Source organism: Pieris rapae, chromosome 3, assembly GCF_905147795.1.
Source record: "Pieris rapae chromosome 3, ilPieRapa1.1, whole genome shotgun sequence".
Lineage (NCBI taxonomy): Eukaryota > Metazoa > Arthropoda > Insecta > Lepidoptera > Pieridae > Pieris > Pieris rapae.
The window spans coordinates 8,729,998-8,795,749 of record NC_059511.1 but is presented as its reverse complement, the minus strand read 5'-3'; the positions used below and the strand labels follow the sequence as shown (position 1 = coordinate 8,795,749).

Here is a 65,752-nt window from a genome sequence, read left to right as displayed (position 1 = left end):
TTCGGGTCCCAGTAGATATTAAGGTTAGAACTTCAATACTTTTAAAACACTTTACAAATGTAAACAAATAGTTGTCTAGTAATTCTTGGAGGCGTTGACTTTTATTTAAATAATGTGAAGTCTATAAGTCGTATTAGGCATTGAAGTTTTAAATAAACAATTTCAATATCCAAAACCAACGTTATCATCTATTTCCCAAGCAAATATACTGAAAAAGGATATTATAGTAAAAGGAAAGGTGTGTCTAATGACATAAAATGAAGATAAAGTGGTCACGGTGGGTGAACGCAGGTGGAAGCATTGATACAGCTCACGGTCCCGAAGGAAGTGAAGTATTGAGGTCAAAGATTAATAAATGTTTGCCTTCGCTTTAACGTAAAAACATATTATGTATCCTCTGGGTTAAAGATTACGTCTGAGAGAGAATTCTCGGCTAACCCTGATAGGCAAACTTCAATAAAATATTGCCAGGACTTACTGCTTGTTTGTGTAAAAAACAGTGTAAGCCTGAGTTGGATATTTTTGTCTTAAGTATACATTTATTCATAATAAAAACATATACTATCCTTACAGTACTAAACCTACAACTACAATAATGTCGAAAAAAAATAATTTAATATTAAATATATGAGATACAAAAATGCCCCTATGAAATCACAAGCACACGTGACGTAACGCGAGTAACGTAGCCTTTATGGAAAAGTTATTTTGTTCGCATGAGTTTTTACCAAAAAAAAAAACGGTACTAAGAAGAATATAGAGTTACTGTAACACAGAGAAGATACAAAAATATCTATACTGTGAAGTTATTCTGCGAACATACGGAGATATTATTCAGTATGCACAAACATCTTACGGGCAAACAACCTTGGCCTTTGCCGTAGCACATATTCCCTAGGTACAAAGAATTTATATTATAAGTTTAGTAAAAAATCTTGCAAAATAAGATGATGTTCGCAACTACTGAATTCCAAACATAAAACGTCTAAAATCGTATCTGAATTTTATATCTCTATGACAGATCGCGTAATTCACCTGCTTCGCGGCAAAGTGACAAAATAATTTGGAGCTATTTAATTCTTATCTTTTAGATATGCCGGCGAAACAAAACAAAACCTTATCCGCTTCCGTACTCTGTCTTGTGTCTGGTGTTAATTGGATTCTGATTAAGATCTTATCGTGACGTCCAGGATCTTTTTTCAACCGATAACAAAGTAATTTTTAGATGTTCAACTGGAATATCTTATTAGTGCTGTACTTAGTAGTAACACACATTGGTACTATAATCGGAAAAGTTATTGAGATTACTATCAAATAAATACTGAAATTTTGGGCTTTTTAATTAATACATTTAGAATTTTTAATTTAATGTTTCATGTATTATTTTATTTATAAATTTCGAGAACTTGAAACATATATTTAATGTGTGTAAAAATATATCAGTGGAGTTTACACAAAATCAGGTGATAAACATGACGTCACACGTTTCCCTGTCTTAATGTCAGACATCAGACTTAATGACCTCTTGATAGGATTCTCGACTCGACCTTGCTTTAATCAGCTATGACAACTCCGCAAACTCGGTCGAAATCTGACTGCTTTATTCTTCGTTCAGGTGTACAGTCCTTTTGATGACAGTAATGATTGTTTTATGAGACGGGCGGTTCAAAGACAGCGAATCACTTGGAAGTAGTATCCGTGTAATTAGTGGTAATGGTATTGCATTATTACTGAAAATTCGGGGGATAGCACCTCTTTAGTGTGTTATACAAATAAATAAAATATAACGTTTGTTTGGTTAGAGGAGAACTTTCCAAATAACGGATTTTTATCGACATTTTCCTAGCTTTGACCACGCTTAGAAATTATACATGTGGATGGCATAGCTGCTACAGCTTAAAATATTTTTTTTCCATTAGCTTTTGTTTAACTTCGCTCGTTCAATTTCTTTAAAAAAAATAGTTTTACTTTAGAGGAAATTTTTCGTTCAATGAAGTCTCGATTACTCATAAAATTACCGTTCTAAATCACTCACACATGTATATACACTTTTTTATAAACGGATTCTTAAACCATTATACATTGTACTATTATACATTGTACTATTATACATTGTTATTGTTTGATTGTTTAGAAATCACTAACGCCCAAATCCAATAACCAATCGACGGATTGTCATAGTCATCTTTCGATACAATCTATATATGGTAGGTCGGATCAGTGCGGTACGAACTAATTAAAAAGCTATTTGATATGTTTTAAACATAGACATGTAAAATTCAATATTATTTGTATGGTTTTATTTACTTTACATATATTGATTGCGGTCTGATCTCAGATTGTTTTCAATATTCAAGATTGTGGATTAATTATTGGGTTCGGGCGTAAATGACTTATTATTTCAATAATGAGTTGAAATTGATACGCCTTATCCAAAAATCATATCGCCAAAATCATAAATTAATTTACAGATTAATTGAAGCCCGATATCTCATTTACGTTTGCAACTAAACATAATTAATAGCGTACTTGATAAATTTGATTAGTAAATAAATCAGAATGCGTAATTAATATTTCGGATTAAATAAATACCATTATTCATTTTCATGCTTTATTAAGTAAATTGATATAATTGAAATGACATATTATCAGTACTTTGCAAATTGAAGATACAGTTTACAATAGAGTAGATAGTGGGTTTGATGGTAAGAATTTTTTACTGTTCCACTGAGTCTTGTTTTTATAAGTGTATTGTGCCTGTTCACAAACGAATTATTGCTTCACTACAAATCAAACGTATACGTTTATACGGTAACGGAACGTAAATCTCTCTATTACATATTTTAAAGCTATAATATTGGTGTGTTTCCTAAACAATGGTTAAATTATTCTACAGGGGGCAAATGGGCAGGCAAATAATCTAATGTTATGTGAGCCCATTGATACTCTCAACGACAGAAGGCTCGCGAAACTGCCTTTTAGGAATTAAAGTTTTCATTTCAGGATTGCATTTCTCTTATCATTAAGTTCTTACTATAACTCGAATTGGTTCGGAAATACTTCTTTGGGGAGCTGGTTTAGCATAATGGTGGTGCGCGGCAAAACTGCATAAAAAGTCTCTCAGTTGTTTATTCAAATTTATTGTACCAAATCAAAATATTCCAAAACTAATACATATTTTAAATGTAATTTACATGCTAAAGCGAACTACAACATATCGCGGGAGCAACATAATTCCCGTGAATATTAAAGTTTTACTTTACTAAAAGGGATGTTAAATAATTAATTAGATAATCCATTAGGAAGGTGCTAATCTTTACGGTTTCTTAGTCGACATTAAGTCGGGAGTTACCTGAATCCGATATTATCGCACTTGTAAGGACAATGCTACGACTACGTTAACTTTAATCGCGATTAAGGGCGTGGCTAGTGTTGAAATCGCTGTTCAAAACACCTCTTACAATAAATCGTGTCTATGGTGGGTGTTGTAACTAAAAATGCGTAATTTGAATTATAGAAGTATTGCAATAACACTGTACTGTAACGGATGTATCGTAGTTTTTATGATGCGCGTATGGTAATATTAATAGATTTTTAATTCAAATACTCATATATTTAAACACTATTTATAATATTTCACTTTTCTTTTAGATATCTGAGTGCCCTTTTTACAAAGGCTTTCAACAAAAATACGAACTTATTCCTATATGCTACAGGAAATTGCAAATGTATAATCAACGGTTTCTAATAATCGCTACAGCTCACACGCTCTCATTGTAACCAAGCCCTTAATTTCACTCTTTAGTTACAAAATCACGTATTTCTAGATAGGTATGATGAACACTCTCCTTTGATTAAATTCTACGTGTAAGGATTTATATCCGTTACATTGTACTTTGTATAATTATTTTTGTATCATATAATAAGTGTCATTATTTCATACGAGAGTATTAGTTTAATAAAGAAGGTGTTACACACTAGAGAATACTTTTTAATTATGCAACGTATATATATACGTAGTACTAAAATAAAATTAAAATTAAAATTACGTATGGCTGTGTTCTGTTATTAATTTATACTTTAGCTCTGCGGGAATAACGGAAATAACGCTTGCTCGCACCGTGTAGGTAAACAACGCGAGATAGAGACGAGAATGTCTTTGGATAAAATTCATAGTGAAGATTAAAAAAAACAAAAGATAAAAGGATGTTTAGTTAAAAGGGAAAATGCATTAGCCCGTACTTTCTCCTGTCTGTCTTACTATTGTCTCTTTCGTTTGACATGTTACCAATTTTAGGTCCTCTAAGTAATAAATTCTAAAGAAGAATAATACTACAAGAAGAATACTTTCGTTTTTAGCATAGGCAAAATTGTAATGTACAAAGATTGGAATCGATAGTGCAAATTTTGTTTTTATACAACTTTGATTTATGTATCAAGTGACCATTTATTCTTTGACTCAAAACGAGACATTTAATTTAGGCCAAATAATAAATAATCAATGATTAAAATGTTTTTTAAGTTAGTTGACTTAGAACTTAGTGATCACAAAATATAGGTAATGCTTATTTGCTAATGCTAACTAACTAATCAGTAATAGGTACCTACCCAAAGCGTTTAGTTATATATATATTTATCAGAAGAACAAATTTAATATGGCTGGTGACGATGAGATAAGAATGAAACTTTTGGCGCATGTTTCTCAAAATGGGACAATTTTGCGTCCCACACTTCGGAACTCGTAATTGTAAAAAGGGACAGCCTCGTTCAAAACGGGACGTTTGGTCGCGTATGTATGTATCTTATATCTTTATTATATATATATATATATATATATAATTGGAATCTCGGAATCGGCTCCAACGATTTTCATGAAATTTAGTAAGGTTTCGGGGGCGATAAATCGATTTAGCTAGGAATCATTTCTAGAAAATGTCATTTTATTTGTGTTTTATCAACTTAAACATAGAATTGCTCGTTTAAAGATGTCAGTCAAATAAAAACTTAAATATGAATATAATTTATCTTTATTCGATAAATTTATTCATATTTATTAAATTTATTCGTAATTCGTACTTAAATAAAATTTCCAAAAAACACGATTTATAAAAAAAAATACCGAGCTAAGCTCGGTCATCCAGGTCCTGACTTATTTATGTAAGGTCCAATAAGTTTTTGACATATGAGAGTCATACTTAGCTCTAAGGCCCGACTCTGCTAACCTACGATCGTCTAATTACAATAAAATAAATTATTGCTATAATTCATATATTCTTCAGTTTAATACTAACTTATATTAGAGATAATTGATTGAGACCTTTAAAAAACAAATAGTGTATTGTCCACATATAAATCTGATTAGCCGGAGTGCGGACTAACCCAGGTATGTTTCGAAAAATATAATCGTCATGGCGCCACTGCCTTAAAAGCATAAAAAGTTCATTTTCATAATGCGTGGGGCGGAAGTCATAAAGCTGAATTGTTTCTCTTTCCGACGCACATTCTTTCCGAGAGTTTTAATTTTTCTACGAGTTTAGTATATTTGACGCCCGGAAGTAAATGTTCGCATTGTTTATTCACAGCGACTAATGATTTCCTGTTCTTATTTTGAAAAAATATAGGATTTTAACAACGATTTTATTTCATTTTGCTTATTTGGTGATTACGTCAACAGTAATTATTTACTTTTGTACACATATTACCCATACATTAGAGAATTGACATTCCTACCCGACAAAGAATTATAACTACAAATAAGCTTATAGTAACGCAATTAACATATATATTTAAGTGTCTTAGTTATCATTTATCTAAGTTCTATTTCTTCAGGGTTCAAATTCATGGTGTCACTTATATACATGTAAACTTGCTATGCAATTATTTACCCCATAACATCTATCATATATATCTTGGAACAAGTGTGATCCCCTGATATCTGAGATCTTTATACCGACTATCATTTATTATCAAGAACAAGGGAGTCTCAGAACCAAGGGGCCGATAATGAAACTCCCGCTGAAGTTAAGTGCTAGTCGTCATTTTCTTAATATAGCTTTGATGCAGGGGGACTTGGTATGATCAGAATGTGTATTATCAACGCAATTATGAAAGATGTTTGTAATATTTTCGAGAATAATACAGGCTTATTTTGTTATACGTAATGAATAAAAATCGCAATGTTTGTTTATTTTGTGTTTAAAGAACTAGCAAAGAAATATGTATTTCCCGATACACGAGGTAGATTTTTTTTAAATACCGAATTATCTCATTTGTTATATACATTACAACAAGTATAGGTGGCAAACCTATACTTGTTGTAATTTATTGTAACGAATGAGACAAGAATAGGTCTTATTCTGGGTTTAGACTTTTTCAATTCTTAAAACGTTAAAAAACTTCCTTCCTTTATATTATAACTATTACACGTATCACACGTAGGAATACAGATGATGATGGTACGGCAAGTGGATAGACTACATTTAAGAAATAGCAGGTGGCAGATGACAGATCGGAATTGCGGGATTTGGAGGTGGTCTTTGCCAAAAAAGATCACCCAGATATCTAAAAGAAGATTTAAAGTCAAATCATTTATTATAATTAGACCACCTAAAATGGCACTTTTGACGTAAAATATAATATAAAGATGATTCTAGTTGCCCCTTCCAAAAGGTAGTTTCGTGTGGAGAAGAATGGGCAAGAAACTCTACACTTACGTTATAATATAATTAGAGTAGTTAAATAATAATATGTGAAGACATTGTACTCCTACAACAAAACTACTATACAGGTATTGTATTGTTAGTATAGATACATGTTCCTCAAATATTTACAAATATCGAAATCGTAAAATATTCTAAATTAAATAGAAAAAAAAAACAATATGTGAGATACAAATAAAATAATTAACACACAATAACAAAAATATGTAAACTTAGATTCACAACCAATTGATTTTGTCAAGGCTCTATGATTGTCCTATGGAACAGGACCAGCATGTTTTCAAGCATTCGTATCTGGAATATAATCCTCTGATTTGTAATATGCTTGTTTACAAAGTGTACTTTTAATATATAAAAATTCGTTCATTTAGTTTTAACATATCACTTCGTTGCATTCACATAATAAAAAATAAACATAATTAAATCTAAAAGTAGGCAACTGGCAGCTTTATCACTTTAGAGTGATATCTTCCAGGCAACCGCTGTGAAAAAAATGCTTATGTTTTTAATTTTTAGCACGAAATTTTTAGGCAATGATGGCCTGGTGGGGTGACTGATTTTTTATTTATGTGCGCAAATGTTATTAGTAAATTGAAACTTAGTCAAAAGAAGAGCAAAAATAAGTAATTATATGCAATGAAGTCGCTTATCATTAAGGGAATTTTCTATCTACGACGCTAACAAACAAATTCTCAGAACTTCATTTTCTTGTCTCCTATTTATGTTTCAATTAAAGCTAAAGCTTCATTAGAATTAATGCAAACTGAATTGAAACTGAAATAATTGCAGGTCCAGTATTTCTGGGAATTCATGGCGTGGTTGAGACTTGATTATATATATTTCATTACAAGAAATGGAAATGCTAGCTTTTGTATATAATTAACCGTGACTGTAAGAAATAAAAAAAAATCTATTAAGATCCCGTCACATGATATAGAATTTTATGTATGTTATAAATTTTGCGTACTAGCAGTGCGCTTCACAAGTATTGGAATGAGAAGACAATCTAGTCTGATGTTAAATGTCACGTGTCAAGCTTTAAAGAAAGGATTTGACGGTTCCACAGATTAAAAAATGGGCAACAGTCGTGGTAAATTATCTATTGAAAACCAGATATATCCGTCCGGGTCATCATAAGACAAGAAAGAAGACTTTTTTAATCATTTCGTATTTGCTTAAGTGGCCAGTTAGTGTACGATGGATTTGATTGCCAGTACATCCTTAAGATCCATAAACAACATGGCTACTTCTCTAAGAAAATGATAATTGTTACATATATAGAATTAATTTTTGTATAGATTTGATTTGTAACGAAACTTTGAATTGATAATCTACTTTTACAAGTATTCCGAAAATGTGAAATCTAATTTTTTAAATCTATTCAATTCAATTCAATTTCAAAAATTCTTTATTCAATGTTCAATAAAAATTAAAAGTGCTACATGTCCAGTGTACATTAATTCCTGGAATGTAACAAACTTATAACTAACACGTTTTATTAATATATAAAAGCCGTATTGCTTTTTTAAAAAAACTTATGAGAAGGAACAGATAAAAACTAAAGTTATAATATTTCGAGATTTAGCATTAATAATGAGGTAAACTGGGAACTAAGCAATCTTTTAAATCTATTAACCTACATTAATTAAAGCGCAAAAAAATATATACAGAAATGTTTAATACAACGAAGGGTGCTCGTGCATTTTCTTCTTAAATATAATATATAAACTGACTAAATCTAATGAATCTTCAGCAGTAAGCAAAAAAACCAGAATAGTACTGGAACACAGCTCCGAGTGACATTTAATTGAATTGATATTCTCAATTGAGAACTTGGAAGCAATTAGATTGAAAAGACTTATATTGACTCATAAATCTCTTTAAGCATTCAAGTGTACAAGGTTGACGTCTTGTAATTAATCTTCAGAAATAGGTCAACGTATAGAAATGCTTTTCTTTATAAGCAACTAGTTTATAACTAGAAATTAGCTTCAAGTTTAAGATTTTCATTAAATGGTGGAGTTTTATTTTTCCTCAATAACCTCGAGTTTTCTTTAAATTATACCTCAATATTTTCGTATCCGGGTAGAGATTTAGGCAAATTACATTGCGCGACGTGTGCGCAGTGTTGCGCCTTGCAACTATATAAGTTACTATAATACTGTATTACTCTGTGTAAGTATATGTCGTCAAGAACAAACCTTCTCGCAAAGCTACGCTACCGTAAACAATAAAGGGCCCATCTGTCTTTAGTTATTGTGTAATTAAACAACCTAATAGCACCTTATACTGACTAAATCAATATTATTTTTTAAGTTTTTTAATATAAAGATTGACTTGGCGATCACACTAAACAATTCTCATCCTTATTTTTTCCATAATGTAGTTGTAGAGGTCAAAAACGGCCTAAATTACTTCGAGGAAACGCATGGCTTCGCTGCGGTGCCTCCAGATATAAATGTCAAAATAAAAAAATTTTTTTTTTGAGAAATAAAGCCTTTAAACCTATATTTTATAGTTATGAGTAGTCATTGTAATAGAACAATAGAGATAGATAATAATACCTACGTCTGGACCATGTCTGGATTGAAAATCAACACAGATCTAACTAATAATAAAACTATTTATTATAAATGACGGTCACATATAGGTGACCGCAATCGGCCGTTACGGGTGTAAAACAAATGCATGCGGTTCATTTGCCATATGGAAAATGATTTCAATTTTGATTCGGTTGTTCTGCAACGTCACATTGCATGCGATATATGCTAGTTTGCAAGTTTTGCGGCAATCACTTACGTCTAGCGTTGCATGCTACACGACACTTTGTGACCCTTCATTTGTAGTTCGTATCCGATATTCACAAAACCTAGACCGAGGCCTATCGCACCGCTTTTTTTCAATATACGGCCCGCACGGTTTGTGCATTGTGGCCCAGGGTAAAAACAGGGAAACGGGTAAAAAATTATAATTATCGGATGGACGCACCGCTCTTTGCGATTGAAGAAGTTTTATCCAACCTACTATTTTGTAAGTTCCATAAGTATGCGTACCGTTACACAGTTATAAAGCATCGCCTCTTTGTGGAACCAGCAGTGGAGGTATTACCGAACCTTAGTTACCTTCAAGAAAAGAGCGTGCCATTTTCTGAAAGGTCGGCAACAGATTCGCTAGCCCCCCAACGTTGCAGGTGCCTATGGTCGGTGGTTTGCACTATATTCAACGCCCATCTGTTCGTTTGCCTCCTGACCCGCAAAAAACCAATCATACAGTCCTCATTATTTATTTACGGATTTAATAAATAAACCAAAGCTTATTAATCGTCTGTACCCAAAGGCAACTAATTTTTTCTGCTTAATATTTTTATTTACAAAATTAATTTAACATTTTCTACTCTTTTTTATTGTATATGTCACGGGATCGAATCTATTTAAACCTATCCAAGTGAAAAATCTAGTGTAGAATATTTTTGTTCATTAATTATAGCAAATACTCCTGTTGATATTTTGAACCAAACATTTTTATATAGTATATATTTTTCATAAAATACGAATGTTTTGTTGGTCGCAATCGCAATCCCTGTTGAGTCATCCGTCAATTAGAACTCACTGCTTGATTAAAAATAAGGCTTAATCTAGAGAAAGTATAGGGGAAGGTGCGTCGGTAATGTTACAGTAAATTATTCGATAATGTGAAGGTTAAAGGTTTGGGTAGATAATTAGTAAATGCCTTTATAAATTCAGAGGCTAACGTTTTAATTTAATACTTATCTAAAAAGGTACACGTTTTATGTTACATAACGATTAAAATGTGCACATGTCATATACATTCGTCAATTTTATTACCCTTCATCAAATTCAGAAAAATTGTAAGCTTACCATGCATCATCGAGTTTTTGGTTAGATGCTTTACGATATTTTCCTCCACCGTACGCATACTGGAACCCTAGAGTTGAGAATCGCCAGCCTATCTGTCAGGCTAACGCCACTGTACATAAACTTCAAGTACAAGAGGACTACCAACAGTTAGTAATTTAAACTTTAAAAGTCATCATATTTATCTACTACATATGTGATTGAAATCGAGAACATATTTATATATGTATGGAATAAGTATATCTGTTGTAGACAACAAAATACTTGTATAAGAACAATAATTTATAATTCCCATTAGTTCACACTAGTATAAACTTATTTACACACAAAACATTGGTTGTAAAGAAATTCAAAATTCGAATGAGTCATCCTCGAAAAGCACGCGAGCCGTCTTCCACTTGCTTATCACGATTTGCGATGCCAATGAAATATTGAAGCGGTGCTTTCACCCCAACTGTCACGCTATCTACAACAGAGTAGCGATAATTATCACCTATATAATGCTTAGATAGTCATACACCTGGACTGAGTATTAAGTAAAACTGGGAGTAAACTTTCGCAACGCAACTTCAAACGCTAAATTAAAAAAATAATAATTTTTAATGTTTAGTATATTTTTTAGGCAACTTCAAAGTTTTCCTTATTGTTGAAAATTAACAAAACATGCTAGGCGTTGTATATTCATTAGGATGAACACGAAAAATTCTTTCCGGCTTGTAACAATTGCATGTTTTTCCGAAAAACCGTTTGTACCAAATAAAATCTAAGGCGCATATTTTCCGGGGACCCTTAACCATATAGGAATGTATTAATTAAAAATACATGACATTTTTAATGTGTGAAAAAAGTTTTTGTTTTCCAAGCACCTTTTAGGTTTGGGCTTGATATTTGTGTGTACGTTTCGTTTTGCTATTAGGCATTTAGGTGGAGAGCCTTCTGTGCCTTACACGCCGTGGTCTACTTTTTGGGTCTAAGGCATGCCGATTCCTCATAATAGTTTCCTTCATCGCACAAGCGAGTGTTAAATACGCATATAAGTCCGCTGGGTCAGGCCAAAAATTTTATCTGCATTATTTATTGCCTTACGTTGTACCAAGTACTTGGCCTCAAATAAATTTTTAACCTTGAATATAACCTCTAGCGCTCATACTATATGACACTTGATATTGGTTCAATAACCTGTTACGTTTATATTGGAAAAGGAAAAAATAATAATTTATTGTTTGACGAAATATAATTTTTTATCCAAGAATTACCTCTTTAAATAATAGGACCTGGATGACCGAGCTTAGCTCGGTATTTTTTTTATAAATCGTGTTTTTTGGAAATTTTATTTAAGTACGAATTACATACTAATAAAATTATGAAATATGAATATAATTATCGCATAAAGATAATTATTTTCATATTTAGTTTTTATTTGGCTGACATCATTAAACGAGCAATTCTATGTTTAAGTTGATAAAACACGATCGATTTATCGCCTCCGAAACCCTCTGTATACTAAATTTCATGAAAATCGTTGGAGCCGATTCCGAGATTCCAATCATATATATATATACAAGAATTGCTCGTTTAAAGATATAAGATATAAAGTTCTTACACTGCGATTTGTATGATTAAAAATATGTATTTTATATTTATTTTATTAAAAATCACAACGATTGCACGCAACGAAATCAAACAAACATTGTTTGCAGACGTAATCAGCTTTTCACAATTATTAAACTAATACTAATACACACGGCAAATTACGTGCTCTGAATTGTTTTCTTACTCATTTGTAAGTTGCATTTACCCTCATGCATTATTATAATTTCAAACAATTTATTGTTTCATTTTAATAAGCTGCACGCCATTTTCAAACTGTGACAACGTATAATTTGCCGTGGAAAAATATTAAGTCTAGTAGATTTTGTAGGTTAGATGTTATATATTAAAATAGAATTTTAAAATAATAAAGTTAGTTCATAAACAGCTGTGCTTATGAATATTCTGTTTAAGTACGAAATTATAACTTAGCCCGAAAATCTAAGCATAATTTACGAAAAGTTAGGTTCAGCAAGGGAATCATCATAAAGCATCAGCTGGTCAGCTAAGTAAACACACATATGTTTTCCTAATAATTAAATAATTAATCACTAAAACGATCTAAGACGAATAGAATCATAATTAAACCTATTGTTCTACACAGTCCAACCTATAAGTTTTAACCTCTTGTTTTGTAAAATTTATAGAAATTAAAAACAGACTATACTACTGTATTGTATAGTTTAATTAAAATAATCTATAACGATGTAACTTTTTCACCAACGTCTTCATTTTGAACATCAAAATGTGTTCGCGTCTTCGTCCATTTTGGCTACATGTTTATTATTGACAGAGAGACGTTGATAAATGCCTCTTTTTAAATATAAAAGTATCTTATGTTATGACATAAACAAAAGTTTGTCCAGTCATTAGTATCAAGTGGACATCTAAAGTGTTTGTCATGCAATCGATGGCCACACGTAAGAACTAAAACAACTTATGTACTTAGCAATAACTTAAAATGCATAACAAATATTATTGGACAAGTATTCCTGAATCCAACGAATTGGCAAACTTATAAAATATTTTTAATATGATTCTTTGATGCACAAATATTCTTATTATAAATTTTATCTCTTATCACAGGCTAAGCGTCACTTGAAGACATATCCTTACGTCGAAAGTGGTAGGCGTGGTAAGGACGTGTGTGGAGGGCTGAGGTGTTTCAGTGGGTAACGACCCATTTGTCCCTAGTGCGCTATCCGTTGCGCGGGCGCATTCTCGACCGTTTCAAATAAATCAAAGTACCTAAATATTTTTTTAAGGGAGATCCCAAATAAAAGTATTGCACTCAAGTATAACAGCATATTTTCATTTGTAGTTTATATTAGGCATAATGAATAATAATACAATTTGTACAAAGATATATATAATTTATCTATTCTTAAATGTTGTAAAACATGATTTGTCACATATAAATCACAACAAATGATTACCTTAGGGAAAACAAAAGCAATCGCTCTTTAAACTCCAAATCATAGAATATGGTCCCTATAATAAACATCAACAAAATCTTGGGTGATTTGTCTTTTCATGTGTAAACCTCAGTAAATGCATTCAAGCGTCTCCCTCAAATATTTCTCAAACCATATCGTTAGGCTTAGGCCTAAATTGAACGCGAATGGCCATGGCACGTGTCCTTCCTTCTCTTCCCGCCCATCACTGTAATAACCTTCCACGATTTACAAATCGAGCTTAAACCCAGACCATTAGGAATGCCTGACATTCCACGATACGCTTTTGGGGTTCCCATTAAAATACCCTACGTCTAACTTTTGGGAATCGTAAAGAATTTAGAAGTGTTTTGCTTTTTATAAAATTAGTTAACAATAGCTGGTTTATCAAAATTCTCGGTGTTTTAAGAAAACAGGGAAGCGATTTAAAAAAGGCAAGCAACACACTTGCGATACATATAGTCTTCGTGTGTCACTTAATACCAAATATACCCTGTTCTAAAGTATATTTGAAGGTACTAATATATTATTTAAATTGTTAATAATTTCGAGGCTAATTCATATACTCTGTTGTTTGCATTGAAATTATGTAAAGTAAACTTAGCTAGTTATTATATACTTACTTGTATATATATTTATAATAAGTTTATGAGAAGGTCTCTTACGAATTAAAATAATTGTTATTATGTCAATAAAATGCTTTTATTTGTTATATTGATTTTATTATCAGTAAATATACAGGTCCATTATATATAAAGTGCGAATGTACTTGGCAAGTGTTAACTCAAGTTCCCTGTCAAGTTCCCTGATAGATAAATGAGTTTGTTATTGATTGCCAGTTAGCTAACTAGGGTGCTGCCCTCTGACGTACATGTTTAATCGCTGCCGCTGATATCCATGCAATTCCTGATTTGTACGAATTCGATTTTTAAAACTATTGCACAAAAGAGGATTTATATATCTGTTTACTTTCTATTGTTTTCTATGGCTATTGATGTTTTTGAAAATAGAACAGTTCGGACCTACACAGTATCTGTAATAATTTTATGTCTTTATTTGTAATCGGTTTCCATAGTGTGATCCTATGAATTATTAACGGAAAATACCAAACACTTTACTTTAATTAAACAAAATACAAAGAAGCAAGAATAGTATTACAAATATAATATCTATGTATACATTGTAAAGATTAAGTTAAATGTAACTGTTAAAATAGTTTTAGCCATCGCGTGCACTTTGACTACTAAGACTTTCCTATAATCTGTTTGCGAAAAGGTTTTAAAAGATTCACGATTCAATTTAAATTTTTCGGATCGCTTACAAGCAGTTGAGAATTTGAAATATGTGAAGATAGATATCGATACGTTGGCTCCGTTCGTGTCGAGTCATCGGGCTTATTACCAAATAGATTACATCAGTGATTATCTATTTGTCAAAATAGACAAAAGATACACGATTTTAATAGAGGTCGAGTCGTGACGTCATTGTTTTGTTATTTTATCGGATAAATAAATAAAAAATATTAACTTCTTGATTATGTATTTAGAAAAATGCACGAGTGAAATATAAAAGCGTTGACGTGTCCTAACAAAGTTTACAGTTTTGACGTTAAAACAAAGCAATCATGGAAATAATTTGAATTTGTTTAATACATAAGGTAACCAAAACTGCATCAATATTTATATCACATCAGGTGAGCCTCCTGCCCGTTTGCCCCCTATTCTATAAAAAAAAACCATCAACGAAGAATTCGAATTTTCGCTTAACGACGCGACGAATTTATTTACGTACAGTTTTTGTGTAACACGAAATAATTGTTAAGACCGTTCCAGAAATTTAGCTACCACACAAATAAAATCGTCCATCACAATATAGCCAGCTTTACAAGTTTTTTAAATGATTTAGCACATCTAATTCGAGATGTCTCACAAATCGTTATATCTTCCATATGTTAGAAATATTCACGTTCGTGTTGACGGTTTTATGGGCTCCTCTGTGAAGAACCGAAATAATTGTTCTTTTATGGTTCTACATGATGCCAGCGTTTAGACAACGATGACAGTTTCATGTTTAACGTAATTTACTGTAGGAGTGTTTTATACGAGTTATCAAATGTGAGAATAGAATTTGTGATATAAATCATTAGAACTTTTTATGTTTGCTCGGATCATGTTTCAAAACTTAGTTTAAAGAGTGCTATAGTGCACGAATTTTCGATGGTAGTATGTCTATAATTCCAGTGTATTTTTAATTCGATGCCAATTTTTTATATAACTGTAATTATTGCTAACGTGCGAACTGCGAACGACGCAGCGTGCTTTAATTTAGCTCCAAATACGAACGACAGATGCTTTCGTTTTCCATACATTCATCTCCTATTTTATATTGGCTGAACCAGGCTTATATCCAGAATAGGTTTCCAAGCTAACATGTATACATAATATAGAGTATATATTCTTATGTAATTTTTTGTGTTATGTTGTAAATGTGATAACTTTTATAAGTATGAAATATAATATTTTATTGATAAAAGCTTGCCACAGTGTTGACATACGTTGGTAAAATAATCACAATATGCAATTTGAATGTGACAAGAACTTGTAGGAAAACATAAAATACACGAAGAGTTCATACAAATATCAAACAAACCAATTAAAATTACCTATAATGGCTTAAAAATAATAATAATAAAATGTTATAACTATTAGGGCCTGTTTCACAATGTATGGATAAAGTGCCAAATAGCTATGCAACACATAAATTATTCGAAAGATAAAAGTTCCAAATAAGATACTTCGAATTTCATGACGTATAGCGCTATCTGTCAGTCGTGAAACGCAAAAATACTATTTATCATACCAATAAGTAACAAATAGCTTAATTGGAACTTATCCGGACATTGTGAAACAGGCCCTTAATCTGCTGCAAAATTGGTTAAAATGGTTTTTAGTTATAAGGAATAAATATAATTCTGCAAATTATATTTTCATAAAAAATTAATATTGTTATTTACAAAACAAAATTATTTGGACAATTAGATCGAATTACACAGTTAATTGTTCGTTTGGTCGATGTGGTAACAAATCCAATTTGAAAGTTGTTTAAAAGGTTAAAGTTATTGTAATTACCGGAATATGGCGTCTTTATAATAAGTGAAAAAAGACACAAAATAATAACTATACCAATTAATGTTTTATTTTAAATCCACTATTTTTCATCCTTGAATTTGCAAAAGCAGGTGCAAACATTGTGGTAGTAATTCTAGTCCCTAATAATATTTAGATATTTATCCATACTACAACAAAAAAAGTGTAAGTTGGGATTGTTTAAAGGCGTTTTTATATAAGTAAAGGGCATTTATTTTACGTTTATTGAAAAAATAATAATTTGAGGTATATTTATTATGTATCGATTAAAATAATTACTCTTAAATTTAATCTAAAGCTAGGTTTTCTGCGGGAATCGCATGGAAGAATTCTTGAACTCCATCCACAATACTGGAAACGATGGCCTTGACTACTGGTGGACCCACTTCATCAATGATTTCATTACCATTACCTTCAATGACATCCTGAGCGGCTTTAGCTAAAAAATTAAAATATGTATAGTAAAATATTTTTTTAAAGTAAGTAAAAAAAACGTTAACCTATAAGTATAAGTTTAATATTTAATAAATGAATCACACATGATCGTAAAAACGTAAACAATATTTTTTTCATTTGTTTTGTTTCCATTCATGTATTTTAAAAATAAACAGTTTATTATTTATAGATTAATTGTGCGGTGTGGTTTTATAGGTCTTAATTCGTGATGCTTAATAAATTAGTCTGCCTTGAAAAATTTAAAATCAAATACTAATTTTTCAAATCGAACCTTTAAAGTATCCCATGGTTGCTCATCAACATCGGTAATGTGAGAACTACAGTGAAATTGCTTACAAAAAAGTCATGCGCAGCCTTTTCAAACAAACGCTTTTTAGTTGATAAACTTACCTAGGTCCTTATTTCCGTTGAATAGATTTTCGAAATGGACACTCGACTTTTCTTGTAGTTTGTATGCATGGTCCCAGCTTTTAATGTCCCAGTATGCCTTTCCATCCTTGGTGATTTCGTCATATTTACCTTCTACTTTAAAGATTGCTTTGTCTAAAAAATATATTATTTAGGTATTTAATAATAATACATTTGCTTTGGATGTATCGTCATCTAATAGTGTTAATGATTTGCATATTTGAATAACCTTGAAATGTTTACTATGTCTGAGACGAATGCGTTGACAGTTTATCGGCAAATTGATTTTAAGTATATTATGAAAGGGAATATATTATTTTAGGCAAGATTCCGAAGACACTGGCAGCGTTTCCCTTTTAGATAGCTCTTCCATCTCCTGCTCATTACCCCACGGACCAAGAATCTCGACACCGAATGGGACAAAATCGGAGCCTAGACTCTTTGCATTATTTATCCTTTTCAGCCGCATCACAAGCCATACCTATTGTTAATTCCATGTGGATGGGAAAGGGCCAGTGTGTATGATCAGGTTGCCAACACACCAGCACCCGACCCATCTTCCATGGAATCAAATTCATACAGTCCGGTCTCTTGCCACTGTCTCTTGAATTCCAGTCGGCTCAAATAGACTTGGCACATTGACGGTGGTGAGGGACCGGCGTATGATATCGTTGAGTGTGGAATGTACTTTGTGTCTGCACTTTTTTGGCATGACAGTCCGCGTTGACCTAGCTTGTCGACATAACTGCCACGGGGCAGGGCAGGGCTTTTAAGTTATAACATATACAAAAAGGTAAACTGTATAAAAGTTAAACCGGGGATTTCATGGCAATAAATAGCAGAGGTTAAGAAGACTAAGTGTCAAATACGTCGACGATTTTCTAAAATTACGTGACCCTTATTTAAAAAACATCAGATATTTTTATCTAATCTGTTTTAAACTATTTATTACTATTAAACCATCTTACTAAGTTTGACTTGGAACTTGTCGTTTCCTTCGAGAGGAAGAAATAATAGGCGCCCCTTCATGTCGTAGTTTCCTTCAACATCTACATTACACAGCAGAGTCACTGAGAGGGTTTTTGTCGCAGCATCTCGTCTGAAAATAATATAATTATAATGTATTTTTTTAATTACGTCTCAGGCTAAAATTTAAAATACTGGTCATGAAGTGTTTGTCTTTGTAATATATTTGCGATTGCATTTGTTTATAGTCTAATAACATCGTGTTAACTTTGTTTAAGCTTTCGTTAAGTTAAATGTTGTATTGCTTGCCATTGCGAAAGTAGAATGGCAGTTTCACACATTAGACATCTTCTCTCTAGCGCCAATATTACGATACTGCATGTTAAAGCACTTTCTGATAATATACAACATTTTTTGATGAGGTATGACATGACATGTCTTCGATCAAGATCGAAGCCTGGTTATGCATCTCCTCATTCACCTAAAGATATGAATTTCTTGAACTGACACGATATTGATGAGTTTTGAGTTTTTTCAACAGCTGGCACCACATGCTCTAAGCATTCGTAAAATAAATTGATTCATTCAATGTTATACGATAACTTATACACCATAAAAGAGATAACTAACATCAGTTCAGCCGGTCTTATTAAAGTGGTGTAACTAACATGAATTTGTTTTAAATATTTAGATTTTCGACTTTTGCTTTTTGCGGACGCAGGAGTGTAGGACCTTAGTAGAGTAATGTGCTAGAGCATATCTTCTCTATCCGTGAACAGAACTGAATGATTAAGGTGTCAAACGACTCCTATTCTAAAATTTTACCTTACAGCCTACTTTACTAATTTACTTCTATAACTTAATGCGAAACCAGTCGTTCCGCATTGAGAAACGCATAATATCTAATTTGTGTAAGTTAGTAAAAACACAATTAACAATAAAATGTACCTAAATCGTTCTCACGTTTTTTCTATGATTAATAAGCATTATTATCCATTTATATTGCCTTCTCTAATAAGAATGAATTTAATTAGTCACTTAACCACTTTAAAATGTCAACACGTTTAAATATTTATAAGCAAGAAGCATATTAAGTGTAAGCAAAACATGCATCGTTCGCGCATGTACTTCTTATTACCAAAAGTGTTAATAAAAATAATAAACTACTGTTAACAGATATTCCCGATTCCTGGCATCAAGGAATAGGTCCCGTCCCGCGTATGATAACGCTAAATCAACAAATGTATTAATTCTGCACCAATATGTCATAATATGTATATGTGAGATGTATAGGGACGTTGGAGGAATAGTATAAATAAGTTAATAAGTAAATAAGTGTTAAGTGTAAGATTTTTTTTAAATAGGGCAAACTGGTATAGCTCAGATTGTATTATTCTGAATATATTTCCACCACTAACCAGCTAAGCTGTGTTGGCCTAGTAGCTTCAGGATGCCACTTTCCCTGAGGTCTTAGGTTCGATCCCGTCTGAGCATCAGTTGACTTTCTTATGCGCGCAATAATAATTCGCTCGAACAGTGAAGGATAACATTGTGAGGTAACCGGCTTTCCTTAGACTTAAAAAGTCGATGGCATGTGGACACAGGAAGCTAATCACCTACTTGCCTATTAAATGATCATGAAACAGATACATAAAACTGACGCCCAGACATAAAAATGTTGTAATAAAAAAAACTTACTCTACTTTCTTTGCAGTGCAGTCTTTAAGTCCCGTTACCTTAATATTACTTAGAAATAGTTTAAGGTTAGGGGTGCTCGCATCGACTTTTTCAATTTCCATTGGATCTAAAGATTTGATGTTGAAGATTGGCAGCCCTGAGGCAAATTTTGGGATCATAGCTTGTGTTACTGATTTCAAGCATTTCGAATCCGTTGAAAGGCATTTTGTCACTTCGAATGGAACTAAAAAATAGCATAACAGAAACTCAGATTTACATAATTTAAATAGTCAAATAAATATAATACTATTATGACACACATTTATGTTTAAAAACGTCCTTCTTTATATATTTTATACATACATTATGAAACTATAACTGAAAACGTCAAAAGTAATATTAAAAATAATAATGTATTTACCTGGATTAGCACAAACTATAGACACGAATATAACATTGAGAATTACAAGCGAATGCATTTTTAGTTATAAACAAGTTTTGCGTACAGAGATCAGTATAAGTCTGCCCTGTTTTAACGAAAATCACATTTAAATAGGACCTTAACAGAAACGTTGTAAAGGCATCGACATACGAGCTGTGACGCACAATGGTTTCATTAATATTTTTTTAACATTTTTGCAAATGGATTTTATTAATGGATTCTGTGGTTTAATAATAAATTATCAAATACAGATGCTATTCTCTAGTTTATATATATAGAAACAAATTTAATTCCACCACAATTTTCTTATGCGCAATCTTTCCACTGTGGCGTCCACTAGGTCATGGCTTTTGGTTCTCTAGTCTCGACCTATTCTGTAGTTTGTTCTCCTTGTAAGTAGATTGATATTATATTTATTGTGATTGATCAGCATTAATTTATTACTAATTGTATTATTATTGTCATGTTTTTGATTTGTTATTAATATATTGGTAGAAAGAAAGTGGTTAGAAATTAATAGACAATGGTATTCATAGACGTATGACTTCCTTATCCATTCCATGCCATCAAAATAACAGATACAAGATGTTTTTAACTATCTGTTTGTAAGATTAATTTACGGCAATTGTCACAGTATAATTAGTATGTTTCTCCAAAAATGTTTCAGTTATTTTAAAAATTACTTGACAAGGAAACCACAAATTGCAGATAGCTTATTAAGTTTCTTGCAATTATTATTGGCAATGTGCCAAACAAAAGCATACCTACTTCCTGTTCTGTTTTTAAACGGTACGTCATATGATGTTTCGTAAGCAACATAAAGTGATTAAGCTGATCAATTATTTAATGATGAAAGTCGAGTAAGGAAGTGATATTTCCGTATCCTTTTATATACCAGGAAAAATATTTTTTTAATTAGCCCGTGTGAAGACGTCATTACATTGTTATAACAACTTTTTTATCAGCTATCCTGGTATTTAAATATTTACATTTTCCTTATTAATAAAAAGGTTTGTCTAATGTATTCAATAAAAAATAAACAACTCGTTATAAATTACCAAAAATATTTTATTTGTAATTATCTCACAACTTTTGGCAAACACGCCTTAATAAGCTAATTTAATTATCAATTTTTTTTGCTAGTAATATTAAAGAAATATAATTATGAAGGTAAAAGGAAGTATAGTCTTATAGTTAATCTAAAGAAGTACATTTATACTGTTTTATCGAAATACTAATGGGCTAACAATGCTTTGTATTGAAATTAATTTCTTATTCTACATCAAAGTATTTCATGTGAGGTGGTGTGTTCAAGAAAACTGACTGTTTTAAATAGTTACTGAAATAAAAGAACAAAAAATAACAAGAATGAACTAAGCAGATTCTGCAATTTCTACTGTTTGTTGTAGTACAGTATAACATAAAACAACAGTGGAGCTACAGCCTCTAGGTCTGGGCGTTAGATTTTCTTAAGGCCTGATTGCCGTGATTAGGCATTTATGCCGGCTTTACTTTCTACACGAGCAAGTGTTAAGTCCACCTACAAATAAAATTCAGTTAGTGCACAGCCTTGATTCGATCGCACGTCCTGGGCCTGGGTTGAGAGGTTTACTTAGCGTAAGCGTAGCCACTAGCCAACACTTCTCGTTGTCTTAAGTTTCATTAATTTATTTATTAATCACAGTAATTTTAGACCAGTCTCACGTTAGTAGTGCGTATGAAAGTTTAATATATTTTTCATTACAATTCTTCTGAACTTTCCGTTCGACCCACAACGAAATGATTTTATTTTGTAAGCTGTTTAATTTTTCCATGGGAAATATTTCTTCCCGATAGTACAGTAGTATTCGTTAGTAAGTTGTAATGGAGTTATTAGTAAGTTTTGGAAACTGCAACGAATGAAAAAGAAAGGACGCGATGGACTTGCCAGGTGTAGGCCTTCCTTCAAATAATATTTCATGTAAGTTATGATTTTTGTAGCATGTAAGTAATGTATGCTTTTTATATAAAAATATTAATTAAGTAGTAATTAGAAATGCCAAATATGTTATAAAAATAGGGTCAAGAACATTATACGTTATTTACTTATGGCATCAAGACAGATGCCTGGTCTTGTATTAGCAATGTACATAAGTGTGAGTAAAACGGAATAAAACGTTTTGCCTAATATACTACACGAATACGTAACTATATGGTTTTATATTATAATTTACAGTACAAATTATTCAAGAAGTAGCTTATAATAAGATATGTATATTTTTTTAAGAACCAGTCTCTTCCTCTATACATACATATTTAGGAAGACAGAGATGATCAAGAATCCGTTGCCACATTTTGGATATTGTTTTTAAGTTCTTATGTAAGTAAATTGCCCCCATAGACAAACTGCATTGGCGTTATGTGGAATAGCATAGACAAAATTAATAAATTATGAGCTTGATATTTGTTTACCATGTACTTTAACATAACGTATCGAATAGATAATTGGTATTATATCATAATATGAATCGTCAGGGTCGTAAGACACTCATACAAGTATACCTATTTTTTACATTTTAAGGTAGTGTCAATTGACAACGCAGCGCTATGATGGTGGCAGACATCGTCCTTAATATTTCGTATAAAATTTATACCTACACATTTAAAAATAAAAATATATTCATTCGAAATGGAACCTTTGCCTTTAATACAGACCTTCAATCTGTTTGGCTACGAATCTATGGACTAACGCAGTGTTTCCAAGGGAAATTCCACTACTGTTTACTTTTAAGATATTTTAAAAGACTCAATGTCGCCGCGTCGTTTACGCCGGCCATGTCCTCTAAAACAGACCATAATTTGAAGGCTAAGCGTCACCGCGCACGGGCCACACGCGACAGCAACAAACGTCGCCACGAGAAGCTAGAAGCAGCAAAGACAGCGACAAAGGTAGCTGAAGCGCGCGACAGCCACTTGTGTTGGCCGGTGGTCGACACTGGTGTCGGTGGCTGCTACTTTTTTTAAACCCTGCGTGCTGTATCATAATGGACGCTGACGAAGAAGGTTTACTTATTATTATTCTTATTGCGCTACTTTTGATAAAAAGACGTCGTCGTAGACTTCAGGTTAACTGAGGCAAGGGAGAGAGGAGCGCGGAATCGCGCTAGTGGCGTGTGGCGGCTTTTTGTGTCGGCGTTTAGTGGCCGGTGCGAGCCACAAGAAGCAAGCCGCGACGATTTGTAGCGTGTGGCCGCCACCGGCGCCAACCATGTGCAGCGTGTCCATATAAAATATATGAAAGTTTTTATTTTTTTTTTTCACTACATTTTTCTATCTTAACAGTAATTAATAATACGATAGAATTCCAAAATCCCACAACAACTATTCTAGATAAAAACATTAAAAAATTAAACTTATATTCCTAAATATATCTATCCATAACTAACAATATAGCTAACAATATAGTTAGTATGTATTATTGTAATGTATTATAGTATAGTTAAAGGTAATATGCCAGTGGCGGCGTTTTGTGGTTGTGGTGGCCCGTGTGCGGCGACCCTAAAAGATTGAGGTCTGGGCTAGACAGAAGGCGATTTGATCGATCCACTCTCTTATATTGTAAAGGTTGATTTAGGGCATGTCCTGTATATCGACGATAAGCATCGAACTTCAGATCTCTTTTTATAATACAGAGTCCTAGCGGGAATATTAATTTCTTGCGATAAGATTATTTCCTTCCTAATAGGGTTTCCATGAATTGTGCCTTTCAAAACATTAACAGTTTTTGTAGTTTTAACAGCACACAGCGACCCTGATCTTTTCAGGTTATCGACAGACGAAGTATTGTTCTATCTGTTGATAGTAAGATATATGAACATACGGCTAATACCAAGCTTTTGAAGTGTCTGGAATATAACCGACGGCTCCATACCCACTTTGTGCAAGGCGATCACTGCAATCCTATTTTCTTTAACACCCCATTCCATATTGTAAGTTGATAATGAACACGAAGGCATAATATGAACAAAATGAAATGGAACAAAATCGAAAGAATTTTTTAAAATAGCATACGTGTTCCAAATTCAAAATAAGTAAAAAGTAGTTGTATAAAATGTATTTTTGTTTGTAACAGAACTTATAGCCAGATATGATAAAAATCATAAATACTTTTTGTATAATGCATCAAGGTTGTAATAGAAAAAAGCAAATATTTGATTTTCGTCAGTAGGTACTTAATATTCAATTATTTAAATATAATGTAAGGTAATGTTGTTCTTTTGAGCTTTGCTGTCCTGAGGCATTAATAAATTCCTCAAATTTTGGTTGTTGCATTAGATTGACATGTAAAAACTACTTGTTGTATTTATATCATTTATCATAAAGGTTATTTTAAAATCTTATTATATACTTATATAAACTTGCCTGGAGTTTCTTGCGTTATTCTGGTCTTAGTGTCATATACTCATATTATTTCAATAACAGTGGACACTGCTTATGACTGAAGGTTCATTAAAATTACAGTACCAACTTCTCAGCCGTTTATGAACATAATAATAATCTTAGTATTAATCCAATACTAAGATTCATAACATTTTTAAACAGAAACAGCAGGATTGTATAAAATATAATTTATTAAATAATTATCTTTGTGTATAAGTAGTAATTCATATTGTTATTCAATTATCAATTCACTAATAGGAACTTGGTGGAAGAATGTGTTGATGTTTTTGTTAATTTCCTTTATAATATCAGTAATAATCGGGGTCCCGACTTCTTGGACAATTTCATTGCCGCTCTCTTTAATAACTTCCTTTGCAGCTTGTCCTGAAAAAAATATTTATGATCTACTTTCAAATTGTGAACAGTGGACTGTTCGATTTCATAGTAAACGAAGAGGTCACTGTTTTGTTGAAAACTCATTATTAATGCTAAAAGTATCAAATTTGAACTCTCATTTAATGCTAAAAGGATTAAAAATATTTGATTTTGTATGTTTGCCATTTTACATACTATTATTTCCATACAAAGAAAACTATGCATTTCATGCACCAAATGTGTATAATGTGTATATGTATATATTTTAACTAAAAAATGTTAGCGACATAGATTCCAATGTTTTGTATGCAATTTCTATGTTGTTTTCTTAAAATCCGTAGCACTGCCTTTGGAACCATAAAAATAAAATATTCAAGTCGGGATTGCAAGCGCTATCGTTATTGGATGAATAGAAAGTACTGGTTTGTTTTTTTTTAGAACAGGAGGCAAACGGGCAGAAGGCTCACCTGATGTTAAGTGATACCGTCGCCCATAGACACTCTCAATGCCATAGGGCTAGCAAGTGCGTTGCCGGCCTTTTAAGAATTGGTATGCTCTTTTCTTGAAAGACCCTAACTCAAATTGGTTCGGAAATACTTCAGTGATTGTATTGTAAGCCGGAGAAACTCCTAAGCCTTAACTTAAAACTAAAAAAAGTGTTAACTTTTTAAATAACTAACCAAGCACATCATTTCCATTAAAAAGATTTTCGAACACAACGTCCGCTTTGTCCTTCAATTCAAAACTGTGCTTGTAATCTTTGATGTTCCAGTATTTAGCTCCATCCTTTTCAAATTCTTCAATACTGTATTCCACGCTGAATTCTGCTTTTCCTGAAATGTTCGATTTCGCTATTAGCACATAATTTATATAAAGAAATTTGATTAAGCAAATCGGAGAATGTACTGATCTAACGTTTTTAATCCAATTCATTTAGTTGGAGCCAATGAAGGGAAGCAAATTTGTCAGTCACAGTCTTCTTACCCTACGATAGAATGAGTGGAAAATCTAAAACTACTTATACGAATAATTTCCCCTTATACGTATTTAGTAAATTAGACTACGTTTTGATAATGCAAATATAATGTTAAATAGTTGAGCTCATCTGCGTCATGGTTTTCTCATAAGGCTCTCTCTCGAATAAAACCGGAGAGTATAAAATTACATTGGTATTACATAACAATCATTAAAGATCACGTTAAACAGTTGTAATTAATAGAAAACTTTCGTCAACATTGGTTAGTAGGAACATAATGTAAAATTAAATAGCACTTGATAAAAATGTATCCATACATTAAAAAGAGTAGTATGCATGCCACGACCACGCATCATTAAAATTAAATTCCAAACTATACAAAGAAAGTCGTTTCTTAATTATTTATTGTATAGTGTATTCAAATTTAAGATATGGATTATGAAGTAATATTGATAGCGTACTTGTTACTCCTATGTTAGTCTGTGCCACAGAAGCCATCAAGTTAAGCGATATTCAATATTTGTACTTACTTAGTTGTACGTGAATCGGACCCTTTCCTTCCATACGCAAAATTAGTAATTGTCCATCCATTTCATAGCTTCCATCAACTTTGGGAGAACATTGTATTTTTATTTGTATCTTGGAGTTGGATTTGTCGTATCTGAAATAATTAATTATATAAATATATGATATAAAATATGGAACTGTCCCCTTCGGAATATAAATATGAATAGTCTTTCAGATAGCAGTTTAGTGGACGCCATACAGACAGGCGTGCACAGGTCATTTGTGTCAAATTGCACTTAACTAACTTAACTTATCAAGTGGAATTGTGGTAAAACATCTGTCTCAAAAAAATTAAATCTGAATTATGTAATATTGAGAGTTTGAGATGATTTTGTTTTTTTAATTACTGTGTGTCGTACAAGGCTGAATACAATTGCCATCATTGCAGTTATACAAGATACCATAGACAAGACTAACACAAACGTTAAATTTAATAATATTTAAACTTCAATTGTTTTTATATTATCACGTTCCGCGTCCGGTAATAAACATTTGAATAATTACTGTTACAAAAAATAAACTGCTCTCTAGATAAGTTTCTGTCTATAGGAATTTAAATCAAAGCATTCAACATTTTAATTAGGTAGATCACTAACAATAAAATAAATATTTTACAGATTCATGGTTAATGTTTATTTTAAACAGGCTTATTAAATTATTCTAAGGCCAACTGCAAATAAAACATTGACCAGTTTCCGTGTTTAGTAATAGGAATAATTACTGGAAACTAGCTATAACTGACCTACATTAAACTATTTAGTGAACACCAAATAACACGGATTATCAAACGTAACCACTAACATAACTAACTTAATGATTGTATAGTTCAATATAGATTAGCACTTTAAACTCTTAAATTAAAAGCATTGTTTACAAGGGTACTAAGTAAATGCAAGTTTATATTATATACGATTACAGGCTTTTAAGGGCCTGTCCCTAGAGAAATCTGCAATATTTTAACGATACTAAGAGCTTTTTATATATTTTCTTTAAGCGAAAATACAGTTGATGCCATGATTTATATGATGCCACCATCGAAGGAAATCTGTTTTATTCAATATTTAATATTATATTTTTTGTTGTGACTTAAAAAATTTAAGGTAGGGGTTATCAATATATGGTGGCCGTGTATTTTTTTTGTACGTGAGAAACATAATTGCTGCTGTAGTCTTAATTGTAGTACCTATACATAATATGCCTTACTTTCATTTACATAATTGACTTTCTTTCAATGTGATAAATAAATGCCCGTTTATTCGTATTAGTAGTCTTTCATTTATTTTATTTTATTGCAACACAATAAATTTAACGTGCGTTATAATGATTTGAAGAGTACAGGGAAATATTGATCAAAGTATTTTTTTATAAATTAGAAGATAAATGATTTCCTGACTTAGAAGACTCATAAGTATTTGAATAAATGACACAATAATACAATTTTTGTCTTAAAATCACTGCTAATACTTTGTTTTTATTATTTTATATTATACTAGCTGCCCCCGCGAACATCGTTTCTCCTACCTAGCCTACCTACCTACCTAGCATATCAACATGGAACATTTCGCTATGCTACCCCAGAGACTTTTTAGGTCATTCTGTGAATTTTTCCTTATATAACCCTCAGAGTTCACATCATAAGCTTATAATAAAGAAATAAAAAATAGGGGTTAATCACAGAGGAAATAAAAACAAAAAAAATTGTCTAAAAAATAAAAATAAATGTTAATGGCGTGAACACCCTTTATCACTTAGGGGTTTGAAAGATAGATAGTAGCCAATTCTTAGACCTACTGAATATGCACAATAAATTTCAAAGAATCGGTCGAGCCGTTTCGGAGAAGTATGGGAACGAACATTGTGACACGATAATTTTATATATTAGAGAAATTTTAAGGCTCCGTGCAAGTAATTGGTTCTTCGATCGTATTGTATTGGAATAGCATTCGAAGGAAATCAAGTGGGTTTCAGTTAAAACTATCTTATGCTTGTGGTACTGGGAATCGAACGCAATACCATATAGAAAATAACTTACTTAGTCTTCTTAACAATGCAGTCTTTCAGCCCAGTCACGGTATATTCAGATAAAGTCAGTTTGAGGCTAGGTGAACTGGCGTCTGTGTGTTTGATGACCAAAGGGTCCAATGACTTTATCTTGAACTCAGGGATTCCAGCGGCGAAGGTTTTTATCGCCGCCTGCGCCGATTCTTTGCTGCATTTGGAGTCTCCGACTTTACATTTTGCTACCAATGGAACTGGAAATTAACAAAAGAGACCTTAGTTCGTAATTGTATTGTTCTTATCTAAATATTTACTAATGTTAGAAAGCTAAGAAGTTTTACTGAATGGCAAAATCAAAGCGGAACTTCTCCTATATACGTGGGTGAAAGCTCTAAGACAGCCCAGTACGGTTTTTATATATTTTTATTTTATTTTTTTCATTATGTTAGAAATTATTTCTTTTCTTTTCTTTTCTCTTCAATAAATTGACTAAATATTTCTTTGTTTCTTCCTTAAGATATTCGACAAAGCAGCACAAATAAATATTATATTGGCATTTTATATTCAGCAGGTTTTAATGGTAAATAAAAACAAATGTATTTTAAAAAATAAACGGTAAAAACGTAAAAAGCCACAAAGCCAAAGTATATCAAAAAATGATTTTATTAATTTTGATCAATACTTTGGCGTCGTACTATTAAAAGGAAGGGTACCTTGATTGGTATTAATACTAACATTTGCATATCAAAATAAAATTGAATAAAAAAATATTCACGACCGAGGTCAGGACAGAGGAATAATTCTACTTGCTAACTTGTCTTGGACAAGGTAAACATAGTAGGTTATCCAAGAATTAAAAAATATAAATTATTTTATTAAAACGTTTTTTTTTTTTAAAACGGAAAGGTGTGGAAGTGGGTTATAAAAAGTTTCAACATTAAATATAATTTATTGGACAATTTATCAATCAGATTAAATATTTATTTAACGACCTTATCTTTAACAAATTCTTTCAGGTATTTTATAGTAACCCATATTGAAGTACAAAGTACAGAACTTGGCCCGAGATATTTTAATAATAATAAGGACAATAATAATAACATAAGGACATATTTCTATTAGCTCAGATAAAAACGATAACGAAAATTGGAGGAAAAACAGTATTTAAGCTTGTTTAAAACACGAAGCCAATGTCCAAGGCAACCGTGGTTGATGAGGTTGGGTTGGGTAGGCTTTGTCATATAAACCTGGAAATTGGATGTACTAGAGTAAGGACAAGTTAAATTCACCAATAACCAACGAGCATATATCATGAATCATGAAAGTGGAGGAAGCGATAAACGTATGTCCGGGCAGTAACAGGGGGATCTGTGAATTCTGCCTAATGGTTTGCGAAGGCGTGATGAATAAATAAAATATAAATAAATATTACCTGCATTAGTATACGCAGCGAACGCAAGAATTACCACAAAGTATTTCAAATCGATCATATTTTTAAATTGAATATGTTTTACGCGCACAACTTTACCCGTTAACCAATAATTATAAATGGCACATTGGTTTCGTCCAACTCGCCTTTTTATAAACAGCTAGCTTCTTACACGTTTATTTTTGACATATTAGTTGGCAAAAACATATCAGATATTTTCCATCCATCGACCATTGATTTTTGATTGATAGACTAAGAGCTTGTGAACTATTATCGTCCATATGAAGACATTAAGGTATTAATTTACGTTTCTATATCTATATTAAGTGCGAGATAGTTGAGTATAAAAATATTGTATTAATCAGTAATTTAGTCCATGTTTGATATTGCTTGCTTAACAAATTACGAAGAAACTGACTATCTGATCTTTGAGATGTTTGCACTTATACTTGAAAAAAATCTATAACTGTGTACTTCATATTAAAAAATATTAAATTTGACAATAACATCAGTTGCCACAATTTAAACAAAACAAACATGAAGTTGTTACCATATCATTAAACAGGAAGCTTTACTTCTTCTCTTTACTTCTTAATTTTTTTTTAATTCTCAGAACGTTTTTCTAATATTTAATTAAAATATAATTGCGACTCCTAGACTTAGTTCAATGTTTAACAACAAAGATAAAATCAAGTAGGAACTGCGATCAAAATGTTCGTTGTCCGTTGGTATAGGTTAAATTTAAAGTTATTTTTTGTACGTAGATGTTATTTTTGACACATCATAATTATTATTCGTGTTTTTATATGATCCTAAGAAATGAACAGTCAGTAAGCTTACCATTTATTAATGATTTAGATCTAGATTTGGATTTCAACATGTTATTGGAAACCAAAATTGTACCAAATTATTAAAACAAAATATTATGAACTTATTTAGAATAAAAATGATAGACCTTTCAAATTCATAATTATAAATGAGTCAACATGTTTTGGTATGTAATAGTAAAATATGCGCTAGCCAGCTAGCAATAATAATAATATTATTATATCAATAATAGTTAAACATATTATATAAATAGACCAATAAAAATAAATCAACTTATTTTAAGATAATTGTATAATAATATATGACTACTCAATCAATCAAATCAAAATTCGTTTATTCAGTTCAGATGTCAAAAACCTTTACAAAATTCGCGAAAGAGCAAGACTACGCCATCCTATGTACAATACCATGTTTTTACTAAAAGTAACCTGCAGGGCTATAAAACTATAAAGTAACTAAAAAGTTCATCATTCTGCAACATTATAAGTTTACTATAAGGAACACCATTCAGCAACGGATTTAGTGTAGAAATATTTTTCTTTACTAAACAACTGATTTTTGTATTAAGTTTAATATAGATAGTAATCGTGACGTTTGGCTTAATGAGTGTGTAGATAAACGTGTTTTTTTATGTTCAAATACCATTTAAAAATCACGTCAGTTAAGTAAACTCGTACGTGCGTAAATGCGAGCGGTGTTTGTGCGTTTGACGATTGGATTTTTCCATCTATATAGGCGATTGATTATACGATCTGTGAACCACAAAAAAAAATAACGAGCCATATTTTCAATAATCATTTTGGCTAATACAGAAAGTAATGTATTAAAAAGTAATTCTTAAAAGGCCGGCAACGCACTCGATGGCCCTCTGGCATTGAGAGTGTCCATGGGCGGCGGTATCACTTAACATCAGGTGAGCCTCCTGCCCGTTTGCCCCCTGTTTTAAAAAAAATGTATATTTACGGACACGTTAGTGCCTTTTTTATTGAAAGTCTGTCTAGAAAAAGAAGACGGGAATTCACGAAATAGGTACTACGACGTATGGTTTCAAAAAACCATATTATATAAACTTTAAACTTTAATACACATATCATGCACAATCAAAACATTAAAATTGCTTATTTCGTCTGTCTGTCTTCGTTTGTCCATATGGCGTAGGTAATTACTAAATTTCCAAAAGGATCAATGACACTATGCTACAGATTCTAAGAAGTCATAAAAAGACTATCAAGTTTATCAATCCGGTTTCAGAAAAAGTATATTTCAATCAAACTGACAGGTTTAACAAAAACAGTGATTGTCCAAATTTTTATCATAAATTAGCTTATATGTACCTCGAAATGACTAAACGCACATTGCTAACCATGACTATGCAGTACATATTAATAATAAAAACAGAGCTTTTTATTACTATTATAAATATATTATTCGTGAGTAAAAATGCTCAAGAGTATAACCTCTAAAGTAGCCTCCAAGTCCTACAGGTAAAAGCCAAGGAATTCTAGAAGTTTTTATCTTTGGCCGTTTGTAAATATATATGGAATATTAACTATACACTACATAATGAATATGTGGAAAGCACATGGTTACTGTAGAAAAAAACATTTATGTACAATAACGCAATTCGTAGCTATATACATATTACGTTTATATTACATTAATAGCTTGGAAAGCAATTACTGCACTAGTTTTAATTACTAATTCAGAAAAAAAACTTTGAATAGTTGGCATCTACCGAGTGTAGTATATATATTCCGTCAGCGATTAATCGCTCGCAGTTACAGAGAACCATCGTCGTCCGAGCAATACGTAAATAACAATATAACTAACGCTCAAACCCACTAACCTACCTCAATCCATTTTTAATCATTTGAGATAGACATAGCGTTATATCTAAATATTGATAAAAGTGTGCCAATAACCAATCAACGGATTGTTATAGTCATCTGTCGATACACGCTATCCATGGTAGGTCGGATCGGTGTATGTGGATAGACCTTTGTATAAAAATTACAGTTCAGCTCCAAATTACACCAGTTTTTACAGTAATTAAAAAAATATTTGATATGTTTTAAACATAGACATGCAAATATAAATATTATTTGTACGGTTTTATTTTATTTGGTTTATATTAAATTTCAGTTGATATGCTACTTTTACTAATATAATCGTAATTATATATACGTATTATAGGAGTGTAATAAATAAGTACCAATGATGGATATATAATAGTTTATTATTAATATAATAGTAGTTTTAAAAAAATCTAACATTATATCGACTGATAGTCGAAGAATATTGTGTCGTTCGTGTAGAAAAACATAGTTAAACAAAAAAAAGTTTTATATCTATTTGATGCTTACAGTACAAAAATAAGAGAGGTAAACATAGGTTATATGTGCTACTCATATATGTGTATTTATTTCTTACATAATAATATATATCACAAATGTACAGTATTTTTACTTTAACAACCTAAGGTAAGAAAATTTGATCAAGGGATTCAGTCAATAAGTATTTGTTCGCGTTAGAAATAATTCTATTCATGTTACTGTACCATATAGGTTCTTCCAGGATATCGGAGACCTGCTTCCAATTCTGATTAGCAAAAGAGATGGCACCATCCGCTGAAATTGTTTAATAATATATACAATGCCATAAAGTATTATTAGCCAGTATTAGCGTATTTATATAACATACCAAAATTTCTTTACAATTATATCTTATTAAAAAAAATGTTAAATAAAGGATATAACACATTTGCTGGCATAAAAGTGTTTAATTAGAATGTATCATAAAAACCAATGGTAATAATAAAACGAAAGAAACTTAACTCGATTTTGAGTATATGTTTCATTCAGTAAGCTATAAATATCAGAAAATATTAGAAATACAAATTTAATGTAATTCATACCCAGATCTTTTTGCCCGTTAAAAAGGTTTTTGAAGTCGAAAGTAATTGGAGCTGTTGCTTCGGTTTTCTGTTTGAAAGATTTGATGGAGAGATATGCTTTGTTGTCATCTCCAACCACAGTTTCCAACTCACAATCGAGCATGATATAGTATGACCCTGAAAAATTGGAATTCAATATTAAGAATACGACCAGCGAGAATTTCTAAGCGTTCTACTTATGACGAAGTGTTTAGAGGTTCGACCTAAATAGTTGCGAGCTAGTGTAACTCAAACTCAGGCGGTCTAGACTAACATTTACTTGTAAATGAAAATTAAAATAAAATATTTTACTCCTGCTGATATACGATCTATCAGAGATCGTGAAGACTCGAGAACACATAGAAAAATTAAATCAATATCTCGACAGAGTTTTACAGTTTAATTATAATCAAGATTTGACATTTTATAGAACTTGGCAAAGTGACAACCCACTATTAGTATTGAAACAACTTTTGATAATGTGAACGCGATAATTATTTCCTATCTATATTACTTAAACTATATAACTTTATAAATTCACAATTTCAAATAATTCACCCAGTTAAAACCGAAACGCCTGCGTATAAATGGATGGAGGATTTAACTAAATTTAAAATTATCTATTTAAATCCTTGGTAAATAATATTACTAACACCACGATAGACCAAAAAGTTGTGTACATGGCAAGTCAACAATATAAAATGGATCAGGTAACTGAAATCTGACATGCAATTTAATGTATTTTTTTTTTCAAAGAACATTACAGACTTTTCATAGAATTTATATATATATATGAACCATTTCATACTAAGTAAAACATTCATCAAACTGTTAGTGATATTGACTCGTAGGATTCTTAGGTAATTTTAATATTGTCACCTCCAGTGATTTTGAAATCTCCATTTCCCTCAATTGGTAAAGTGATGAGAGTTCCGGACATTTCGTATTTGCCTGTTATTTCTAGATTCGGACAGTCAATCTCCTCGTGTAATGTATGTGCATCTAGGTTTATTCTGGAAATAATAATAACATAGGCTAGAATGTTTTGCTAAAAGGTGTTCGATTGAGACACATGTATTAGGTATATTCAAAAAGATATGGAATTTTTAAGTATGGCCCATGCATCATTTTTAGAAGCCCCGATTCTACTAATGGATAAAACGATAAAACATCAATTTTAGAAATGATAATCTGATGAAGTTACGATAGCATGTATCATAGAGATAGTTCTAAAATATCTAGACTGGCCGTAAATATTGTTAAATAAAAACTTTTAGTTATTTCAACGTTTTTAATTTTATTGAATTTGGAACACGTTTTTTATTTTTAAAACTGTGAGACAGAGAGAGACACTTCAAAAGCTTGACTTCAGCGGTACGTTCGTATATGGTACTAGCAACGCATACAACAATACTTCGTTTGTCGCAGAATTGGTTCGGAAATACTTCAGTGGGCAGCTTGTTCCACATAATAATGGTGGCGCCAAAAACTGCCTTAAGAAACACTCTGTTGTTGAATAACGGACGTTGAGATGCTAAGGCAGATGGATGGCATTTTGTATTCTGTCTTGACCTCCTCATGAAACTCAGCTGCAGTCAACGTTAATATATATTTGAAAATAAGTCATAAATCACTTACTTCACATTTTGGATTACACACTGCTTGAATCCCGTAGTGATTGGTGAAAAATATTTAAATTTAATATCGGGCGTGTCGCCCTCAATCAGGTCAATTTTCAAGGGATCAGATGATTCGACCCCAAGGGCTTTGTTTTCAGACATGACCTGAGGCAGTGCTACGTTAAGGGACGCCTCAAAACAGACAATGTCGTTGAGATGGCATGGCGGTAATAATACTGTAAAAAAATGGAATTATATAAAAATGGAATATATTGTATTTGTTAAAATCATGTACTTTACATTTTCAGGCTTGGTGTAAGGAGGTTATGAGACAAAACTAATTGAAACAAATACGACATATCTTGCATAAAAGTATTGTAACACAAATTTGATTTAGTTTTATATTATATAAGATCGGATACTCGGACGTAATAATGTACAACGTAACTTTGTTTTTGTTCAAATAATTAATAGTTTTTACAGTATTTTGAGAGACCTGCCAATTTGTTACTCAAATTATATGAAAAATTATTATTTTCATTGCTCAAATTAGTTTTTATTTATAATATGAATAAATTCGACCTTTTTTAATCGAAATATTTCGTATTTTGGTATTGGTATTTTAAACTATATATATATATAAGAAACAATATCGACTGCTGAGTATTATATAAGAGTACACTTATTCATATATCACAAATTATGTGCGGGTTAAAATACGTTACACTTTGTGAGTTACCATTCCACACATTATGCATTAGACTTCATCCACGAAATTCAAATTCAAATGCTTTACGTGAAAATGTCACAAATCTTATGAAAGTATTAAAAATAAAACTTACCACTGTGAGCGACACTAGCGTACAGTGTCGTTAAAGCTAATATTTCAAAACACGAAACCATGATTGGATTTATCACAAGTATACTAATGCAAATGTAGCGCAGTAATGTTGACAATACTGTCTATCGTCGAATTTATATAAAATCTTTTGTAGTTATAATAAGTGATTAACTTTTTACTGCTTATAAATGCTAGAAAAATATAGTGTTTATAAGTACAATTGGAATGACGCATATGTCAGTCTCGAAAGGAAATAATAGTTTTGGTCGTTAAGAGAGCCAGTTAAACAAATTCATTGTCCTAATAAAGTCTTGTATAGTGTAATGTAGTCTTTTTAAAATTTAACAACTTGTGTTTGAGACAACTACATCATATATTTTTGTCAAATATTTAGGTTTGCGTATATGGTTTGAATTTGATTTTTCATAGTTTTTCTAGTTTAATTAAGAAGTATAATAAAAACTTAACAATTAATTTATATTCTCTTGAATTTTATAATAATAATATAATTATTAAACAAATTATTATAACGACTTTAATAACCTCTATTATTGCCTTGAAAGTTTAACGTTTACAAATAACTAAGTATGCGAAAAAAATATTATATCATCGAGAACACCCAGCCTTAATAGAAACATGTAATAATACTTATAGCAATTTAAAAGTATTTATTATGTTTGACAAATTAAATTAATCGCAACAAAAAAATATACAGGATATATCGTTATTATATATATATATATAATGAAAATGGTCTTCGTTTGAGGCTCAATCACGCCTAAATGTATATTTAAATGTATATATGTAGTGGACATTGTATCGACATGAAACTACCACCATTCGATGCGAAATTTTTCCTAGATGGTTTATGGCTATTTATTTTTTGAATTCTAACGTTCCTTCATTTTTTTATTTCTGTTTTACTTTTATGAACATTTATCCCGCTAATTGCAAGCGTTTTCTCTTGATTCTTTTGTTTTCATGGATTTCAACGGAGTTTACTAAACGGATAATGTTCTTTTACATTCAGCTAAGAATCTACTTACAAACTTCCACGCATCCACCCACCAACTCCCACGCACCCCTGCACACCCACTCTCATTTTTTGATAAAAATAAAATGCCATATCTATGATCGAGTATCACTTGAGAACGGCTGGACCGATTGGGTTAATTTTTTTTTATTGTCTTCAGAATTGTCAGGAGAATGTTTATATGTAAGAAAATTTATTCCAATTTCTATAGTTACTCATCACGAAATCTCGGGAACTATAGGACTTAGAAATGTGAAACTTGGTAGAAATATTACTTTCATTATGTAGAGGTCAACTAAAAACGGATTTTAAGAAATTCATCCTCCAAAGGGGATTGCGGGGGCGTTAACAATGAACAATTCCCGTTTTTAAACTATAACTCCTATAAATTCCAAATTTGGTAGGAATCTTCTGTAAGAGATGTAGAAATAGTCTATGAACGAATTTTACGGTAGCTCACCCCACAGGGGGTTGCGGGGGTGGTTTAACAATGAAAATTTTTATTTTTAAGCCTACAGTCAGTACAGTCCTACAGATTCCAAATTTAGCTAGAGTCGTCTATATGTGATGCAGAAATGATTTAAGAGCGGATTTTACAACAACCCACCGCCGAAAAAGATTGCGGTAGTGGTGTTAAAATGTGAAATTTCTATTTCCAAACTGTAACCTCTATAGACTTTAAATTTGGTAGTAATCTTTTATTTGTCATGCAGAAATCATATCAAATAGGATTTTACGAAATTCTATTTCCAATAGGGATTGCGGGGGTGGGTGTGAGAATGTTAAATTTATGTTTCCAAACTGTAACTTCTACAGACTCCAAATGATTATTTTTTTTACTGTTTAAATATAAAAGGTTAAAGTCAATTGTTTTTTTTTAATTTAAGTAATTTCATTTGCTTTTATATAACCTAATTAATTTTATGATAAAACGTCAGTTCATAAGCGGTTGAGAAGTCAAATAAAAATGTCAGACAGAGAAAATGTGTTTGGTTCTAAAAACTGGTCTCATGAGATAAAATTCTCGTGTCGCGGTGTTTGTGGTTAAACTCCTCCGAAACGGCTTTCCCGATTCTCATGAAATTTTGTGTGCATATTGGGTAGGTCTGAAAATCGGACAACATCTTTTTTTCATCCCCCTAAATATTATGGATAATCCACCCCGAAATTAGATTTTTATATTTTTTTTTAGATATTTTTTTTATTTTTTTATGATACAGCATTAGTAAATACATATAACCCTGAATTTTCAACCCTTTACAATCAACCCCCTATTTTAATTTGATTTCTTTGATTCTTTATTTTTGATATTTAGATAACTAGCAAGAATTGTAATTTAAAATATTTTCATTCTCTACATTAATATATATTATTTTATTACCCTACATAAATCATTCTTTTGAACACTTATAGTAGATAATTATTTTTATTGACATAAAAAAATGTTTCTTACAAATAATATACATGGCAAAACAACGTTTGCCAGGTCAGCTAGTATCTTATATATATAATACTTCTAAAGCTTGAAATCGTAAAACTTTCGCTAAATTCGCATTCAACTGAGTGAATCTACATTTAATACTTTTTATTATTTTTATTAAAAAATAAATTATTGATAAAAGATAAGTGAAGATTAAGATATCCTGGACCAGTCGCAAGTCATCAATATACATATTGTGATCACTGATCATATAGTTCTTTCAATAAGTCATCGACAATCCTAATTTATGCAGTATTTACTTCAGTGATGCAGTTTTTAAGTGTTTGTTAAAATGGATAATCAGCTTGTGGAGAAGTCCTCCGATTTAATTAGGATTACTGCAAATATTATCTTCTAAACATAATTAAATAGCCTTAAACGAATTTAACTTTCAAGTTAATACTAAGTGTAGATGCCAACTATTCCAAGTTTCGTCTTAACTATTGGAGATTTGCTCACCCGTTTGTGGCATAAAGTTAGATTGTACATTCCTTGTATCTAGACAAGAATTTAGACTGTAGTATAAGTTACTATATTTTATGTTATATTTCTGTAAGACTGTTGAAATGTTTAATTGTACTGCGCTGTTGCATTAAAAATATTTATTATTCTCTAGTTCATGAAAAATTATAATTATTCCAAAATATAACTAATATTACGAGCAGTGTTGGCCTAGTGGCTTCAGCATGCGACTCTCATACCTGAGGTCGTAGGTTCGATCCCCGGCTGTGCACCAATGGAGTTTCTTTCTATGTGCGCAATTAACATTTGCTCGAACGGTGAAGGAAAACATCGTGAGGAAACCGACATGTCTTAGACCCAAAACGTCGACGACGTGTGTCAGGCACTGGAGGTTGATCACCTACTTGCCTATTAGATTTAAAAATGATCATGAAACAGAGTCTGAAATCTGAGGCCAAGACATAAACTGGTTGTAGCGCCACTGATTTATTTATTTTAACAAATATTTTGTTATTTAAATTTGATTGAAGGAATGCTTATTTCAAAACGATACTTTTCTTCATCGTATGACATACTAAACGTTCATGAGATTATGCGACTTTATTACATTTATACACTTTCGGTTTATATACTTACTTCTAATAATATAAGCGTAATTATATATTAAAGGCGTGTAATACATAAGACCCAAAGACATATATATAATAGTTTATTAATAAGGTAAAATTATAACATGTTTAAAACTACGGTGTTTTTTATATCAGCTCTCAAAGTTCAGGAGAGCTACTATTATAGCGATATTATTGTGTCATTCAAAAAACACGAGATTGAAACAAATTATTCAATATCTATTTGATGGTTACAGTACATGATTCAGAGAGTGATACATAGGTTATATGTGCTACGAATGTACCTGTTATAGTTTTTTTACTTTAATAACCTATGATGATAAGAAAATTTTATCAAGTGATTCGGTCATTAAGTATTTGTTGATGTTAGAAATGATTTTGTTCATGTTTTTGTTCCATATAGGTTCCTGCAGGAGACTGGAGACCTGCTTCCAGTTCTTGTTAGCAAAAGCGATGGCACCGTCAGCTGGAATTGTTGAATAATATATACAACGCCATAAAATCAGTATTAGCATGCACCCTAACATATTTTATTTTTTACAAATATATCTTTAAAAAATATTGTTATGTTAAATAAAGGAAGATACCATATACATAGCACTTACTGGCATGAAATGTTTTATTAGAATATATCATAAAAACCAAAGGTAAAAAAGGTTAAAATTATTAAAGGCAAAGAGATCACTAAATCTTAGTAAAGCTAATAATTCTTTAAAAAAATCATACAAATTATTTTAATTTGGAAACTTTTGTAGTTTTTGAGTAGCTATAAATACCAAAATGTAGACAAAACATGTAAGATTGTATGTATTGTATAAGATGTGTACATTATAGTTGTAATTCATACCCAGATCCTTTTGTCCATTAAAAAGGTTTTTGAAGTCGAAAGAAATTGGAGCTGTTGCTTCGTATGTAAGTTTGAAAGATTTGATGGAGAGATATGCTTTGTTATCATCTCCAGTCACGGTTTCCAAATCACCATCGATTATGATATTGTAAGATCCTGAAAAATAGTAATTTAATATTATGAAATACGACCATATAGAACTTTTAAGAATCCTACTCTGTGGCCAAGTTCTTAGCTTGCTTGTGTAAGTCAAACCTAGATGACCGTTTACTGGAGTAACATTGAGTTGTTAATGAAAATTAATATCAAAGAATGAATTTGACTCCTGCAGACATAATAAGATCTCTCAGTGATCGTGAAGACTCGCGAACACAGAAATGTTTAATCAATATCTCGTCAGAGTTTTACTCTTAATTATAATTAAGATTTGACTTTTTATAATAGCACTTGGCAGTGTTAGGGTCTGTTTCACAATGTCCGGATAAGTTCCAAATAACCTATTTGTTACTTATTGGTAGGATAAACAGTATTTTTGCGTTTCACGACTGTCAGATAGCGCTATTCGTCATCAAACGCGAAGTATCTTATTTTGAACTTTTATCTTTCGAATAATTTATGTGTTGCATAGCTATTTGGTACTTTATCCATACATTGTGAAACTGACCCTTAGTATTGACACATTGTATTACACATTATTTTGAACGCGAGAATTAGTACTATCTACAATATTATTTTATTATAATCTCAACAATTTCATAAAATTTATCCATAATATACTTGACTCATTACAAGTTTCATCAGGTACTATTCAGTTAAAAGCGAAACGCCTGCGTAAAAATAATTTAAAAATAATTATTATATGTAAAAATTATTATTTTAAATTCCTGGTAAATAATTTAACTCCGTGATAGACCGAAGAGTGTGTAACTGGCTGGTATCAAACAATTTAATATAGAGCAGGTAAGCAAAACTCAACAGCAATATACAAATAAACGAGTTTAAATTACAAATTATATCTCTAATTACATGAACACTTTACAGCCTTTTCATACCATTTTTACACACGATTACACAAATTTTTTGTAAAAGAAACTACATTCGTTTATATTCCTCTTTTGAATTTCATATTGTAATATTCACCCGCAGAGATTTTGAAGTCTCCCTTTCCTTCAATTGGTAAAGTGATGAGACGTCCAGAGATGTCGTATTTGCCAGTTGTTTCTAGATTCGGACAGTCAAGCTCCAGGTGCAATTTTAGTGTATCTAAGCTTAGTCTGGAAATAAGAATATAAAAATAGGCTAGAAATAGGCTAGAGTGTTTTTATAAAATGAGTTCGAGCATTGTGAAGATGCATGCAATACATGTGTTTGATATAATAATCAAAAAGATTAGAACTAATAAGAATTGACGCATGCTAATGAAATAATGCTTACTTTAGTTGATAAACTATAAAAATGGATAAATAAACACAAACAATTTTAGAAATGAAACTTTGATCTAATGAAGCCTCGATAGCATATAACATAGAGATAGTTCTGGTATATTTGTTGGTTATGCATATTAAGTTAGAGCAGTGTTGGTAGTGGCTTCAGTGTGCGACTCTCATATCCGAGGTCGTAGGCTCGATCCCAGGCTGTGCACCAATGGACTTTCATTCTATCTGCGCATTTAACATTTGCTCGAACGGTGAAAGAAAACATCGTGAGGAAACCGACATGCCTTAGACCCAAAAAGTCGACGACGTGTGTCAGGCACTGGAGGCTGATCACCTATTTGCCTATTAGATTTAAAAATAACAGATTCAGAAATCTGAGGCCAGGACCTAAAGAGGTTGTAGCTCCACTGATTTATTTATTTATATTCAGTTAGAGTTCAGACATTTTTACAATGTTTAGTAAGATAGTACACGTTTTATAAATTTTGCCCTCATCCTTGCCTAAGCCAATTGCCACGATATATATGTTTCATTCATGTTTTGGTAATAAATAATCATGTTTTTTTTATATCCTAGGGCAAACGGGCAGGCTCACTTGATGATATGTAGTACCCCTGCCCATGGACACTAATATTGCCAGAAGTCTCGCAAGTTGGACATTTAAAATTGGCACGCTCCTTTTTTGAAGTAACTTTAGACGAATAGATACGGAAATACTTCAGTGGGCAGCTGACAACAGTAGTGGTACGCAGCAAAAACTGCCACAGAACAGAACCGCTCAGTTGTGGTATGACATAGGCTTTTTGTATTCTACGTTGACGTCCTATCATAAAACTCAGCTGCAGGTATTAAATATTAATATATAAAACATTAATATAAATATACTTACTTCACATTTTTCGCAACACACTTCTTGAATCCCGTAGTGATGGGAGAGAAAATTTTTAATTTAACATCGGGCACGTCTGCCTCAATCATGTCAAGTTTCAAGGGATCAGACGATTCGACTCCAAGGGTTTTGTCTTCAGACAGTAACTGAGGCAGGGCATTGTTAATGGACTTCTCGAAACAGACTATGTCGTTAAGAGGGCATGGCGTCAATATTTCTGTTAAAATTTTAAATATATAATTATTGTTGTTAAAATATTTGGTTTGCTGGTGTTTGGTATGCGTTGGTTAAAGCATCAATCAAAATATTTTAAGACAAGTTTGATTTTGTTATATATAACATAAAATCTTGTAGACTCGATGAAATAATGTACAATGTAACCTTATTCTTGTTTTTATAGTTAGATATTTAAATAAATGTTTAATTTCGTTTTTACGTCAGTTTATAGTCATGAAAAAATGAAATTTTTTAAATTTTTTTAATATGAATGAATCCAACGTTTGTAAATCAAACTATTTCAAATTATGGTTAATATCGCTATTTAAAAAGATATCTTTATATCGATTGTATGAGTATTTAAATTGTATTATTTAAATATTATTTATATTTGTCCAGTATATGTATTTTAAATTGATCCATTAACATATCCATCACTATACCTTTGTAACGGACTAGATACTCCATCTCTAACAGAATGGAAGAATAAGGGAGGTAGAAAAATAAGAAATAAGAAACAATATTGACTGTTGAGTATTATATAGGAGTACACTTATTCATATATCACCGATTATGTACACGAAAAAGTACTGGTGTAAACATTGGGAGTTACTATTCCATAGCTTATCCTTCAATTCGTTAAACTTAATCCACTAAATTCAAATTCAAATGCTTATAAAAAAGTCAATATCAGGTAATAAAAATAAAACTTACCACTTTGAGCGACACTAGCGCAGAGTGTTGTTAAAGCTAATATTTCAAAAATCGAAAACATGATTGGATTTATCACAAGTATACTAATGCAGATGAAGCACAATACTGTGGACAATAGAGTACTTCGACGAATTTATATTAAATATTTCATAGTTATAAGTAATTAACTTTTATTATTATTGCCTATAAATGAATATGAAATTATATTTGAAAAAAATATTTTTATCACCGACAATGCCAACTCAGACTTAATTACGGTAGATTATAAAACAACTGGGAATGTATAATATAATTATGAAATAGCAATTTTTAAATGTAATGTTATTGTTTTCTTAAGAAATAAAACTGTTAAACTGGTATATTTTTTATTGCTTTAATTAAAAAATAAATTAATTTATTATAGACAAGTGAAGATTAATATACCCTAGACCAGCAAGTACCAATATGCATGTGACCATATAGTTCTTTCAATACGTCATCGACAATGCAAAATTATGCAGTAAATATTTCCTCCAGTGGTGCAGTTTTTAAGTGTTTGTTAAAATTGATAATCAGTTGCTTTAAATGCGAAATCCACACTGGATCCTGGACCAGGTTGGTTACTTCTTTCCAGTTCTCGTTCGCGTATTTGTGAACCGCGTCGGCTGAAAAACGTAGTTCTATGAATAATAATACGCTACTCTACAATCACTATACTCTCATACTTATTCGCTACTTAGCTTTAACAATTATTAATCGATATGATAATGTTATTAAAACATAGAAAATTAAAAACTTATGTAAACGGTGAACTTATGTTGACCAATAGTGAGTTTTAGCTCTTTGAATATTTTTAGGTCAACGATTTAACTTATAAGTGATAAAAAAGAGTGTGTGTACACGCGTTTGAAGTTATACTTCTTTGGCGTATGGAAAAAAATAACTAAAATGCAGTAGTGATTAACGATAAATAATAAAATTAATCAAAAATATTTTATTTAAATAAATAAATTAATAGTAAATACTATCACCGTCGCATATGAAATTGATTTAAAAACACCAAAATAATATTATTTATTCACACTGTTTAATTGTATTGATACGAAACACGTGTTCTAAATGTAAAAATATTAGAATATACAACTTGAACATAGTTATCGATTTCCATGCCACCTAGACCTAGCTTTACGATGTCGAATTTAGGTGTTGGTGTGCGCGCGCATCGTAAAAATTCACTCTCATCAATTTTCTCCATCGCGCCAAAATTCTAGTCTAACTTCAAAACTTGTGCTCATTTGCCTTTTCCAATAGGCAAGTAGATAACCTTTCTTCGCTCGGCACCCGACATCAACTTTTTGGGTTTTAGGCATACCGGTTCCCTCACGATGTTGTTCTTACAGTACCAACGTGTATTAAATACGTATTGACGAGGATGGTGCATACAACCTTAGGAATAAGAGTTGCTCGCTGATCTTTGATCTTATGAAACACAATCCCATTCTTTAAGTCGTTAGTTTGCAAATGCTAAGCAAAACGGTAAAGCATATAAAAATAAGGCATTCTATTTCTTAGCCGTTTTATCAAACAAGTAACTAAGAGTAAATTAAAGAAAAAGAAAATTTAATAATTTAAAGTTTGTAATATGGACGTTGAAACAATGATAGTAACATTTTTGTATAAAAGCAAAATTTATAAATAAAAATAAACACCATATTTAATTTTTGTGTATGAAGACAAAAAGATTTTATTACACATTATGCCCTGCTCATGAATAGGTAATAAAGTTAAACTACCTTGTGTTTAGGAAAAAATAATTGATAATGTTTAATTACTTCCATATTTATCATATTATATATTGTGACCGGTCGTACTTGAATTCTACTATGTATTTGCGTCTTGTTCCTACGAGAATGTAAGTGCGTGCTCCTATTTCACCATGCCTCCTGCTGATAGAGGACAAATCTTTGTTTTTAATTTATTTTATTATTCTTTATTACTCAAGATGTCATAATATGGAACATGGTGTAATGGTTGCAGTTCCTTACAAACGTTGTGTAAAAAAAAACTAGGCCGATAGATAAAGTGGCGGAGAGTTTATTGCCAACTCTTCTCTTTCGTTCTACCTCCTTGATTTGAGAACTGGCAGTAAATGTTATATTAGAAGCATTCAATGTATATTATGTTACCTGCATGAATGAATGATTTTTGAATTTGAATGTTTGTTTTGTGTGTGTGAATTGTTTTATTAAGTGACCAATGCCATCGTTAAATACTGCTGTTTTATTGATATGTCCAGTTGGTAGGTATTATTCTTGTGCGTACGATTTTAAAAGTAATCAGCATTCTATTGCTACCAGGAATCGAACCCTGATCCTCCTTAAAATTCCAGGTAATAAAGGAAGTATTATAATTTGGTTTTATTATTCAATTATCTCACAATATTTTGCGGTCTTTTATATTTGGTATAATATGTAAATAAATTTTAATAAATGGATAATTACAAGTAAGCGAAGCAAAAAACTATGAAATTAGGAAAAACCATAAGATGTATCATTGCAATTTTGGCGAATTTGATTTTGGAATCATAAGAACAGCTGAGGAGCCTTACCCTACCTTCCAGCGTCTATCCTCCATAACGCTACATGGGAATGTCTCCATAGAGATGGGTGGTGCAGGAGAAGGAACAAGAGATCGCCGTAGGTCCATGAGGTGGACTGATCAAATCAAGAATGCGCTAAACCATTCTGTCCGCATGCAGACGAAAGGTATACACAATCAATCCCACAGGGATGTGAAGCGATCAATCCCACAGGGATGTGAAGAAAAGAGTTACTCCAAAGAGTCGACCGCGAACCTTCTCTCTCTCTTATTGACACGAAGAAGAATGTATAAACCATCGCAGTCTTTGGTAAATAATTGAAACAATGTCTTATTTTTTTCATGTCGAAGAGATGATCCTATCAAGCACGAAATTCGTTCCGTATTTTTAAAATATTATTTACGTTTAAATAGTTATTTATGCAACATTAAATGATCAAATACTTACACAAATCTTTTTTTCCGTTAAATAGATTCTTAAAATCGAATACTACCGGTTCAATTAATTCGGCCTTCTGCTTAAAGTTTTCAATTTTAAAGTATGTTTTGCTGTTTTCATCTTGCACTTCTTTCAATTCAGTGTCGACAGCTATTGTATATTTTCCTGAAAGATAAGATATGATCGATATTATCAGCAGCTTACAAATCAAAGCTTGTCACATGTCTTCTGTCATGATCTCCAATATAAATATAAAATCGTCATATCGTCAATCCATAAAATAATATATTTATTTATGTATTTATTTATTTCTTAATCCTACAGCTAACATAAATTATATACAATAACAAACAAATACACTGAAAATATAGCCATGATGGAATACATCAAACATTTTACTGCAAAAAGGTTTAAAGATTTACAAAAGGGAACAAACAAACAAAAAGTATTCAATACATTTAACTATATGTGATTCAATTTAATTAACTATGCCTTATTTGGCTGTGTTGTGTGATGGTGTAAAAGTGTGGGTATTATTCGAATTTATTACGGTAGCATAGACAAGTAGTATCTATAGATTTGTTAGGAACCTGGAGCATGCTGTAGAGAACATATTTGGCATAAGCATACTATTTTTGCCTCTTAAAGGTTGCAATTAGTTTTTATTTGTTTCAAGATGTAAGATTTTAATGTAATGGCTGTTGGCAAACCTAATCAAAAAAATAATAACGGAAATTAAAACGAAAACTTACAATTGTTTCGAGAGTTTTCTATGGTACAAATTTGTTCTTGTAATAATGAAATTAACCCGATCTAATAATAGTCGCAGTTGTATTATACCTGTGGTAACTCGATATTCTCCCTCCCCCTCAACAGGCAAAACAATGAGGCGACCTGATAGTTCATATTTGCCTGTAGAGACGATTCCTGGACAGTCCAACTCAAAATGTAGGGTGTGGCTGTTGAGATTTGACCTGAAACAAGAGAGGAATATAGGATTTAAAACCTTTTTGTTATGTTTTACTAATTCTAATAATGAAAGTCTTTATCATTTAGTACTGGAGTTTCTATGACAATCGTCTTAAAAATAATTAATCAAGGTATAGAGATACGGGAAAATAATCAAACTAAGCATAAATGTGTAATTTCAGATATTTGCTTTGAAAGAGAATCAATTTTTAATTATACATATCTGGAGCAACAATTGACAACCCTTTGTCATTAATAAAGTTTATTAATATTATATATTAATTTACATTATTACTATCACAGCGATCATTTAGGCCTCCTGGATATATGGACTTTACAACATTTTTTCATTCCATTCAGTAGTTCCTGAGCGCAGCAAATTCACACAAATAAACCGGTAATTGTTTCAATATAACAATTAATTAATTTAAACATAACAACACAAATATGTTTGTATCAAACTCACTTTACATTCTTAATTGAACAACGCTTATAACCTTCGACTGTCGAGTCAAAGAATTTATACTTTAATATCGACAGTTTTCCATCAATCAAATCGACGTGTAGGGGGTCTGATGAACCAATCCCTAAAGTACTATCCTCAGATAAAAGTTTGGGGAATGCATCAGCAAAAGCTGCATCAAAACATTTGGCATCGTTGATTTTGCAGGGCGAAAACAGAGCTGAAATATTATTAATCAAATATTATTGTAATCGCTAATAGAATACTTTTACCCGAACAAAATCGGATAGCTTTGAGCCAATTTGAACCCCAAGTGTCTATCTTAAGGGCGTGTGATGGGCTGAGGTGTTTTAGCGAGACCCCATCCTGAGCTCATTATAGCAGAGGTTTTTGAGTGTAGACCCAGACCCACAGTCCCGTTCAAGTCCCGTCAAGCTGAAAATCCATGGCGCGGGCCTGCGCAAGCGCATTTCACCTCATTAAAACAAAAATAGAGCAAATATTATACAATATGATAGTTTTATGTAAGAGCCACAGTTGTGTGCACAAATATCCTTGTCCCAGGTTATGGGACTTCATACATCGTGTATCACCTACTGAGATTAAAAATTCCGCTATTCAACGTTTAAATATATACAGTATATTATTATCTTACCACAGCGGCCAATAGCACAAACCGCAAAAAATACTAATATTTTAAATGGTAATAACATGTTTCCTTTTGTAACTGACCACAACCGAGCACACTGTCGGAGAGAATTCTTATGAAGGTAAGGAAAATCTCTTAGTTTTATAAGTTGTGTTTTAAAAATACTAAAGCACTAGGAAACAGTTATGTTGGTTCTGTAGAAAATGTAAAAAAATATATAAAACTCGCGGACCCGACAGACGTTATAAAAATATTTCGTATATTTATAAGTGTTATTCTAATGCTTTGTGATAAACAACAGTCTTTGTTTTTTGGAGGGATATAATGATTTTAAATGTATTTTATCAATATAATATTTCCGATCGAAGCGTTATAAACGATATTCATTTTTCTTATAACCTCTTTGATGATATTTGCAGCGCGCATTCCGTCAATGTTATGTCAAACGCCTTAAGGTTACATCAAAAATGTTTGAATCGTAACAAAGTCAGGATTACTTAATATGGTGGATTGGTATTCTTAAATTTTCTAATTTTCCGCGCATATTTCTTAATGTTTTCTCTTCACAATAACAAAAAAAGAATTAGCGAAATCGGTAAAAATCAATCGGTTCAAAAACACATAAATATCTGAATACAAAAATAAAAATAATGGAGAAGTGAAATATTCATAAATCGTTAAAATTTCCAATGAAAAAAATATTTACGCGAAACATTATATTAATTGCATGGCAAAGTAAATTCATTTATGTTTTTGTTAACTTAATTATGTAGAGAAAGCTTAGTTAAATAGTTGTAATGCTAAATGCTATCTATCCATATTAAACCAGTTATTCGGATTTGAATTAAATTATTATTTTATTTTAATTAATTGTTATTGTGCATTGGAAAAAAATACGTTAACGGCATAATTTGTTGTAAAAATAAAACGAGGCAATAAATGTAGCAATCAATACTAATAATACAATAAGAAGTGTCAAGGATACTCTGTAACTCACTGTTTTTAACGTAATATCAAGATTTCTAAAGCAACAATGTTTGTTATGGGCAAATATGAACGCCGTGTATTAACTTTATAGCGATGGTACATATGATACATACAAAATGAGTATGGATGCGCGAAATTGCGCAATAGTTTGCAAACAAGATTGTTTCAATATTTTCTTACGACTCTAGTGAAATAAAGTAAGTTTTATTGAGATAGAATACTTAGTTGGTAATATGACCACTCTCACATTACACATAACTGAATAAATAAATTAAAATTATCCGAAATTTTATCTGACGTATCCGTTAGGGATAATTTTAAATTATTTATTTTGAAATTAGAATTGTAAAATGTGTCCCGAAATTTGGTAAAAGTGCGGTAAATTGTAGTTTGTTTATTAGGATATATCTATGAATATAAAATGCTAAAACCATTTATCATATTTAAATCTGTTCTTAAATTACAATGATCTACAAACTGAAAAAAATGTCATGTTTTACAAAACGGCTTACTTTATTAAATTAAATTTGGAGTAATAAATAAATAGGTATAATTTTGTTTAGGTCACTGCTTAGATTATTATTAAATTATTTATATTATCAGTAGGACCTTAAATGTCTGTATCTGTTTTTTGATCATATGATCAGCCTACTGTGCCGTTTTCTTCATGATGTTTTCCTTAACCGTAGGAGCGAATGTTTAATGCGCTCATAGAAAGTCCATTGGTGCACAGCAGGGGATCGAACCTACGACCTCAGGCATGAGAGACGCACGCTGAAGCCACTTGGCTAACACTGCTCGAGAAACATACATACATTATCAAAAAACGAGAGGTTTTATGAGTTATGACAATATAATATATGAGTAATTTTCGGATTTAACCCAACCAAAGAAACATAAGAATTTTTATTTTGTAAACTAGTACTATATACTTAGTTTTAGTTTAGTTTTAGACGTTTAACGACTAATTCTTATATGGATAAGGATATAATTTTTACACTTTTAACAAAATTACACTAAAATTATTTGATTTCAAAAATAAGGTCCGACATAACCACACACGCATTATCATGGCATACTTTCTCATTAAGCCTAATAAATTGCGAATAAAGTTTTCCAATAAACTTATACAAATAAGTCTTGCGTCTGTGAGATAAAACTTCTAACAAAATGGATTGGGAATCTCATTTAAGATTTGTTTGACAGACGTTATCGCTGAAACTTTATACGATATTTTAATTTTAATTAAATCTTTTTCCTTCAGAAAATTGATATTGGAAAAAACTTTTTAATGAGACGAAAAGAAATTAAAATGTATCCTATGTAACTCCTGGTGGCCGATTTGCAGCCGTTTCGTGAATTTAGCGAGAAGTCGAATAACATATTTAGATTATTTTTTAAATTAATTTTAAATCTTAAAGGAAAAGCTATGGATCAAAAACAAATTTACGCGCTTTCAAACTTCAATAAATAATAAGGCAATTTTAGAGTTAAACTTTCTTGTCAAGAATATTCTTAAGTTGAAATTGGAAGCTTGCTATTGGGCTATCATTTTCCTTTTAATTTTAAACTTTAATAACCTTATTGTTTTTAACGCCATCTGTGATTTGAACGCTTAACTACCATAAGTTGATTTGCACGTAGCACATAAACTACGTTATTAGTACCGTTTTAGTACATCTCGGGAGGTCTCAGGATCAATCCCCAAGTAGGACATATATTTTCTTTCTTATTCTTATGTGATTAATGAACGCTAAGAACGTTTTTATTTTTTTATTTTAAATTCTAGTATAATTGTATAATTCTAGTATAATTGTAGAATTGTATTTTTGTTAATTTAGTTACGCACTTATTGCATTTCTATTTTAACCCTTGTAGGCTCGCAAGTAGCAATAAGGGCACATGTTGCCTTCCAATATTTATACCTTTTTTAAAATGTACTATTAATGTAACGTTTTAAAAAATAAATAAATTGGTCAGTAAATCTGAGGATTGCGTGCTTCTTGCCTCGCATAACGACGAAACGGTGGAACTACTCAATTGGACCATTTTATTCCAAACACATTGGATTTATGAATAATTATTTAAACACAATTTATATTTACGACACATTAATTATCCATATATTTTGTAGCGCGACACTAGTGGTAACAAGATTTCGCCGTATTAATTTTAGATTTAATTTAAACAGGCTTACAAAGAATTTATTATAAAATCCGGGATCCCATTAAGTCTACAAAAAGTGTAGTGAGTGTGTGGCCTGCGCTTGCACATATTGTTTGGCAATCCCAGTGGGTTGTACCATTTTATTGTACAAAGTACAAAAAATGTGGGAACTGTGTGAAATTTATTTAGGGATGTGACAACTGAGTCGATTGTAATTTTTTCAAAGTTATTTTTTACTTATACAATAATTATATCGCACGATTATCAGTAGTTTTGGCCTAGGGTTTTCAACGAGCGACACTCATTCCTAGAGTAGTAGGCTTAATCCTTGACTGTGCACCAATAGATTTTCTGTCTATGTGCGCTATTAGCACTGCGTTGATCGCCTAGTTTACCTATTAGAAATGATTAAGGAACCAATACAGAAATCTGGGGCTGTATGTTGTATGGGAAGGTTGTATATTGGCGCCATTGAAGTCTCCTTCTTCAGTCGCGTTCTTGATTTTAGAAGGTCGTGATCCATTCCAGCTTCATATTACCCCCTATCTTCAGCCGAATTGTGAAATACAAAACACCTGTAAGGACCTAAACATGGTCACAACACCCAGTAGGGGATTGGCATCAGGTCCCATGCATTCCACTTTACCCGTCACCACAAACTTCTCTATGTTATTGGGACCTCTGCGTGCTAAAGTAGTTTAGAATCTTTTGTTTACACACTTATATAATAAATAATTCTTTATTAATAATTCATTCAATACTATAAATATAATAATACAATATGGATGCGTTTATTGATACATTTGATAACAAATTTAAGTGTGGTTATTAGATAAATTAATTAATGTTTTATGTGCTGGAGTATCAATAAAAGCTTTTTGATTAATATATATTTATAACTGGTTTTAGAGACTAGCAGGGCTGATTATGGGAAAAAAATTATCTTATATATATTTTATATACAATATATGTATCTGTTAATTTAATTTAACTATGTATTTATATAAGACCAACTAGCCGTGTTGTCGTGTCTAGAAATGAACAGTTAAATCTATCGACTACACAACTCATCACTATAGCAAACCTTTCTATAACATATCGCATCCATTCCCTGACAGAATAATGATGCGCCCACGGTCCTCCATTCAAGCCCACATTGACGAAAGCGTGGCAAATGGCCATTATTATTAACATTGCAACCTCTATTAATATGATAGACTTCGGCAGGCGTTTATCGACTATTCTATTAAAGCTTAATGTTTCGTACTGTAGAGTAGTTCGTTTGTCGATAATATTTTAAAATGCAATTTATATATGAAAATGAAAATGGAGGCTATTGCTAGACAAGTAAGTTATCTCAGTGACCTCTACTACTGAGGACCTACTTGAGGACGTGGCTATTTTTTGGGACTTTGGGTATTAGTCACGTTTAGTTAATAAGTAAGATAGGCTCGCCAGCGCAAGCCGATCTTCGTTTAAAGGACCTGAAGTCGAATTGGTTTTGAAATACTTGGTATGCCGGTTCCACACAGTGGTGGTGCGTCATATAGATAACGCTAATGATAACTAATTATTACTGTAGTATCATATCAAATAAATATACAGATTTAAATGGTTATAAAATATAAGTCTGTTATTAGAAAAAAATCTTCGCTTATACTGCTAAGAAAACAGCTACAGACAATAAACACTACTCTTGCCGTCTCTACACAACATATAAGAGACCTTTACGATAATTCTGAGTTATTTGACTTTTTGAAAATTGACATACATTTTAGTGAAAAATATTTTGGTCTCGGTAATATTTCAGCAACGTAGTACTTAATTTTAATAATAACCTGTGGATAAACAATAATAACAAATCAAACGTTTAGTTTGTCAAAAGTGGGCAACAACTCGCAAATCATTTTTTCACCCTCAATTGTGCGAATGCTATAAATAAAACACGCCTATTTCAAAACTAAATTGTTCCGGATACAATTGCTCAACGTTTTTGTCAATATTTTTCTTTTAATAGATGTAGTGAAAAAAGGGGCAGCTTGATTTTACTACGTATTATTATTACAATTTTTTTCCAATAGAGAGTAAGAGTTATAAAGAAATTATTTGTTATATTCTTGATATTTTATTAATGTTATAATATATGAGTGGCGGAGAGTTTATTGCCTGTTCTTCTCTTCCCTTCTCCGCCCTTGATTTGAGAACGGGTAGTAAATGTAAAATTAGAAGCATTGTTATTATGTTTCTTTTTTTTTGACGTTCATAAGTGTACATTATGTTTGTTACCTATATGAATAAATGATTTTTGAATTTTGAACTTAATACTCTTGATTTCGTAAGTAAATGAAAAGGTAGGTAGGTATATTTTTTTATATATTTTCTTTAACTACGTTTAAGCAGCATTGGCCTAGTGGCTTCACTGCGCGACTCTTATCCCTCCCGGTTCGATCCCCGGCGGTGCACAATTGAACTGCTCTTTTGATATGAGCGTGAACGGTAAAAAAAACCGGGTTGCCTTATACCCAAAAAATCGCCCCCGTGTGTCTGGCCTATTAGATAGACAAATGATAATTAAACATGACTTTTACTAGAACGTTCGACGCGAAACTATTTTACTTCATGGCAGCGGTTAAATGCATATTATGACGTCTTCAAACATATTACATTTCGGCTGCGTAGGTATGTTACTTTTATTAGACAACAAGGAAGTTAATGGAATTTTTAACTCTACTAGGGGATAAAGAAAAGAAAGTTTACATTTTCTTAAGAAAATCTAGTCTTATAAAAATTACCGATTTGACATAAACCTCATTTTTAAATATATACAAAGATCAGTTCTCATATAACCCACGAAGATAGTAAATAATCATATCGGCAAATAGAAATACATTAAATCCCTAAGAATACATATGAAAGGAAGTTTATTTAAGAGTCCTTGAAAAAATCGCCGGGACCCAAAGCTTTCTGCAGTGATTAATCCAAGCGATAAGCGGTACAAAGGCTTACAAATGTGTGCCGAACAGATTCCAGATCTAAAGAGGATAAAGTCACTTTTAAGGCAGAAAAATGTTTTTTTGTTGGAGTTATCTACGATCTTTGTGGTGTTGTGTGCACGTGTTTTGACTAGAGATTATATTGTGCAGGCGCTCTATGTAGCCAATTGCTTACATTGCGATGCTATCTTGTTCGCCGCATCTGCGGTTATGAGGCAAAACGTCGAATGAAGAAATTGTTTAGCTCTTTATGACAGGAGGCTAATAAGGTGATTTTATATTTATAAGCAATTTATTATAAAAATAGTTTTCTGTATGTTTCACAGAATATGCTTTAAGTTGTACTTTTAAAAAGTTTAATAGGAAACGTTTCGTAACGAAGCCACACATTAAACTCGTCTATAACGAAAAATAAACAATGAAATAGATTTTAAAGACGGCCGATTTTAATATTATAGGATTTATCGGTCTCTGTCTGATTACTATAAAACAGTTGCTAATATAATTACAAATAAAACATGATAGGGAATATCAATTTCAAAGCTAATTCATTAAATATGATTATTGAGTAAGTACTTACTTAGCACATGTATTATGATTTTAATTTGTATAACAGTTCCAGTTATAATACACTATTACAGAATAAGGATATATCTAATATGATATATGTAAAAAACATTTTTGATCAACTTGAGTGTCTTTCCTTTGAATCTAATAATATGTTTATGCCTATTTTAAGACCACATTTTTATATTGAAATGGGTTTTGCGGTTAACACTAAATCTAAATATGACAGCCATAACAACTTGATCATGACCCAAGCGAACTCTAACATACCTTTCCCGGAATGTTCTTAATAAAAAGTCATCGTGTGTGGTGTTACCTTATTGGACATTGATTATAACCCAAAAACTTAGTGAGCGTTATAAAATTCCCAAGATTTAGTCACGACGTCATTACATGGTATGTCCTTACGGCGTTTAAGCTTGATGCTATGAAGTAGTGACTCAGGTCAACTGTAATAAAATGTTTATAGTTGGCATTGAATGTTTAAAATTTACATTTACTGGTACTTCAATACATTTAAGTCATTATTCATTGCAGATAATGTAGACATTAACATTTTTATTCACTTGTAAAATAAGTACAATTTGACATAATAGTACAAGTAGCCTGGAAGAGATCGCTTGTTAGCGATAAGGCCGCCCGTTGCATCCCTTGTAATTTATTTGTATTGTGTTATTTGTGTTTCTTTCTAGAAACGAAGTGTGAATAAATAAATAAATAAAATAAAATAATGTACTACGCTGAAGATGCAAACGTCTATGTATCTTAGATTGTAGGTTCTATTCCCGGTTGTGCACCAATGGACATTCTGTCCAAGTACGCATTTAACATTCGCTCGAAGGAAAGAAAAAAACCTTCAAACTAGACGGCTTAAAACTACATTATTGAAAGAGGCAATCACTAATATATTAGTTACACATGGGTATGAAATGTGTTATTATATTATTTATATAAATGTATCTATAATATATAATTAACAGCACTTATAAGTGAATATTTTTATATTAAATATAATACATAATTTCATGAGAAATACTTTAGTAAAACGTTGTGTTTGTCAAGATAAATAACCATTTAAACTTATCAAGAACTATGTGGAATGCCATTCGGACCTAAAAGTGGAAAAAAAACAAATGCAAATAAAGCATTACAGACATGTAAAACAAATGACTGTACTTTGAATATACTAGTATTTTTTGGTACGATGTCTGATGTAAAATAATTTTATTACTCGACTTTAGCCGAAATCCACACATCAAAGATTAAAGCTGTCATTGCAAATCTAACATTCCATCTCTATAAGACTAAGTAAATAAGGAATCTCAAGACTCTTTTGTTATTAAATAAACAATTTTTGCTTGAAAAGCAACTTCATTGTACTGAGCCGTGCGAGTGACAGAGTATAAACAGTCCCTCGGTGCCTATTGTGGAAACTAAGACAGTCCTTTAATCCGATGGAAACAATTTCGCACGAATTGTTGCGCTTTGTGGACATTGTTTGGACTTGTTCAATCGCTCGTTCAATTTTGGAGACAAGCGGCTCACAGTATATTAAGTGATTAATCAATATAATTTTGAAAGTTTGATAATACATAATCTTTTATAATGACATTGAAACGACTCATATTTGGTCGTAGAAGCTGTTAGTCGTTAAGGTGGGTACTGACCAACGTTAAGAGGTGTAATGTAACATTCGCATCGAGCGTTTGACGCACCTTGGTCAGTACCCATCTTTACATAACCCACCTTAACAGCCGAAGACGTTATTAAGTACCTAATACAATAGAATTCAGCCGGGACCTTTGATTTTGGTCAATAAAACCGGTATGTTGTTCTTAACGACGTCGTAAACGGTTCTGACTGATATTTACTGTATATGTATGATACAAAAAGCAAAGCGCTAGGTGACTTTAATTTCTATACATTTTTCGATTTGATGAACAAAAGTATTTTATTGCTGCACATTTCGATAGGCACGTTTCAAGTTAGACAGTCACACGCTTAAGCCAATTTAAAACATAATTAAAATAATCATAACAGGTATTTGTGTCTGTATTAAGACCTCAACACAGATCTAATTACATTGAATGAATCGTATTCGATGCACGTACGAGAATTAATTGCAGATGCGTCTGGTTGGTTCATTAGAGAGCACAATTGTGTTGCACAGATAGACAAACACATAGTATATTAACTGTATGTACGTTTTATTAACTATTGTATTTACTTGGGGTGTTCAATATTTGTTTGTGCTCTTCAAAGCAATCTAGAGCTAAAAGAGTTTTGTCTGTAGAATACAAAATACCCGATTTGAACATTTTTGTAGCTAAAATGTGTAATATATTTATTGTTATTCGTGTGATAACTTTTGTAGGAATGATGCCCCTATCGAGCTACAAAAACAGAGATTGAATCACGGCTAATTTTAAAGTTCTTTCTTCTCTGTGCGTATTCACAGCGTAATTCGCACGTACTCCTACGATGAATGTACGTACTTAAATCAAGAAGCCTTAAACACAAAAATCAACTAAATGGGTCAGGCACAGAAGGCACCTACATGTCTATAAAAGAAAGAAAAATGGTCTAAGTAACGTTTGCCAACTGAAACCCAGGGTTCGTAGCGCCTCTGAATTAATAGTTATAATAAATATGAACACATGAATAAGTTCCCATGGTAGGAAATTCGTGTTAATTAATTGATGTTTCTTTATTAGATTGAAAGTTGCACTCAATAACTTAGTCGCTTATCTACAGTTGTTTTGTTCTATCATTTTATTACACAAGTTACGACTGCTCGTAATAAGTCTACGCAACATTGTTTTCAGAAGTTTCTGATTAGTTTCAAGATTATGTTTTCCTTATTTCTCAGAATAACTTATAACTGTAAAGATCTATTGAAACGCATTTCAAACATTGGTTCAGAATGGTATTCAAAAATTCAAATTCAAACTTATTAACTTTTAGGGCCTGTTTCACAATGTATGGATAAAATACCAAATAGCTATGCAACACATGAATTATTAGAAAGATAAAAGTTCCGAATACTTCGCGTTTCATAACGAATAGCGCTATCTGACAGTCGTGAAACGCAAAAATAGTGTTTATCGTACCAATGAGTAATAAATAGCATATTTGGTACTAGATGAGTAATAAAATATATGCCGTAATTAATTGTGTTCTTTGAACAATGACTTGGTGTTTAAACTCACTATAGATATTTAAAGTGAGTAAGCGGCGTTATAAAGAACGTAATCAAAATAAAGTACTGGTACCTGCACTATTTCCCATCGAGATGATCCGTCACTCGGGTTCATTGTTTGAAGGCGCGGCCCGAATATTGTCACAATGGACTGGCGAGCCTGTGGGACAAAGAGCGTTATAATTAATGACTGAGACCACGAAATGTCGTCGTCTCGTGCCCGAGAGATGGAATATCGGTGGCGTGGAGTATTTGTTATGTTCTTTAATTTTCATCAGTTTTTTATTATTAAAGAGTTTTTATATAAGAAATGTCAGCTTATAAAATCATCAGTAGCTTGGCTGTTACAGATTTATTTAAATAATGTTAATTAAAAAAAATACAAAAACATGTCCAATATATGTAATAAATACAGAAAACTAAAAATCCACACAGAGAAGCACATAGTCCAGTATTTTGTAATAATAATAGACAAGTTATTCTTATGAATGGAATTTGTATCTTTACTGTCCTCTGAATGTATTGATTTTCAAATAGTATTAATAATACATATAAAATTGGATTGTAGACTCCATCCCTTCGTTGTTCATTATAATCCCACACCAACGTTTATATCGTTAGATTGAGATAAAACTAAAACAATAATCCTTTTCATTACATCTAGAGATCTCTCTACGGTCTTATTTCGGGTCTTCATGAATAGAGTAAGGGTCGGACGAAGAATCTTTTGTATCCAATTATATGTCAGTAATGAATTACATCTATTTGAAAACTTACACTAAGTTAATTAGTACCCATTTAAAAATATTTCTTCGCGATAATTGCGAAGAATATCAAAACTTATTTGCTTTCAAAGGTAGTCTGAAATTGTAGCCTTTTGATCGCTATTTACGCCGTGGCTTCTTAATAAACTAAAGGTGTTTAATTGGCCGACAAACTGCTCGCAAAGCAATTACCTCGCGGCTGGCACCGGCGCGGGCGTCAATCTAGGGTAGTTCCCGCTCAGTTTAATGGCTAGAATATGATTTTAACTTAGCAGTAATTTACTGAAGGGCTAATGAGGATCACCCCTATGGCAATCAATCCGTCATGCACAGGCTGCTAATTAGGTGAACTTTTGTCTACTGTCTAACTGAAATTGGTTTGGTGCTCTCTAAATATGATTAAATATTTTGAAAATTCACTTAAGTTTTACGTCATACGTTTAAACATACTAAATAAAACGGATGTTTCTCGTTGTATACATTCAAAAAGGACTTTCTTCAATCTATTGAGATACATGATTCAACGAAGTTTGAACTTGTAGTCGAAATTTATGGCATTGTAAAGTTAAGGTCAGACACAAATCCTTTGGCGTAAACCCACGCGTTCCTTAGATAAAATACAACATTAAAACTCGAATAAATGAATTTTAGAAGCCGTATATACTCACTTTAAAATGCTAATTTGAAATAATAAAAAATAAGAAAGTTTGATGCTTTCCATTCGATATTTCTGCACTCTTTAATGGTAATACAAACATCTTTAAAACACTCTTATTCAGCTAATAGATCAGATTTTTTTTGTTCATCTAATAGGAGGCAAACGGGTAGGATCTAGGTGGTTCCTGCTGGATACCGCCGCCTATGGACACTAACATTGCCAGAAGGCTCGCAATTGCATTACCGGCCTTCTTATAAATGGTACGCTCTTTTCTTGAAGAACCCTAAGTTGAATTGGTTCGAAAATATTTCAGTGGGCAGCTGGTTCCACATAGTGGCGGTGAGCGGTAATAACTGCCTCTAGAACAGCTCTGTTGTGGAACAACGGATGCCGAGGTGATACGGATGGTATTATGTATTCATCCTTGACGTCCGATGATGAAACTCAGCTGCAGGTACGAACTACTCCTATGAACACTAACTACTATTTGAGACTATGAAAGTGACTATGACTGGCTTTGAAAAAAGGCAAACAAGTTAAGAGGGTCACGGGTATCGGATAACTCAATAGTACATAAGTTGATGAAGAAGATTTTTTTTGTAGTTTTTTTTCATAAAGATAAAAATTAGTCAAATACATAGAATAAAATACATACATAGACAATTTAGTCAAATATTAAATACCAATTGCTTATCAACTTTAAAGTACTCATACATTGTATACACTGATTTATCATGTATCAGCAAAACTAAACAAAGCTCTCAAAACGCATTTTATGTAGGATTCTCATCAAGAATATTTATACCATACCTACACGTAATATGTAAACGGCTCCAAACATGTAATGGTAAACAAATGGTACAATTACTCCTTTGTAAACCATTTAAGATCGCTTTTTTATGTCGTTAAAGCATCGATATACACAGCAATCCTTATTTCGCGTAGTACGAAGACGGAACAGCTTCATAGCGTTGTGGTAAACTAACGCCGTGCTAAGCAATCGGTTGCATTGTTCACGCCCCTCGCCGCAGCAGCCTTCAGCTTCGATTAGTTCTACGCCGCATTCAGATAATTGCACTGACTTTTATTGCGAAACTTTCAAAGGATTTCATGCCTGACGTTGGAAATTTCAATTGAGGTAGTCTAGCGCTTTTCTGCTTTATTTGTACTTGTTATATTATCAATTGTTAAGTCGCATTGTTACTGTAATTGAACCTTAATAGAGTATATATATAGCTGTGAATTAATTCAATAGATTTGAGGGTGATATTAAAAAACTTATATGTAGCGGTTCACAGTGTAACTTTTCTTTCACCAAAACCATTTTTTTATTAATTATATGATACAGAGCTAGTATTGACTAATTAATGTTGTGAAGAAACTCATCGTGACGGAACGGACTACGGCCGAAGTGAACCTTAGACCTAAAAATCGACCATAATAATACTAACCATTACCAACTTAACAACTTGCACATCTTCTGCAGTCGCACTCTTTTCTGAAGGTCGTGTTAGCGGCACCGAACCACTTCCTCCAGTCTACTCTGTCTTCGGCAAGCATCTACGCCTTGGTGATGATAAGACTTGTAGGAGCATTCACATGATCAGTCCATCGAGTAGGGGATCACTCTCCACTCTCACAGTCATGACAAGTGTTTCTCATAAGACTTTTTTTTATAGAACGGGCAAACGGGCAAACGGGCAGGAGGCTCACCTGATGTTAAGTGATATGGGCGGCGGGCTCATGGACACTCTCAATGCCAGAAGGCTCGCAAGCGCACTGCCTGCCTTTTAAATATCGGTACGCTCTTTTCTTGAAGGACCCAACCGTTGCGTACCAATTCTAAAAAGCTCTTGCACTTGCCTATGGACACTCTCAATGCTAGAGGGGTCGCGAGTGCGTTGTCGGCTATAAGTTTTTCTTATAAGAGATAAACTATGTATTTTAACGACCCATAAAGTTGACGGCATGTGTCAGGCAGAGAAGCCTTTTTTTATTACCTACTTGCCTATAAGAAATAACGAATCATCAGGAAACTGAGACCCAGACTATGAAAGAAGACCATAATATTATATAAACAACTTTGTGATAAAATAATTGCGTGCGTGATTATTTTTAAAATTTATTTAGGTCGATTTAATACTAAAATATTGGGCACACTTTATTCGCGCTTCTCGTAAAGCCTAACCTGGATATTGAGGCAAAATATAAATATTAATTAAGATATTCCAGTTCAATGGGTATATAGGTAATACTTGAAATACATAACTGATTTATGAGGTTGTAAATTACAATGCACAGTCACGTTGTTAATGCTTGGTCACGTAATTATTTCTCGTATAATATCCGTTTATGAAGGAAAATTATTTGTGAAATTGGATTTACGAGTACTGGGCGTCCAAGATATAAAAATAAAATGTGTCAATTAATGTAAGGACTGTTCACTTAGTGGCACGCTCTCAATACTCAAAGTTCTGCGTTCGAACCACGACTGGGCACCAATATCGTCCAAACCGATAGCGTTGCAGGCCAGAAGACTAAACGCAAACACAACCAAACAGATTCGGAAAGGTGCGGCCGGCACCAATTGTAATGGTAGCCGTTATAATTGTCTCATCTTAAAATAATAAAATAAAAACTAAATACATGTATATCTAATATTATCCCGACTATTACATTCACAAATTGGCCGAGTCGAAAAAGATATTCCTTCCGAGTTCATTAAAATGCGTCCTTGTATCATCTACGATTACTTTTAGAAAATCAATTTTTGTTTTAAAATGTTAATAATAATAAAAATACTTATCTAAAATTATTTAAATCATTAAAATCTATTTTATTAAAAATTATTAAAATCATCTTTACATACAGAATAAAGATCTTATATTTAAAACACGTCGCATTATAACGACAATTACAAAACTCTATTAAGTATAATTTTACATCAGTAATAGCTTTAAAATATTAATTTTGTAAATATCGCTTGAGGCTTTTTTTAAAATATTACTTGCATTGCCTTTGTCCTCGCTAAAGAGGTAGTTGGCAGTGAAAAAGAGTTTTGTCAACATAATTATACCATTTTAAAGCACTTAGCAGTTTACTGCGAATTATCGCCACGAAGGTGCTGATTCTACTTTAGCCGTAAAATAACTATTTACGACTCGTAATTAGTAAAGTAAATGCTAGTATTTTACTGCCTGTAAATGTTTATAAAATATCCTCTAAGAATGCTATAAAGTATTACATATACCACAGCCGGTTGAAAGAGGCCCTTTTGACATTTCAAGAAATAAATTATGTGTTGTTTATCATACAATAATCAAATTACACATTAAATTTAAATCTTCAGATATTTTGATCCGAAAAAATATGCAGAAAGATTACAAGGATGAAATTTTACCATTTTTTATGACACGCGGTGAACGAGCTGTCGGGTCACTTTGTATCGAGTGTTAGCCTGCCCATAGACACTTGTAATATATGTAATAAGTGTTTATGAGAGGCAAAATGTACCCACCGTATTAGTTAAGACTAGTAGTAGTAGAAAAATGTTTCAATACAAGAAACTTATAATTATTTAAACATATAGTGTCAAAAAGGCCACCTTAGCATGGTGCTTATAACAAGGCGAGACAAACATAACACTGTGGTTGGTCGTTATGTATTGACGTATATCAAATCGAGATACGGTTATAGGTACAGGATAAATATGACTTGTTATTTTATGATTTACTTTCGATATCGCTAGTATTAAATTGGTTGGCAATTTTATATGACAGTTTTCCTTTGGTAATTGCTTATAAATTTTCTAAAGGTGTTATTTGTATTGAAGATTTGCTGGCGTGCGCTTCATTTATTTGCGATGTTTTATTATGTTTCAGCTGTATTAAAAGAGTATTTGATGTATATAAGTTACCTTTAATTTATATTTAACAGCCACAGTGATAAATATGTTAGCGTTTTATTTATTCCTTGATGATTGTCAGCGGCTTCGTATCACCTACATAATACATATATTCGTGTTAAAACTTTATACAATTTTTTTAAGACGTACCAAATTTATCAGTCCTCATATACATCAAAAGCTTTAAAAATAAAATAAAATGAAATAGCCTTTATTCGCGTACTAAACTACACTAAGTCCATGTCAATATGTTTTACACTAGCACTCGACCACCGAAGGAGAGAAGACCTCCTCCAAATTCTTCCATTTATCTGTATTCCTCGCTGCATTATTATGCCTTTTATTTAAAAAGGAATCTATAATTATACTACCAGACTCGGCCAAGCGTTGCTGCGGCTAAAGTTTTTGTTATATTATATAGTAGTAAACTATTGAAAGGAAACGGTAGGAGAACTTATGTGAAAGGTATATAGCTTATGTGAAACGTTGGTACTTTTAACACAGCGCCATCTGTTAGAATTGTATCAAATAATAAACAAATTTGCAATAAAATAAAATTGCGACTGTAAGTAAATATCTAAGCTATCCTAACTCTTAAGTTGGACCAGACTGCTCACGGTGTGCCAATTTAATTTAAAATCGGTTAAGTAGTTTAGGAGTCCATCGCAGACAAACTATCGTGACAGGAGATTTATATATATTAAGATGATGACTCAGAGACAATTATTTACGTCTAAAAATACAAAGGACATCACTTCTTTCCAGTTATTAACAGCGTTTATTGAAATATTTATTTGTCGTTTAACTATTTTGTTTTACTTATTATTGAAATCGTTAAACCTTTACGACCAGCAATTAATTTTTATATTTATAGAGGTATATATTATTATGTACTTTACATTGTTGTCATTCCCTACAAAACATGTACAGATTTCATTTATTTAAATAAGGATATTAAAATATAATGTCCGTCTTTTTATAATCAAATTTTGGG

The 65,752-nt window shown here is 31.8% G+C and overlaps 4 protein-coding genes across 4 annotated transcripts; all 4 read right to left on the bottom strand.

Annotated features, from left to right (window-relative positions):
• Positions 1–17,021: 17,021 nt before the first annotated feature.
• On the bottom strand, positions 17,022–30,635 carry LOC111000699. The gene is made up of 9 exons (XM_045634551.1): positions 30,501–30,635; positions 29,103–29,322; positions 27,034–27,164; positions 26,208–26,360; positions 25,387–25,536; positions 20,313–20,535; positions 18,617–18,747; positions 17,631–17,783; positions 17,022–17,223 (listed from the first exon to the last, which is right to left on the bottom strand). The coding sequence occupies exons 1-9, from the start codon at positions 30,556–30,558 to the stop codon at positions 17,072–17,074; spliced, it is 1,371 nt and encodes a 456-aa protein (XP_045490507.1). The 5' UTR covers positions 30,559–30,635; the 3' UTR covers positions 17,022–17,071.
• Positions 30,636–33,608: 2,973 nt separating this feature from the next.
• LOC111000700 lies at positions 33,609–36,849 on the bottom strand. The gene is made up of 5 exons (XM_022270248.2): positions 36,719–36,849; positions 35,896–36,112; positions 35,137–35,270; positions 34,240–34,395; positions 33,609–33,952 (listed from the first exon to the last, which is right to left on the bottom strand). Exons 1-5 carry the CDS (start codon positions 36,777–36,779, stop codon positions 33,801–33,803), a joined length of 720 nt encoding a protein of 239 aa, XP_022125940.1. The 5' UTR covers positions 36,780–36,849; the 3' UTR covers positions 33,609–33,800.
• A 3,535-nt stretch (positions 36,850–40,384) lies between these two features.
• LOC111003350 (circadian clock-controlled protein daywake-like) lies at positions 40,385–44,537 on the bottom strand. Its single transcript, XM_022273793.2, has 5 exons — positions 44,424–44,537; positions 43,494–43,710; positions 42,309–42,442; positions 41,169–41,324; positions 40,385–40,787 (listed from the first exon to the last, which is right to left on the bottom strand). Exons 1-5 carry the CDS (start codon positions 44,482–44,484, stop codon positions 40,633–40,635), a joined length of 723 nt encoding a protein of 240 aa, XP_022129485.1. The 5' UTR covers positions 44,485–44,537; the 3' UTR covers positions 40,385–40,632.
• A 234-nt stretch (positions 44,538–44,771) lies between these two features.
• LOC111003360 (circadian clock-controlled protein daywake-like) lies at positions 44,772–49,620 on the bottom strand. Its single transcript, XM_022273808.2, has 5 exons — positions 49,527–49,620; positions 48,875–49,091; positions 48,280–48,413; positions 47,449–47,604; positions 44,772–45,067 (listed from the first exon to the last, which is right to left on the bottom strand). The coding sequence occupies exons 1-5, from the start codon at positions 49,582–49,584 to the stop codon at positions 44,916–44,918; spliced, it is 717 nt and encodes a 238-aa protein (XP_022129500.2). The 5' UTR covers positions 49,585–49,620; the 3' UTR covers positions 44,772–44,915.
• Between the last annotated feature and the right edge of the window lie 16,132 nt (positions 49,621–65,752).

What these genes read in the sequence shown, in the direction of transcription:
- LOC111000699 (XM_045634551.1), bottom strand. Translation starts at nt 30,558, where the DNA reads ATGATCGATTTGAAATACTTTGTGGTAATTCTTGCGTTCGCTGCGTAT. An exon ending in CGCTGCGTATACTAATGCAG is followed by an intron (nt 29,323 to 30,500) that starts GTAATATTTATT and finishes GTTAATTTCCAG; the next exon opens with TTCCATTGGTAGCAAAATGT. An exon ending in TGCACTGCAAAGAAAGTAGA is followed by an intron (nt 18,748 to 20,312) that starts GTAAGTTTTTTT and finishes TATTATTTTCAG; the next exon opens with ACGAGATGCTGCGACAAAAA.
- LOC111000700 (XM_022270248.2), bottom strand. Translation starts at nt 36,779, where the DNA reads ATGGTTTCGTGTTTTGAAATATTAGCTTTAACGACACTGTACGCTAGT. An exon ending in CGCTAGTGTCGCTCACAGTG is followed by an intron (nt 36,113 to 36,718) that starts GTAAGTTTTATT and finishes ATTTTTTTACAG; the next exon opens with TATTATTACCGCCATGCCAT. An exon ending in TAACGGGCAAAAAGATCTGG is followed by an intron (nt 33,953 to 34,239) that starts GTATGAATTACA and finishes AAACAATTTCAG; the next exon opens with CGGATGGTGCCATCTCTTTT.
- LOC111003350 (XM_022273793.2), bottom strand. Translation starts at nt 44,484, where the DNA reads ATGTTTTCGATTTTTGAAATATTAGCTTTAACAACACTCTGCGCTAGT. An exon ending in CGCTAGTGTCGCTCAAAGTG is followed by an intron (nt 43,711 to 44,423) that starts GTAAGTTTTATT and finishes AAATTTTAACAG; the next exon opens with AAATATTGACGCCATGCCCT. An exon ending in AGACTTCAAAATCTCTGCGG is followed by an intron (nt 41,325 to 42,308) that starts GTGAATATTACA and finishes ACTATTTTTCAG; the next exon opens with GATCTTACAATATCATAATC.
- LOC111003360 (XM_022273808.2), bottom strand. Translation starts at nt 49,584, where the DNA reads ATGTTATTACCATTTAAAATATTAGTATTTTTTGCGGTTTGTGCTATT. An exon ending in TTGTGCTATTGGCCGCTGTG is followed by an intron (nt 49,092 to 49,526) that starts GTAAGATAATAA and finishes ATAATATTTCAG; the next exon opens with CTCTGTTTTCGCCCTGCAAA. An exon ending in TAACGGAAAAAAAGATTTGT is followed by an intron (nt 45,068 to 47,448) that starts GTAAGTATTTGA and finishes TACGTTTTTCAG; the next exon opens with CCGACGCGGTTCACAAATAC.